The sequence below is a fragment of the Malania oleifera genome, chromosome 12 (genome assembly GCF_029873635.1).
Source record: "Malania oleifera isolate guangnan ecotype guangnan chromosome 12, ASM2987363v1, whole genome shotgun sequence".
In the NCBI taxonomy this organism is placed as follows: Eukaryota; Viridiplantae; Streptophyta; class Magnoliopsida; order Santalales; family Ximeniaceae; genus Malania; species Malania oleifera.
Genome location: NC_080428.1, coordinates 84,132,219 through 84,193,166, shown reverse-complemented (window position 1 = coordinate 84,193,166; position 60,948 = coordinate 84,132,219). Strand labels below are relative to the sequence as shown.

Here is a 60,948-nt window from a genome sequence, read left to right as displayed (position 1 = left end):
TTTTTTCATAATCACTTATTTGTACTAAAATATAGGTAGATTAATGTATAAACGAGTTATCGAATTGATCACACATCAAATACCAATTTAATTTAAATCAAATAAGAATTAGTGTAGGAGAGTGACTTTTAGTCGAATTTGATTATGATTTAAAGGTGCGGAACTCTTTTTTCATTGACTAAGCCTTTTTAACTGTTGGCTATTATTTATATTATGTTTATTATTTTTTGTCGAGACAGAGTGATTAAACCGAGTCATTGAGCTGAGTTGCCCATTCAACCCGGACCGAGTTGACTCGATGTGGTGCGGGAATTGAACATCGCAACTGGAACGAGTCCACTGTTGCGGCGTTGCCCCAAAAATTATCAATAAAACGGAAACACAGAAGTCGTTTCCCGCCATTTCTTACCGTCTCCTGGCGCTCGTATATAAACAGAAGGCTACTCACTTTCCAGAGTTCCAGTTTGATTCTGAGGATCGAAGAATGGAGATCGTTCGGTCTCAGAGAAAAACTCCCGCTGCCGATGTTGTTCCAACTCTCCCTACCTACCGCTCCGCTCCTCCACTCGAAGTCAGACTCGAAGATTTTGAGCTTTTCGCAATCGATCGCCTCCGAGGTAATCAGCATCGATGCTGAGGGGTTTAGTTTTAATTTTCTCCAGATCATGCATTTTTTTTTTTCTCTCCGTTTGGTTGTTGTGAAACGGGAAGAGCGGAATGGAAGCTGCAATTATATTCTTCCTATTTATTGTTTTTGACCTACGGAAGAGAAAAAATGAGTTGAGTTCTGGCCTTCTATGTCGCCGTTTTGTTGTCCTGCACTTGAAGTAAAAACAACTTGCAGAACTTTATTTCTTAATTTTAGTTCTCTTCAATTTACCGTGGAACCAAATGGAGGAGGATTTTGTTTCCTGAGAATACCATTTTCTTTTCTGATCTTTTTAGGCAAGGGATGAAAAGGTTTGGTTTATCTGCTGTACGAATTGTAGAATTTAATTATTGCTTTTGACGATGGATCCTTGCAATGTCTGGGTTAATGGTTGTTCGGTTAGTTGATCTATATTATTGTTAAATGCAGTTCTTAAAGGTATTTCTGATGGATTGTCCCGAGGAAAGAAACCTGAAGAAATGGAGAAATTGGTAAATAATGCATTGGTTGAGTTGTTTTCTAGATCTGTTTATTCAAATTCACATCTTGGATGTTTCAAAGGTGAGGGATCTATGGAAGGCAAATATGAGGCATCCCCAAACATCTGAGGTTGTCAACAAGGATATTATTTCCCACTTTGTTCTCCGCCTTGTCTATTGTAGGACGTAAGCAGAGACTGCTATTTTGTTATTTTTTGTTGTTTGTGTTGTTTAGAACAAATTGTTTTCCGCTAAATATTTTAACATAGATTTTTGCTTCGGTAACTATTTTCACTGCTTAGGGAGGACTTGAGAAAATGGTTTCTTTCAATGGAGACTTCCCTTTTTCGGTACCGTTTTCGGCTTGAAAGCTCTGAAGCGCAGGTTGTGTTTTATAATTTTATTCAGCTGTTAATTTGTTATCCAAGTTTGATGCTGTATATTGTGCTTTGGTTTACAGAGGGCATTAATGGCAGAGTTTGACCTTCCCTGCAAAGCAGTCAGCAATACAGAATTTGAGGTATTTAGAGGTCAATTGCCTAATTGATATGTACTGTTATTATTCCTAAGCACAAGAGTTTAATTAATTTTACATTAACATCTAAGGGTTAAGTTGGGCCATACTTTGCAAACACTTGCAATTCCACTTGAATGTATAATCTCTCCTATAAATGTGCTGCATATTTTATTCATTTATGATAAAAGCAAGGTTTTCTCTTGCCCATTTTCTTCTACAGACTGTGAAGGAAAAGTTGGTCCAAGTTGCACGTTCCATCAGTCCGCAATTTTCCACTGGTAAGAGCAATGAATCAATATTTTGCAATCTCTTCACACAAACAACCATCATCTTTCTTTGTCTTGTTCCTGAATGTCCCGTTGCTCTTTATTCACAACTCATTTTTTTCTGATGTGCAACACTCGGATATATGTCTAGGGGAAATCATGTCTCTGTTGTATGGTCTTAGAGTAGGCCCTTGCACAATATAACAACATTCTTCTCACACTATAAATGCTGAAAATTTATATGGATGTTTAGTAATTCATTTTATTTTACCAAAAGCATTCTGTATGTTTTTCCTTCTTCCTTTCTTTTTTGATAAGTGTTGTGTTGAAAGCAATTTGAAGTTAGCTTCATTTCCACATGTTTGTCTTTGCCTTTTCTTGTATAAGTTGTGAGTAAATTACATTGTAAGCCCCTGAAATTTCACTGAATTGCACATTTGCACTTAACTCAAAAGTTTTATTTGTGACAGTTTGATACTTAAAGTTTCAGTTTCACCTTTGATGCTAACAGAAACTTGAAAATAGCTTGAAGATGAAATTCAAGAATCAAAATCTTACAGTTAAATTTTAGGGAGTGAAATGCAATTCAGTGAGTTGTGGCATACTTTATTCTTTTATTTTTTAGGATTCTTTTTGATGTAACATTGTGCTTCTCATTACAGTGATAGTGTTGGAAAACTGTATGTGGTTACCAGTCTTCTCAAAGGTTTTGTTTGATTTAGATTTAGTTTCTTGCTATTTTGTAATGGAATTTATGAATGTTTCATACAGGTTAGAGTTTAAACTTAGAAGTTAATTCTAGGGATTTATCAACATTTGTATCTTCTTCATCACATCATGTAAGTATATTGGGATTAGGTTTCTGCTGTAGAACTGACCTACTAGAAATTCTTGAGCCTATATTTTCAACTAATCTAACAGTTCCCAAATGTTAAAGGGGATGAAATCAAGTTAATTCCTTGAACTCTATATTGTTGTTGTCATCGTCGTTGTTGTTAATTTTAGCTAGTAATGATTATGTCTGATTATTTTTTCTCTCTTTATGGCAGGTGATGCTATATTTTTCAAGGTTTGTTTTCCTTTGCGTGATTACTGTTCTAGAATTGGAATATGGAATAAGTATCTGTGTTGCCATCCATGTAGAATGCACGGGGATTGGTTCTCCAAATGTCTTGTTGGTCCTTGTGGTTCTTTGTGCCTGTATTAATATAACCATTGTGCTTCTTGCATTTTGGACTGGACATACCTGTGGCTACTAAAAAAATTGAATATAATGCTTCTGTTGTGCAAGTAGGCGCGGATATGATCTCCAAGATCCCTACATGATGGGCATTGGAGCTGCCTTGCCTTTTAGTATTTCAATAAGTATCTCATATAAGATTGGCTAGATCTTTTGGATTTTTATTCTTTCTACTCTCTATCACGTGAAGGTGCCCTTTGAAGAAGTTCCAGAACTTGTATCCAGTCGTAGAGTATTCATTCGTAAAGGGCATGCATATGTTGCTATGAATCAAGTAAACATTAGTGCTTTCTATTTAAGTGTTTAACTTGATCATTAAAGCAATATAACTCATTAGTTTGATTCTTGTAATCTTCCTTCATTCTTTTAGGTGGTTTCACTTCTTGTCACACAATTCCGTAGCCATCTATCGAAGGCTCTTGCATTGACAAACAGGTAACTGTTTAGCTATTTGGAGTTCAGCTTTGTGTTACTTATCCTAGGAGATATGTGCATTGGTTTTTGCAAACTAACAAATAGAATTGTTAGGGTGTGAAATCATTTGCTTTCTTTCATTATCTAAATTCTTAAAATTAGGACAGGTATTGTTCATTATACAAAATTTATACATCACTACACATATTTACCAAAATTGTGCAAATTGGTTGAAAGGGATTCATGCAGCCAACCTCACCCAGTGGGACCTATGGCTTGATTGTTGTATATGCTACTTTTGAATTGTTTGTATACTTGCTTGCTAAATGTGCTTTGTGTACATTCATTTACAAGCATTTTACACCTCAAATGATTGGAAGACAATTAAAATTCTTAAGGGATTGGCATGGGAAGTTATTCCCGAGCTTCTATTGTTTCGGGACATTTTTGATTAATTTTGGCTTCATTTGAGTTTTTGACTTTTATTTTATTTTTAATTTTTTTGTATTGTTATTTTGATTTCCATTCCTATGCTACATATTATAACGACAAGATGGCCAGGTAATTCTTTTTCTCTAGTTTTTGGTCTATATCAAGTTGCCTAATAAAGATTTACTACATCCCACATTTAATTTCTGGTTTTGATTAGTAAAAATTTGGAAGGTTCTACACAAGTGTGCGCATTTTGTCCAAAAATTTGCTTGGTGATATGGAAGATCTTGCTATCATTACATTGTTTTCTCTTGTCAATATGGCTTATAATCTCTGATTTTTGAATTTTTCAAAAGGTGCTGTTATGATTTGTAGGAAATGGACATCCAATATCAGAGAGCGAGAGAAGGATCGATTGACTCCTGTGAGTCTTTTATTGTGGATTATAAGTTGAAGAAGCTCCTCTTTACTGACAAGTATAGATATTGACATGGTATTGGTCATGTTCAGGTTGTGGAAGCCCTCTGCTCAAGTTATTTGGGTCCTGACTATTCTCAGGTATTTAAGTACAGAAGTTCATATACTACTTTAAGGTCATGAAGATTGTGCTCAATTCGGTCTTTTGCTTTTGCAGCCTAAGGAATTTGCAGAGATATCAATAAAAGACATTGATCAAGTAGCCAATAGTTCATTTCCTCTGTGTATGCATCATCTTTTTGAAAAGGTACTAAGTTTGGTTATAAAATCAATCTTATTACTGTTGCTTTGGCATGCTACTAGTCAGTTCATTTGATTATTGTTTCTCGTTCTACTGAGATGTTTAATTTCCTTCATTTTCGTCTCTATACTTTAATTTTTCTTATATAATTTCATGTCTCTTGTGTGCAGCTAAGAGAGGACCATCATTTAAAGCATGGAGGGAGGCTGCAATTGGGCCTTTTTCTCAAGGTTATACTTTACTTCCACTTGTATGTGCATGTGCTTTTGCATGCAGTGATGTATGTTTCATGTGTGTTTATGCTTGTGCACATGTGCACAAGTGTGTCATGTTGTCAGCATTTACAAGATCATTGCATGCAGTTTAAGTCTGTTTTAAGGAATTTTGGATGCAAGAGGCTTGAGACTCTAATCTTGGCATTTTTATTTGGTGTTGGAATGCATGCCTATTGAATTCGATCCTTAGTGTCAAGATTGTTGGCCCAAAGGCAACCCGAGAGAGAGGGGGGGGGGGGTTATGAATTGGGTTTAATAAAATTAAAAGTGCTTGATGCGGTCCTTAGTGTCAAGATTGTTGGCCCAAAGGCAACCCAAGAGTGGGGGTATGAATTGGGTTTAATGAAATTAAAAGTGCCTGATACAAAAGTTAAAGCTAATCACACTATCAAACAACTCATGCAAATATAAAAGCAATTTAAAAGAGAAAGGGAGAGAGATTGTGAACTCCTTTTTATAGTGGTTCAACTTCCTCAAGCCTACATCCACTCTCTTAAGGTCCAACCCACCTTGAGGTTCCAATAAGAACACAATCTTTACATTGCAAGGGACTCCAATACAACAAGATGAATAAGTAGAAGAGAAATTCCTTGAGAGGAAAAATTTACGAATGTAAGCTCACAACAAGAGCCGTTCTCAAGAAGATGAAAGAGTTAAGGCACAATAGTGTATTTTCAAGCACAAGAGAGATTTGAGAGAGGAGCACTTTTTCTTTTCAAAATATGAGGGAGATATCACTTCTTGCTGTGCATTTTGTTCTATGGGCCAAATATATATTGACACACAAAAAATTGGCCATTTTATGGCTGTTATGCACTTTTTATAGTTAGACCGGTCGATTGCTTTCTAGCTGTTAGAGGGGAAATTGAATTGTTGGGGTTAGGAAATTGGCATACTAGTTGACCGCCTTTAGGGGCCGGTCAACCACCTCAGGCTTCTACCTGGATTGGTCAACCACCACTTGAGGGCCAGTCAACTGCCCTAGGCTTTCCAGCCTAGTTCAGTTTTTTTTTTGGTTTATTTGTTTTGTGCTGAAGTCAATCAAATTCTTATGCAATTTACATACAATTACACACTTCAAATTGCTTAAAGATTTTAAGGAAATAAAGTGGAAAAGAAGTCTTGAAAGTTCTTTAAGCTTTGGCAAATTCCAAGCCCTTAGAGTTCCTTCTAGCTTGTATTATATCTTGTTTGTCACACTTAAGCTTAAAATAATTAGATCTAAGGTAGTTTGTTGTCTTCAAAATCAAGTCAAGAAAACTTGGAACTAGAAATATTTCCATTTTTAATGATGACGAACTCCTTTTTAAAAAATGGGGGCAAAGGCTTCCCCTAAATATATGCATATCCAATTATAGAAAATTCAGCAGAATTTCATCTTAAAAATCCAATAAAAATCCATATACATCAAGCTGCACAAAAAGAACAGTTCAGTATTGCTTTACATCACAACAATTTATCATGGTCTCACACTTATTTAGTCCCAAGCCCATTGGGCATGTTAGGGGAGAACCCAATCTCATGGACCCGATGAGATCGAAAAAGATGGGTAAGAAAGATGTCATAAGGCAAGCAATGAACGACACCCAAGGAAGATCGGAAACAATTAATCATATAGTTGAGAATTGTTAATGCTTGATGCACATTGTTGGCCCACAACCTAATAGCTTAAGCTTTTAGGTAAAGTGGTAATCTAATGGTATCAGAGCTAGTTACCATGAGGTCCTGGGTTCTAGTCTTGTTGGCCGTGTTTATTGTGCGGTGTTCAAAAAAATTATTGTGTTCCATATCATGGGTGTTTTTCATCATGTGTTTATTCCTCCATGTGCTGTCGGGCTGCATGTGCAGAGGAGTGTTATAGCTTGATATACATTATTGTCCCACAACCTAAGAGCTTAAGATTTTAGGTAAAGTGGTAATCTAACAAAAATGATATGTCCTAAATGGAGTTGAATGCCATTAACAAGAGCGTAGAGGATTTTGGCTTGAAATTTCGTCACCCTATCGAAATGACTCCTTCTAGGGATGACATTGTGAGCTATAATTTTGATGGTGACATGCTCGAGGGGGTTCTAAGTTAATCAATTAATATGCAAGGCGGGTATAGACTACGTGACGAGGGGTGATAGGTTCAGTGAATCACTTGTGAGATGAATGGTGATAAAGAAGGCTGGAGTCCTCAACATTTAGGAGATGAGAAATAATAGACCTGTCATAAAGGGAGCTTCTTTGGACCTTAGATGTCATGGATTGATGATCTGAACTTAGAATGAGGTTCTTATAGAATTTTTTGATCATGGAATCGCTAACTTTCTTGGAAAGACTTGGGGAGTTCTACCAACCAACTTTTTCAAACATGAAGAAGTACTCTTCTCTCTCAAATATCCCTTGTGCTTGAAAATACACTATTGTGCATTAGTTCTTTCATCTTCTTTAGAGTAGTTCTTGTTGTGAGCTTACATGTGTAAATCTTTTTGAGGAATTTCTCTTCTACTTATTCATCTTGTTGTATTGAACTCCTTTGCTCTGGTGAAAGCAAGGGGTTGTAAAGATTGTGTTCTTGGTGGAACTTCAAGGCGGGTTGGATCTTGAGAGAATGGATGTAGGCTTGAGGAAGCCGAATCACTATAAAATAGTTTTTATTTTTATTTGCCTATCTTTTTAATTTTTTTATATTTGCATTGATTTGTCGTGTATTAATCTTGTGCATATTAAAATAATTTTTTTTAAGTTACCCAATTCACCCACTCTTCTTGGTGGGTTGCTTTTGGGCCATCAAACATGTGAAATAACTGAATCTTAGTCCTTGTTTTATGGTGTGCTTCTGTACATTTGTACAAACACATGTAGGTACATATATGCTAACTTTGGTTGAAGAAGTGCTGGCATACATGTGATTTTGCTATCATGAGTAGTTAGTTACATTGATGTTTTAAAAGTTCTAATACTGTTTCCTCTCATTTATACCTGTTGTATGCACTATAGATGCAAATCGGAGGTAAAGGCATTCTCATAAATGTCAAGGAACTATTGTGTAAACTAGTTCATGAGGTTTAGATCTGTTTAGTAAACATCCATTCACAGAAACCCTACTCCAACTTGGCCTTGATCCTAATGAATGATAAGATACTCTTGGACTTCAACCTAGTGGGAACAAAATTGCCAAGTTTTGAGGAATACATATGCATTGATAGTGAAGTGGGTCGGTCCAAGGATAATTTGTCTAATTGGGTTTTCTAGAAGGTTAAGATGCTTGGTTTTCAATAGGGGCCGCAATTGTTATGTAAATGTTATGGCCATACATATTGGTTTCTGGGTCTTTGACACTATTGCACACTGCCAAATTGGTGGGTAGAAAAATCACAGCTGTAGTGGCATTGCTATTGTATGCAACTCAGTTAAGTAATTGCTAAAAAAAACTATTATGGCAAAATTGTTTATTTAAAAAAATTTTCTTCTCATTTTCCCTTTGCTTTTCATAAAAAATTCTTGATAAGCTATGTGAAGGGGGAAAGATTATAATGAGGATGACAATGATTCAAAAATTATTTTTTTGATATTCACTAAAGATGCATAAATGAATAAATTGATGTGAACACTATTTTTTTAAAATTATTTATTTTGATAAAATTTGTAATTTGATATTTATTTTCTATAAATTTCAACTTCAACCTTATTTTTCGTTTCTAGTTTTTATATATTTATTTGTTCAAGTTGTTAGTAGTTTATTTATTTAATGATAAATTTTATGATTACATATTATAGTTTTAAAGCTTTAGGTTATAGTTATACTAATAATACAATATAACTTGTTTGTTAAAATTTATTAAATTTATATTACTTTAACAAATAAAATAATGAACTTGTTTAATTTGTTGTATTATTTGTATGTCTTATATGCTAATAGATCAAAAGAGTGTATAATGAATTTAGTTTTATTCTGGGGAAGAGGTGGACCACGATGGGTCTATAGTACCCAACCCTACCTTGCATTTTTTGAAATAGGCTATTTCCATGCCTCAAACTTGTAACGTCTGAGTCACATGATGAAAACTTTATTGTTGCACCTAGTCTCCTCCTCAAAGGATATATACATGTATACATGCATATATATATGTGTGTGTGTGTGTGTGTGCGTGCGCGTGCGTGTGTGTATACATGCACATGTTTATGTAAGATAAGGAGGATAACAAACTAAAAATATAATTATTTTATGACATACAAAATGGCGATAGCTAAGAACAGGGATCATCTATCTTGTAAGGATTGTAAAGATATTCCAATTGAAAGTTTGGCTACACAATATAGTCTTAGTATTAGATATACATATTAAAGAATGGAAGAGGAGTAGCATAAATTAACACAATAGGACTTGATGGTGGAACTTGAAGGGAGATAATATAGTAAAATTCAAAGATAAAATAAACAAAGAGTGTGATTGGACAATAAGGGATAAAGTTGATGCAAATATTGTTTGGAATAAAATGATGAATTCTATTGTAAGGATTACAAAAGAGGTTTTAGGTGAGTCCAAAGGAAGATACTTGGGTAGTAAAGAAAGTTGGTGGTGGGATCAAGAAGTTCAAAAAGCCGTTAAGACAAAAATAAATTGATATAAGATATGGCAAAATTGTAAAATATAGAAAATCTTGAAAAATATAAAGAAGCGAGAAAAAAATGCAAAAAAGACTATCAATGAAGATAAACATAGAGCTTATGATACTTTATATACTAAGCTAGATACCAAGGAGAAAAAGACATTTATAGACTTGCTAGAGCTAGAAAACGAGAATGCAAAGATTTAGGTTTTGCAAAATGTATAAAGGACGAGAATGACAATGTCTTAATTAGAGAAGAAGATATAAAGGAAAGGTGGCGGAGATACTTTGATAAGTTGGTCAATGAAAACCAAAATGAAAGATTGAACTTGGTAGTGGCAAATGAAGAGAAGATTAAAACTAGGAAATTTATTCGTAAAATTAGAGTCCTTGAAGTTAAGATGACATTAAAAAAATAAAAACTAGGAAATTTGTAAGACCAGTTAAAATGCTAATTGAAGTTTGGAAATGTTTAGGGGATAAAGGAATTACTTGGTTGACTAATCTATTCAATAATATTATAAAAATCAAGAAAATGCCAGAAGAATGGAGGAAAAGTATGTTAGTACTCTGTATAAAAACAAAGGCAACATTCAAAACTGTAATAACTATCGTGGAATTAAGATTATGAGTCATACGATGAAATTATAGGAAAGGGTAATTGAACATAGAATAAAATTAAAAACGTAGATTTTAAAAAATCAATTTGGTTTATGCTTGAGAGATCAACAATAGAAGCTACATATCTTTTAAGAAGTTTAATAGAAAATTTTAGGAAAAAGAAGGACTTGCATATGATTTATGTTGGTCTAAAGAAAGCTTATGATATAGTACGTAGGAAAGTGCTTTGGTGGGTATTAGAAAAGAAGGAAGTTTGGTGAAAATGGATTCATGTAGCCGACCCCACCTAGTGGAACTTAAGGCTTGTTGTTGTTGTTGTGTACAGAATGGCGATAGCTCATAGAAATACCATGGATAAAAGAAAATTTTAAGCATTTTTCCTAAAAGCTTATGTGGGCACCAATGTGTACACCCTTCTCCCCCCAGCCCCACTCCGCCTTGTGGGTATGTTCAAACTGAATGCACATGGAGGGGTAAACAAATCGGGAATAACCCATGATCACACACAATGGGACTAAGATAACTTTTAAAGAGTGCAATAAATGTGGGCAACAAAAAATTGAACTTAGAACCTCTTGACCACCAAAACATATGATTAATAAAAAAGTGAAAAAGTATATGTATAATTTTTTATCAATAACAATTTGCAACAAATGTAAAATTTGTTAAACAATCTTTGTAAATTGAGCTAAAGAATCCAAAATACTCTAGAACTCTTTTAAAGAAGAGTTAAGAGCTTAAAACATGTAAATATACCAATATACATAAGATTGTGTGTGCTTGAAAAAAAATTCATGCCCATTACCTTACTTCCCATTATGTGACGTCCGTTAATCTCACTTCTTGCCACGCCCACTACCATTACGTTAAGCTACCCACTACTACTATTGTAACGACTTGCTATTTCTTTTCTAGTTCTGACTTTTTTCTTTTTTTTATATACTGTAAGATCTATGATGCTCTGATACCTACTAAATTAAACCAAACCATCAACCTAAGCAACAAGAAGCAGAATCCATATAAATACCATCAAGAAATTATATAATACCAGAGTGCTAAAATGTGTCCCCAAAATTTACATATAAGACTGTTTCTCAAAATAACTTCAACTGGGTTAGGGCTATACATAAATACTCTAAAAAAAACTCACTCTGCTGATAGGGCAGTACTGAGGCCCCTCTATCTGCGAGCCTGATCTGCTCGCCTACCTGGATCACCTGAAAAATGTTAAAGTAATGGAATGAGCCAACGCTCAGTAAGACGAAATATGCTATTGCTAGTGTGTGGCAACTGAGTTACAATACTTTGAAGATCTGTTTCTAAATAATCATGTATAACTGAATATGAGAATACAAGTACAAATAACATATACAACCATCACCTGTACCCTTGTAGCTTAACATATCGGTTTTTATAGGTTTTCCATTCATAATACTTCTACTATACATAAGTACCCCCACTGTTACTGTAAAACTATATATGCATAATAATAACTGAAAACTTTCCTGGATGACTGTATGTCACGATTTAACCCCTCATGACAGGGTTGTGCGGCCCGAAGGCGGGATTTACCCCGGTTGGCTGACTAGGATAAACTATTATACTCCATCAGTTTGATCAGCCCTCCTCAACCCATATCTGATGGGGAGCCTGTCCGCCCCTGGACATTTGATTGACCTACTTACCACGTACTATCTGAATAGGTGGTTGCACTCTATACTGAATATCTGTATATAGCAACGGTACCGTGCTTTGCTGAATCTGATCCATCAGAGTTTGATACTAAATAATACATTAATATATACAATCTATTTGTTTTACCATGATTCTGTAACATCTGTATTAACCATGACGCTGTGATAAACTGTATTTGTATCAACTGTATTTCTGAAGTAAACTGTAAAACTGTATGTCATGGTACTAAAAACTGTATAATCATGGTATTCTGAAAATACTATAAAACATATCTACTATTTGTATATTTTGTAAAACAAAATCTTGAAAATACTGTAAAAACATGTTTCTGTACTATATCCATATTCTCATGCCACACAATAATTTAAAACATTTTAAACGTATTTGATACACTATAAATTCCTGCTGTGAAATAATAATCTAATAAAAACATATAATTCATACTGAAATCATACTAGTATTACCTAGCATAGCATATTTCCCTTACCTGATTTCTGCCAAAATCCCTTTACTGTAGCGGGTCCTACACCCGTAGGGTTCTCCACTCATAACCCTGAAAACCAAAAATTTAAGAACAAAACATCATTATTTCTACGTCTTCTACATTTTCTACAACTGCCGAAAAGCCTAATTTCGAATAAAAGACCTTATCCCAAATCTGGGATGAAATCCAATTTCGTCACACCGATGATCCGCTCCGGTAGACTTAGGGAGAACTTCCTCAGGAGCGTTGTGGTGGCTTCAGATCGTCGATTCGGTGAACGACAGGGCCAAAATCGAAGAAAGATGGAGGTGGAGCTGTAGGAGAGAGAGAGGGAGTGAATTTTTGTAAATTTTTTGCGTAAAAATCCAACTTTCAACTATTTATAGAGTCAGATTTGTTGACGAGACAGGTCACCTCGTCGACGAGTCCTGTAGAAAGTTTGTCTACGAACCTGCACCCTTGTCGAAGAATTTCAGACTTTCAAAAATCCTCTCTCGGTATCTTCTCATCGACGAAACTTGTCTTCGTCGACGAGGCCCTCTTGTATCCTCGTCGACGAATCCCCTGTGTTCATCGACAAGGACTTGATAAATTCTCTTGAGTCATTACATCCCAAAGTGCAACATCTTCGACGAACGCTTAGCGTTCGTCAACGAAGTCGGTTGCCTCCTTCTGTTACTATTTCCATTTCTATCCCTCTTTATTATTTAAATACCCTTATTCTTTGGGTCGTTACAGCTATGACTTTAAGGCTCATTTCTTGGAATGTTAAAGGCTTCAATGATAATGCTAAAAGGTCTATGGTGAAGTGTTTCTTGAATGACAGGAAATGGGTTGTGGTCTGTTTGTAGGAAATTGAGTTGGATGCTCTTAATTAGAGTCTCATTTTGAATACTTGAGGGCACAACGACAATAGTTGGATTGACCTTAGAGATGTGGGCGGTGCTCAAGGGATCTTGGTCATTTGGAAAGCACAATTGAATTGGGTGAGGGCACAATTAGATCCTTCTTGGTGTTTTGTCTCTTTGGGAAGTTAGATGAAAACTTCTTTTGGCTTTTTATAGGTGTGTGCAGACTAGGCAAAGGTCAATCCAAGAGTTTACTATGGGACGAGTTGTATGAAGCTATAGCAAAATGAGGTTCTCCTTGTATGTGGGCTTCAACATGGTGCTTTTCCCATATGAAAGGAATGGGATTATGGGAGAACTTTGGGGAATGCAATTATAAAAAATTTTGGGATTTCCTTCTTGTCATTGCTCTCATGGGTCTTTCTCGTAGTGGGAGAAATGTTACTTTCTCCAACTCAAGAGAGACTCCCTCTTTCTTGAGAATTGATAGGCTTATAATCTTGTCACCTGAAAGATCCTTCCAATGTATGCCTTTGATTTCATTCCAATTTTGTTGGACACTAGATAAATGAAGTGGGGACCAAATTCATTCCACTTTGAAAACATATGGCCTAAATGAGAAGGTTTGGGAAGCTTGTCAAATAGTGGTGGTCTACTTCTTACTTTGAAGGCTTTGCTGGAGTGGTTCTAATTTCCAAGTTGAAGGAGACCAAAGGACAACTCAAATGGTCGAATAAACACACTTTTGAGGATATCCATGTGAAGAAAGAAACCGCCATTTTGGATCTTGATGTTGAAGAGCTTACTTGAAAGCCTTAATGATGGAAGATAAAATAAGATGGACCCCTTACAAAAAGAATTGTGTGAAATTATAAATGTGGAAGAAATTGCTTGGAGGCAAAAACCTAGGGCCATATGCCTAAAAGAAGGGAACTGCAGCACACCAAATCTTTCCATCACACAGTGAGTGGCCATAGTTGATACAACTGTGTGAGCTATGTCATTATTAACGGTGAAACTTTAAACGAAGAAAGGGACATCAAAGAAGGTATTTGCAGGTTCTATGAAGCTCTTTACTCCGATCCTTCTTTTTGGAGGCCAAGGTTGAGGGGATTAGTTTCAATAGAATCTGAAACTCCACTGCTAGGTGGCTGGAACATCCTCTTAGTGAAGAAGAAAGCCTTTGTGCCCTCAAGAACTGTGATAAACTGTGATGGTGATAAAACTTCAGGCCCTACGACCCCTATGGCTTCTCCATGGCTTTTTTCCTGGCAAATTGGGATGTTCTCAAAGCTGATGTTATCAAGGTGTTTGTGAGTTCCATAATTCCATTCCACGGAAAGATTTGTTGATAACATGAATTCCACCTTTATTATGTTGATCCTTGAGAAGGCGAGGGCTATCAAAATCCAATATTTTTGACAGGTTAGGTTGATGGGCTGTGTTTACAAGCTTTTACCTAAGGTTCTTGCCACAACTCCCAGAAGTCGCAGAACAACACCAATACGTCTTTGTTGAAGGGAGGCAAATCATGGATGCTGCCCTTATTGCTTCAGAAATTTTGGGCGGTCACTTTAGAGCTGTAAATGGAGAATCATTTGTGAACTTTATATGGAAAAAGCCTTCGATCATGTTTGTTGGGACTTGCTTTTGTACATTCTTGAGAAATAATAGGTTTAGAGTTTATGGTGCAAATGGATTAAGCAGAGTATCGCCACACTGCTCTTCTCAATTTTCTCTTTAATAGCTGACCTTTAGGTTCTTTCATTTGTTTAGGGTTTACTACAACAAGATTCCCTCTCTCTGCTTTTAATCATGGTCATGGAGGTTTTCAACCTCATGTTGCAAAATGCCACAAGTGCAAGACTCTTAAAAGGCCTGACGTGGAGGGAAATGGTAGGGAGTTGGAGGTTTCCCACCCCTTCATGGGCAATACCATGATCTTCTACAAGGTGAAAGCTTGCCAACTTCTCAGTCCTAGACGCTTACTTCTTAACTTCAAAGCAATTTCTGGTTTGAAAGTCAATTTGAGAAGAGTGAGCTTGGCCCCATTGAAAATGTGAATAATGGCAATTACTTGGCTAGTGCCATGAGCTGCAAGCTAGGGAATTTTTCTTTGAACTACTATGATCTCCCTCTTAGTTTAAAGTTCAAGAAAAAAAGGATTTGAGAACCTATGGCTGAAAATTTTGAAAAAAGAATTGGCTGGTTGGAAGCATTAATACCTCTCTAAAGTTAATCAGTCCATTTGAGATTCTAGAGAAAGTGGAGCTGGTAGCTTATAGACTAGCTTTGCCACCTGTGTTATCTAAGATCCACGACGTATTCCATGTTGCTATGTTGAGAAAATACGTCCCAAATCCTTCTCATATCATCAGTTATGGTGAATTAGAGCTCAATGATTCACTGGTGTATGAGGAGGTACCAGTACAGATTTTGGATAGGAAAGTACAGGAGCTACATAACAAGAAAATTCCTCAAGTAAAAGTTTTTTGGAGCAATCATGCGGTAGAAGAGGTTTCTTGGGAGTCCGAGGACCAGATGAAGCAGAAGTATCCACAACTATTTCAAGAAGCTTAAGTAGTTAGGTAATATTTCTTTTGCAGGTACATGTAATGGTTTAATTAGTGTAGCATTTTAGTTTCGGGAGAATTTTTATTTTGTATATGTAATCTCCTAGGACTCGGAATGTAACCACAGTATTCCTCCGCCATAAGTGAGGGTAAGTAATAAAATAAGTAGATCCTTTTTCCTGTTAAGGAATGATGAGTTACGTGAACAGTAAATTTCGAGTTTAAAGGTGATAGACTTACCCTTTTAAAAGCACCTCTCTCCAACCTTCAGTTTACTCATGCCCCTCTTTCCTATTCCTTGTTTTGTTGCAAAAAGATTGGAAGACCCTTTGGAAGTCGATCAGTAGAAGGGTGGGATTTTTCACTCTCTCTCAGATCCATGTTGGAAATGGGAAAAGCTCTTTCTTTTGGCATGACAGTTGAGGCGGCATCATCTTTGATGAGTGTATATGGACCACTCTGTTAATGGGGCAGCCTGGAATATCCCTTCTGTCGGAGATGCTCATGGTTGGGAGGTGGAATATTTTGCTAATTTTTAGGCTGTCTTTAGAAATGCCTCCAATTGGACATATCTGATGTGCCCAGTAAAAATGGTTACTTCACTGTCAGTTCCTTTTACAGACAGATCAACAGCTCCTCTGATGTGAGACCTGATGAATTCTTGCACCAACCAAAGTTACCTTGGTTGCCTTTTTTTTGGCTTGGGAGGCAACTTTGGGAGGATTCTTGCTCAATAAACTTCAGGGAAAGGAGTTTCCCCTTGGTCAATAGCTGCTTTCTTTGCAAAAAAACATGCCGAAACTGTGGGCCACTTGCTGCTCTGCTGCCCCTGGACCAGAATTTTTTGGAATCTGACCACTGCTCTTCATGACAGCACCGGGTCATTGCTGAATTTGTGGGAGAGGAAATCTGGTCTTGGAATGGTATATCTACAAACTGAGAAAGGATAAAAGCATTGGTTTTGACTCTTGCTATTTTCTGGATTGCATGGAGTGAGGAAAGCTAGAGCTTTTGGAGAACATCTACTTCTCCCACAATCCTCAAGGATAGATGACAGACTCTTTGAAGCTGGTTCAGTGGGCAGCACATGCTTGACACACATTTAATTTTTAATCTCTTGGATACACTATCACACTCTTTATCCATCTTTTTGTTCTCTCTCTTTTTTCTTGTTTGTACATGGGTGGCACCCTCTTGGTGCCCTTTTAATGAAATTTCTCTTCGCTGATAAAAAAATGGAAAGAAATGCTGATGTAATCATTGGAATGCATTCCTTTGCTGCCTTCCTTTTGTCATTTATTTCTTGCAGTGTTTGTCTGTAGGGTGTTGGATTGAAGTTGGATGATGCCCTTGCATTTTGGAAGGCCGAGTTCTCTCAAAAGGTAATGGTTTTTATACACGTGTCCTGTCTAAATATGGCACTACGCAGCTATGCTAGTATTCTTGCGCTGACTTTCTTTCTCTCTAGCTTTTTTTAATACGACTGGTTTTATATTCTTGTTGACGACACATAGGAACTTCAATTTTGAAATTTCTTTTATAGTTTGTAATTTTTAGTTATTTTTCTTAATTATGCATTAAATTAGTAGCACTAGCATTATTGGAATGGATTTATTAATAGTTTGATGAAGGACTAGCTTGCAGATTAAATTGTTAAGATTGGCAAATAAAATCTTATTTATAAAAAAAGAATAAAGGAATAAAGCATATCATAAGATCATGGGTTATTTCAGATGCTTGTTCCCCCTCCTTCCTTCCTAGATCTTCAAGCCTGCAATTGTGTTGTGTGGCTTGGGCTCGACTCAACAAAGGCCTAATTGGGTTTGATTTTTAAGGTTAATGAGCCAAACCCGAGTCTGCTTTCCAAGCTTCCCTTAATAAATGAACTATGTTTTAGCTAGCTGAACTTGGCTTGTTCAGGATTTTGAATAGGCTCATTTTGAGGTTCAATGAGCAGGCCCAACTGTAGGCTCATCTATTGGCTAGTGAACAAACTTGTTCTTAAACCCGTGAAGAACTTTAGTTGGCAGCTCATATATGCTTGCGTGTAAACAATAATTTTTCGAAATTATTTAATCACCAAGAGCAAAAAAGCATCCCACTAAAATTTCAAATTACTTTGGACATCCAAAACACTTATTAGGTTATTGAAAGTCATATTATATTACACATTACAGTACTAAAAAATTATTGTTAACCCTATTGAATATGTTTACATTGCAGGTCATTTCAAAATCAGTTCAAAGATGTCAGCTCAAATCTTCAGTTGTTGAGCTATTAAGAATTTGTCCTTTAATCACTGGGGCAGGGATCTTATATTTTGAATTGAAAAATAAATCGTTTTTTATAAATGAGATAGTTTTGCTTTGTAACTACAATAATCTGAGCGTGAAAACTAAAATATAGTTGAATGCAGCCTAAGCATGCCAAAATGCTGTTTGGCTCAGCTGTGTGGTGCAGGCATATGCGTGTGCATGCTTTTGTGCATGCATGGGAGAGAGAGATTATGGCGCAAAGCATTTGTGCTAGCAAATTACATGCTAAGTTATGCAGAGAATTGAGATTGCTGTGATGCCTTTGTGATAGCAAATGGCATGCTAGGTTGGTGCAGAGAGATGCTTCATGTGATGCTTATTTCTTGTTCTTTTTGTCATAGGTTGGTGCTGAAAGGTTTGACAAAGAATATGCTTACACCATACGCCATAGTTATGGAAGAGAAGGGAAGAGAACGGTAAGACATTTTGTCAATGCCATTAAAGGAGTTTTTAGAGTGAAATTCAACCTTTTTTAAAATTTTGATTGTGCAATGGATGAATATATTGCTTACTGAATCTGTTGTGTATAAAAGTAGGAATAAAATATATTGCTTTACATTGATTAAAAACCTTAATGAAAACATAAGTGAATGAGTCTCCCCAAATCACCACCCCACCTTCTGCTCCCCAACCCAAAATGTAAAAAATAAAAAATAAAAAATAAAAAAATAAAAAATCTTGGATTTTAATGTTGATGAGAATTACTGCTTCGGCTTCTGAATCGTTCTTCAATTTATGTTATTCTTACAGATTTATTTTTTAGTGTTTGAATGCTAAAATTGCTTAAGAGGAAGTTAAAGGTTTCTCCTCCTCTGTAGGTTTGTGATCACCAACCAATTTAAAAGTCAACATTTTTGGGCTTTGCAGGATTATACACCTTATTCTTGTCAAAAAATAATCTCATCAACTCCTGGCGTTGGAGACCATCATGGCTGTCCATATCGACATTTCAGGTTACTTTATATTTATACACATGTATATGAGTAATTTTCTTCAGATTATAATAATTGGTTGTTTCCTATAGTTTATTGTGGTTTTGTGCACATGCAAATTCCCAATTTTATTTTCTCTGAACTGCTAGGATGAGGACCAACTTATTTAGCTGATCTCAATTGATGCTTAACAAATTCCAAACCATAAATTTGTCAGTGGGAAAATGGACAACTGTTCATCTTGTGGGGCTTATTTTCTCTATTTTGTGAATTCTACATGCTTTGGAATAGGTGAACTATCATTTGCTATCAAGGAAAAAATTGTTTTCTGTTAATATGTAATATATATATGAAGCACATGCAACAAAATAGGTGTTGCAACCCTTAATTATGGTATTTGTCTTGAAAATTCAATGTATGAATTTGAGAACATGAACTATACAAAGTCTTCAACAACCAATTGGTCTTAAATAAATAAATATTTAAGTCAATTTCATGACCAAAATTTTGATAAACAATGAATAATCCAAGATTTTGATAAACAATCAATCATCCAATTACTAATAAATAACACAAAATGTAAGTTTTGATAGCATAAATCCTCAATCTTCTAGAGCAGACATAAAAATGAGATTGATAAGCCAAATGGGAAATCATAATCATATAGAAGTACTAGATGACAAAAATGAGAAATAAAAATACTTCTAGATCTCTAGAAACAAAACATGAACCACTAAAAGCCACTAGATGACAAAATTGAGAAACAAAAATACTTCTAGATCTTTAGAAAAAAAAAAAAAAAAAGACTAATCCATAAACCCTGGAAAGAGAAACAAACATTAGTATAAAAAGATAATTAATGCACAAATCCAAAATTACATCATGCAGTTGGTGATAGACAAACAATTCTTGGTGTGATTAGAACACAAGAAATTTCCCATGTAAACAAACATGTTGAAAGAAGCATTGCACAGTGGCTTAACCAGAAATCAACAAAAACTAGAAAAACTACTTGCTTTTTGCGACAAGATAATATAAAAGAAAAAAAATATACATATGAAATAAGTTAATAAATATAAATATTAAGACCAATGGTAACAATACAAAATTGTAATAATATATAATTATAACATGGAGCTTGAACGTAAATACAATCTTACTATTAGTAAAGGTGTATTGGAAAAACATGTGGAATAGATAATTTCCGTTCAACAGTACATTTAAAACACATATAGGACAAAAAATATTCAAGTATAATTTTTTTGTACGTTTTTAGTGAATTAATTGTTAATTAAATCACAACAAGAACAGATCAACCTAACTCCCTCAGTCAGCGGAGAACTTGGAAAATATAAAATTGCAACAATATATCATTTTAGCATTGAACTAAACATTAAGTTGAAACACTTATAATGTTTTTATATGTTTTTAGTGCGGTTAATTGCTAATTAAATCACTTAAAAATAGATTAGCTTAGCTTCCTTGATCAGTCAACAATTTTAACAATAGGAAAGAATTATTTAAAAAAGTAATCAAATCTGTTTAATCAAAGGGGAAAATTTTCACTATCCGTTGCCAAAGTTGATTGTTGAAGGGAAGCCAGTAGTAGGACTCCTTTTTTTTTTTTTTCTGAAGGTCCAGCTATCATGTATTAAAAAAAAAACAGATGAAATGAAAACAAAGAAAAGAGGGAGAAGAAGATGAATCCTAATACAAATAATATTTAGGTATAACTTTTTTGTGTGTTTCTAGTGGGATTAATGGCCATATGTATGTACTTCGATAATTAGTTTTGACAATAATATCATAATTTAATACATTATATTTTATGTTATTTGTTCAACATAATTGACAAATATTGATAAACTCATATGAATAATATAATATGTATGTAGTACGTAAAAAATAAAAAAAATTATTATGGACATATATATATGATATAAATTTATTTGTGGCGGATCAATTTAAATGTAAAACTAATTGAGAAAAATAAAATACAGATATAAATCATAAGAATATTGAATGAGGATTTAAAATGTAAAATTTGAGTTAAATTTAAATATTTTATTTTATAATATATGGAAAGTTGAACACTTATTAAATTACATGTGTTTATGTATTTGTATATAAATATATGTTTATATAATTGTAATTTTTTAATATTAGAACTTTTTGGGGGAAGGTAAGTGAGAAAACAATCACTTATTCTAATTTTAATGTATATAATTGTTGAATAATTGGGTAAAATGGAAGACCTAAACTCAATGATAGGTCTCTCCCTCTATTTATGATATATGTCAAGGACAATAGGAATGACTATAATACCCTTACTAACTTACACTTATTACAAACCAAACTCTAACAATTAATAATAATGTTAAATGACTAAATAACCATTAACACACCCCCTGAAGTTGGAGCATATATATCATATGCTCCTAGCTTGTTACAAATGAATTTCACACGAGCACCTCCCAAGGCTTTAGTGAATAAATTAGCAAGCTGAAACTCTGATTCCACATAAGTGGTTGTAATGATTTTTTGTACAAGTTTCTCTCGAATAAAATGACAATCAACTTCAATGTGCTTTGTCTGCTCATGGAAGACAAGGTTGGAGGCAATATGAATAGCAGCTCAATTATCACACATCAACTCCATAGGCTGAAAATGTGGAAAACCTAGTTCTTTCAACATGTTCTTCAACCAAACAAGTTCACATGTAGTGTGCACCATAGCTTTGTATTCTGACTTAGCACTTGACCTAGCCACCACAATTTGTTTCTTACTTTTCCAAGACATTAAATTACCACCAACAAAGATACAATACTCGGTTGTGAATCTTCAGTCGGAAGGTGACCCAACCCAATTTGCATCTGTATATCCTTGAACACGAGTGTGACCCCATTCTTGATATAAAAACCTCTCCTAGATGCACCTTTGCAATATCTCAAAGTGTGAATTACTGCGTCCCAGTGACTTGTTCTTGAGGAATCAAGAAAATGACTCAACACTTGTTGCGAAAGATGTATCTGGTTGGGTGATTGTAAGATAATTCAACTCTTCAACAAGTCTCCTATACCAACCTGGGTTAGGCAACAAATCATCTGTATTTGGCACTAACTTGCTATTGGGATCCATGGGTGTATCAAAAGGTTTGGATTCCAACAGCTTCGTCTCATCTAAAAGATCAAGAACATACTTTATTTATGATAATATAGTTCTTGTACGAGATCTCAATACTTCTATACCCAAGAAGTACTTCAATGACCCCAAGTATTTGGTTTGAAACTCACTTTGTAGGAAAAGCTTTAGGTCTTGGATGCCTCGATCATCATCACCAGTGATCACAATATCATCCACATACACAATAAGCAAAATCCTACCAGATGGAGTATGAATATAAAAAACAGAGTGATCTACTGTACACCGATGAAGGCCAACAAGTATTGCAACACTAAAATAGCCAAACGATGCCCTTGGAGATTGTTTTAATCCGTACAATGATTTCTTAAGTCAACATATTGAGTCTGACTCCCCCTGAGCAACAAACCTAGAAGGTTGCTCCATATATACATCATAAAGATCACTATGTAGGAAAGCATTCTTCACATGTAACTAATGTAGAGGCCAATGACAAGTGGTGGCTAACGAAATGAACAAACGTACTGAGGCAAGTTTAGTGACCGGAGTGAATGTGTCTGAATAATCCATACCATACGCCTGAGTATACCCTTTAGCAATGAGGCGGGCCTTCAAACGAGCCACAAGACCATCAGGATTGACTTTCACAGTGCACACCCAATGACAACCAACCACAAACTTATCAGGAGGAAGAGGTACCAAATCCCAAGTATCATTATCATGTAGTGCATGCATCTCTTCAACCATTGTTGTCCTCCACCCAGAATGGGATAGGGCTTCAGAAATAGAGTTTGGAAGAGCAATGGAAGACAAAGCACTAACAACAGTAATAAGAGAGTGACAAGAAATCATAATGAACAAAATTAGAGATCATATGTTGGGTACAAGTGCATTTACCTTTTCGAACAGCTATTGGAGGACCAACATCATGGGAAATAAGATCATCCAACGAGGGAACTAGAGGCACAGTAGTAGAAGCTGAAGGAGGCACTTCCCTTTCAAGTCATTGTGTATATACCTGCAAATTGGGATGATCCAAGCGACGAGAAGGATGCAAACTGGATGAAGATGTAGGAGGATTGGGCATAGATACTAGGTTTGGATTTGGAAGGCAGGGCAGAGGAAGAGACTCATTAAGGTCAATGAAACTCAAGGAATCAGAGTAGTATGGTGTAGACTCAAAGAAGGTGGCATTAGCAGAGACAAAAAATCAATGTAAAGTTGGACTATAACATTGATATCCTTTTTTAGTATAGGAATAGCCGAAAAAGATACATTTGATAACATGAGGATCCAATTTGTCCATTTTTGGAGTTAACTAATGGACAAAGGACACACAATCGAATATACAAGGAGGAAGGGAGGACAAAGGAACCTTAGGGAAGATAACTGAATATGGGATTTTGCCACCAAGGACAGAGGATGACATTTTATTGATGAGGGAGCAAGTTGTGAGCACAACATCACTCCAAAAAACTTTGGGGACATTCATTTGATACAATAGGGTACATGTGACTTCAAGAATATGTCTATTTTTTTTTTTCGCTCTGCAACCTCATTTTTTGTGGAGTGTGGGCACAAGAGGACTGATGGATCATACCAGAGCTAGTCATATAAGTACTGAATTGGGTATTGAAGTATTCCTTAGCATTATCACTACGAAGTATCCTGACTAGCATATCAAATTGAGTCCTTATTTGGAAACAAAAGGCACAAAAGAGATCAAACAACTTGGAACAATCTTTCATTAAATATAACCAAATCATCCTAAAGTAGTCATCAACAAATGTAACAAATTACTGAAATCCCAACTTTCATGTGGGCACTAGGGTCCCAAATATCAGAATGGACTAGCATGAAAAGACTAACCACTCGTTTGTCAACCCAAAAAGCAAAGGGAGCACGATGATGCTTGCTCAATTTTTAGGACTCACTCAATATTAGACACAAAACTCAATGTAGGAACTAGTTGTTTCAACTTGTCCAAGGACGGATGATCAAGGCTACAATCGATTTGAAGTGGTGTAGTTGTGACTGTGCAAGCAATGGGTGGAGAAGGCAACTCAAAGTAGTAAAGTCCATGAGCCTCACATCCTGTGCCAGTTGTCTTTCTCATCTTCAGATCCTGAATAACAACAAAATTAGGAAAGAACGTAATAGAACAATTTAGTTACTTTTTAAGCTTACTAACTGACATGAGATTGAAAGGGGATTTAGGAATGTACTAAAGCAAAAGAAAGAGAGATGGAAGGAGTAGGATTTACTGAACCTATTAGGGGTCTGCAGTCGGCCGATTTGGCCAATTAACCGAATTAATCGAAAAAATTCGGTTAACTATTCATTATAATTGAACCAACCGAATTGAATTTTCGCTTAATTCAATTAATCAAATTTAATCAAATCAAATTATAATTAATTATGGGGAAAATATGATTTTATGCTTTTAATATTTAATTATTAATGAATTATATAATTTGGTTAAATCGGTTAATCGAAATGTAATTTCTCCATAACTGAACCGAAAATCGAATAACCGATTTTATCGAAATATAAAGTCAAACCGAACTGAATTAAAAATTAACCAAACCGAATCGACTGAATTTGGTCGGTTATTTCAGTTAATTCGGTTTTCATCGAATTATGCACACCCCTAGTTCCTATTCCCTTAAAGCAATAGTAGATCCATCCTCAAGGGTAACTTGAGGTAGAATTTTAGGATACTGGAGATCATAAAAGAAGTTGGTTGCACCTGTTATATGGTCAGCAATAGCAAAATCGATAACCCAAGGACTAATAGGAAGGATACGAAATGATATACAGACTGTAGGATTACCTTTCTGGGCAAAAGACGCAATGTGAGAAGATGCTTGTTGAGACGACTAATACTGTAGAAACCTTGAATACTCTGATATAGTCACAGTACGCTGTTCACTCAAACAAGTGATTAACAAAAGAACCATACTTTTAGGATTTGCAAACTCCATCCCAACATTCACAAACTCAGATAAATGACCATAAGATCAATTGTTGAAACAATCAGAACAACCACAAACAAGGTGACCAACCATGAACAAGTCACAAATAAATCAATACAAGATTGCCACAACACCAAGAAACTCAAACACATCCCAAAGAAGGTAACTCACAACACTGAAACAATTGGAGAAGTGAACCACTGAAACTACTATGGAGAAATCACCAACTAACTTATATAACATTGCCATAGCCTCACAAAAGAAAATAACTTATGAGCACTGTCACTGCTCCAAGAAAATACCAATGGCTGTTACTAACACCAAACAACAACTAGCGAATTACCACGAGTGTATAGTTCAACAAAGATTGGATCTTTGAGCAAAACACATGTCCAACAGCTTGAAATTTTGATATATGGAAGGAATTTGATCATTGAATAAAAAAACACAGCAAATCCCACTGTTTCAGACCCACTAAACTCAATAACCATTGATATACTGCTTCATGAAGCATCAAACAACCATTCCTTGGGTGCCACACTTGAGCGACTAAAAAATTAGATCTTTGGGCAAAAAACATCATGAAAAGCTCCAAAAACATGTTAATAGAGAGATTGGACCATTGGATCATTTCAAGTCAAAACCATGCCTGGAAGTGGCTTCACGCACCGGCGCGTGGGGTCGGCCCTGGCAGCCTTCGTACGACACATAGGTCACTGCCTGGAGGTGGGATTTCACAGGGGGGCAGATCAGCAGTGTCTGTGGGTGACTGGTGTTGGTTTTGACAAATCTATAATGGATTTGATGTTCTCGAACTAGCAATGTTGCCTAGAAAGTTCCAGCGACTGGTTTGAATTTTTGCTGCTGCTGGCTGTTTTTTAGGGTTATTGCTGAAAAATCTTCTATGATGATAGACATGCAATGGATTTTAGGTTTCAAGCTTAGGTTTGATGGTGGTGGTAACACTCAGGGTTTAGGTTTAGAATCATGCTCTGATACCATGTTGAATATTGGGTAAAATGGAAGACCTGAACTCAATGATAGGTCTCTCCTTCTATTTGGCACGTCAGGGAGAGGAAGGCATCACTATGAAATATCTGGAGTTTGCTTCTTTACCTTGTCTAGTTAGAGGCATGATACGACTTGACAAAATTGGTCTTCCTAATTTAAGAGTCTAATGTGTTGTTTTGTCTTCGTTTCGTTTTCGTTACATTTCGTTTTTATCTGTTTGTAGTTTGATTTGCTGGAACCACGGTATTCATCCGCCATAAGTGTGGGGTTTTCTAATAAAGAAAAGAGGTGCCGCCCTCTTTTATTAAAAAAAAAAAAAAATGATATATATACTTTATATTTTCAAACAATATAAATTAAAAATAGTTTTATATTCTCGAGGAAAGGATGAAATCTCTAGAAAATCAACTGCAAATTAGGTTTTTCTGAGGAGGTCGAAGCTGATTACTTGACTACTAAGTTGGAGATTCAGGTGTAGGAGAATAGGGAAAGATCTCGCCTAGGACAAATTGCGAAAAAAAAAAATGGTTGATTGAGGGGGATCAAAACTATAAATTCTTCCATTCAGTTATCAATCAGAGGCGGACTAAGGGTCGGATAGACCATATAGTTTTGAACGACGGTAGGATTTTGGATGGTGCGGAAGGAGTACATAATGAAGCCGCTGTTTTTTTTTTCAGAATTTTCTCTCAGAGGCCTCAGTGGTTGAACCTTGTGATCTCTTCGAATTAATTTAAAGGCAGATTTCAGATGATGATAATAATTTTTTCTGCGCCAATCCGACGAAATAAGAAATTAAAAGAGCGGTGTTCTCTATTCCCAAAGAAAGTAGTCTGAGACCAAATGAGTTTGGCTCTGAATTTTATATTTTATGCTGGGACATTGTTAAAAAAGATGTCTTGGATGCGGCAAAGAGTTTTTTTCAGGGCACTCCTCTTTTTAGGTTCTTTTCCTCTTCGTTTATTGTTTTAATTCCGAAGGTGGACAATCCTTTTTGCTTTGATAAATTTCGCACTATTAGTTTGTGCTTTGTGGCTTTCAAATTTTTTTCCAAGATTATTGTTTTTAGGCTAATTGAGATTGTTGATAAGTTGTTCTCCCATGAGCAAGGTGCTTTTATTCCCGGGCGTAGTATTTTTGAGAATATTATGCTTGCACAAGAAATGGTTCATTCTTTGCACAAAAAAATGGCTGGCGGCATTGTGATGGTAAAAATGGATATGGCTAAGGCTTATAACAGAATGAATTGGAATTTTCTTCTGGAGGTTCTTAAGGCTTTTGGTTTCTCTGAGAGATTTTGGAAGCTCATAAAAAATTGTGTGGAGTCCTCGTGGTTTTCCGTTATGACGAATGAAACTTTTAAAGAGTTTTTTCAATCGACTAGAGGCTTGAGGCAAGGGCATCCACTTTCTCCTTATTTATTCATCATAATGGAGGAGGTTTTGACAAGGTTGCTTAGAAAAAACTATGAGACAGGTCGCATTGGACAATATAATCATCTGATTGTGGGTCCCTTTGGTTTTGCATTTACTTTATGCAGGTGATATTCTTATTTTTGCAAACGGTGGGAAAAGATCTATTAGAAATTTGGTTTACACTCTAGAGATGTATGAGAAGTGGTCGGGTAAAAAAGTCAACAAGACAAAGTCTGTGTTATTCCTTTCAAAATACATTACTCCTGCTCAGAAACGTGGGTTATTGAGAATCATAGGTTTCATGGAAGGTAAATTCCCAATTATGTATTTAGGTGCGCCTTTAATTTCTGGAAAATTGTCTTCTCTAGGATCTTGGAGCCTCTTGTGGAGAAGATTAGGAAGAAAATTATAGGGTGGAAATTTAAGTTGCTCTCGCAAGGTGGAAGATTGATCTTATTAAAACATGTGTTGTCTAACATACCAATACATTTGATATCAGTTATTAATGTTTCACAGATCACATTTTCTCGCATCAACTCTCTTCTTGCTAATTTTTTATGGGGAGAGGTGAAAGGTAAAAGGAAGATTCATTGGTGCTCTTGGAAGAAAATTTGTAAATCCACCTCGGAAGGGGTTATGGGCTTGAGAGATCTTAAAGAAGTCCAAAAATTGCTTCTCATGAAATTTGCGTTCAGATTGCTCACTTCTAACAATTTATGATCAGGTTTTTTCAAGGCTCAATATTGCAGAAATGATCATTTATTAATAAGGAAGGGGAGACGAAATGATTCTCGATTCTGAAAATCAATGATGGCCACCATTTCGGAAGTTATGGATAATGTTAAAATTTTGGTGAGAGGTGAGAATTCTTCTTTTTGGTTTGATAGGTGGCTTACATCAGGCCCGTTAGCGGTGCACATTGTGGATATTTCGAACAAAAAACTGTGTATTAAGGATTGTTGACTGAATAACAACTGGAACTTTGATTTATTAATGGAATTGGTTGGGACCAACAGAACAATGGAAATCTTGCATAATGTGCCAATTGGTAAAAGTGGTCAGGATATATTCATCTAGAAGCTTGCCCCTGACGGCAATTTCTCTACAAAAACGGCATGAGAGGCAGTGAGGTGCAGAAGTGATAATTTTGAGTGGAATGAGTGGTTTTGGCACTTTCTATTGTCTAGAAGAATCTCAATGTGTTTATGAAAAGTCTGGTTTAGATGCTTGGCAGTAGATGATAGAATTCAAGCAAAAGAAATATCGATGACTTCGGCTTGTGATTGCTATGTGCAAAGAAGCCAGGAAAATACTAATCACATTCTTTCTTCAGGCGAGGTGGCTTCAGAGGTTTGGCGTCGGGCTAGTGTGGTGTTGGGGATTTCTTTCGAACGGTTCCTTCCCTAGAAAAATAGAATTGCAAATTGGTTCCACTATGCTCGAAAATCATCTATTAAAGGTATTTTAATCGGTTTGATTTCGTGTTTGATTACGTGGTGCCTCTGGAATCAAAGATGCAAAGGGAGAATGGAAGGAGTTTACCAAAGTGAGAATCAGACGTGGAGAAGTATTCGATATTGGGTGAGTTCTTTAATTGAGAGCTTTAATTCTTTTCGAAAATTGAAGATATTGGACATTACGATTTTGAAAGAGTTTCAAATTCAGCATTAGGGAATTTGCGCTAGACTTGGAAAAATTATCTCGTAGGTTAAACCCCCAGCAAGGTGGATGAAACTTAATTGTGATGGGAGCTGTAGCGGCAATCCGGGTACTTCAGGAGGTGGAGGAATCATTCGGAATTGTCATGGCATGGGGAAAGCGGTTTTTTCAAGCTATTTTGGCAATGGTACGAACAATAGTGCGGAATTAAAAGCAATTATAGAAGGAATTTGTTTATGCAAACAACTTCATTATTTTAATGTGATTATTGAAAGTGACTCGAGAATTGTTGTTGATTGGTTTCGGAAAGGTAGTGTACCTTGTGGTATCTTTGGGATTTTTGGGAGGACCTTGTGGCGGAGCTAGAAGGAGTGAACTTCATGGTGATCCATTAATATAAGGAAGGCAATAGTGCGGCTGATTTTCTTACTAGAGAAGGAGAAATGGGAAACAATGTCATCTACGAAGAACAACATTTTTTACCATGTTCTCTGAAAGGTATCCTTTGGATGGATAGGTTGTGTCTCACTTCCCTTCGTCATTAGTTCATCCTCTCGATTTTTGTTTGGTTGGTTCAGATTTTTTGATTTTAGTTTATTTATTATTTTTGTTTTTGCTAGACCTATTTAGATTTGTTTGGATTTGTAGTCTTGTTTTGGTTGGTTGTTGGTGTTGTTTTTGGGAGGTCTTTAATGTCTTTTTTGTCTATAATCTCCCAATGCTTGTCATGTAATCGCGGTATTCTTCCGTTAAAAGTGAGGGTATATCAATAAATAATTGGAGGTGCCGCCCTCCTTTAGTTAAAAAAAAAAAAGAAAAAAAAAAAAGATGTAAACCTAAACAAATAATGAAAAAAAAATAGAAAATAATAATTTCAATTAATTTTATACTATAAAAATATTGAAAAAGAAAGTGATGAAAAGTTGTTGAGTTGAGATTATTTTTCAAAAAATTATTTAGTGAAATTCATTAATGTTGGAATGTTTAAATTTTGTCTAATAGAAAGAGAAATATTTTTAAAAATAATTTTCTAAAAAATTAATGAAATCAATATAGAGAGAGGAATTTAGTGCGGCCCATGTGGGATCAAAGAAAAAGGAAATAGTTTTAAAAATAAATTAAAAAACTATTAAAAAACTAGTGAGGCTCAAGTGGTGCCCTTTTTTTTTTTTTCTTTTTTTTTTTGTTGGTAAAAGAGGGCGACACCTCCTTACTTTATTAGAAAACGCCTCACTTATGGCGAAGAAAAACCGTGGTTCCAGCAAAGCAAATTACAAACAGATAGAAACAAAACATACCGAAAAGGAAACCGAAGACAAAACAACACATTAGACTCTTAAATTAGGGAGACCAATTTTGTTAAGTTGTATCATGCCTCTAACTAGACGAGGTAAAGAATTAAACTTTAGATGTCTTATAGTGGTGTCTTCCTCTCCCTAACGTGCCAAGCAATCCGCATTCTTATTTCCTTCTCTGAATTGGTGAGCAATGGTAAAATTAATCATGGAAAGAGCCTCAAGCAACTCTTCCCAAAATCCCACAAATGCCATACCATGCATTTCCGAGAACGAACCCAACCGACCACTACATTCGAGTCACATTCAATCTCCACATTCATATATCCCATCTCTTTGCACATCCACACTCCCTTTGTCAGGGCCCTAAGTTCAGCTTTATTATTAGTGCCATAGCCAAAGAAGGACGAATAAGCACCCAGGAAATCCCTGCTGCAAACTTTAATCACACCACCCCCTCCACAAGTCCTTGGATTCCCATAGCAACTACCATCTACGTTCAGCTTTACGGACCCAACTCGAGGAATCCCCCACCTAACAACACGAGGAGTCCGTGCCTTCGTAGTAATAATTGGAATCTCAAGAGCACTTAGAACTTTGCTATCCTGAGTTGAAAGGGATCTGCTTGTTCTCATATTCTCCAAAATCCTCCGAAATCCCCCGTTGAAAGAGAAAGGAGGGGAAAAGACGTAAGAGTAAAAAAATTGTGGGGCCTGTGTGGGCCATGCATTTGCCAGATTTCTTTTTTGAAAAATAATGGAGCCCACATAGGGTGGCCCCCTTTGATGTATAAGATAGGTGAAGGAAAAAAAAAAAAAAACTAACACCACGTGTCAGCACTTTGTTGAAACTCTATATACATGGAAGAGGAGACTGCCTATTTCTTCCAGAGTAAAAGCCATTAGCTTGAACTTTTTGTTTGAAATTGGCTTAAGCAAAATGAGTTGAGTCAAAGGTGATAGAGTCACAGAATAGAAAGAAGAGTTAGTGTTTGAGAGCATAGATTTCAAGTCTTGGATTTGGATTTGTGTGGGTTTGAACAAAATGCAGTTCAAATTTATGTTGTATTTTTATTCAAATCCATACATATCCAAATCGAAGACCCCAATTCATGCCCCAACCACATGGTAAGAGGAAATGGGGGCAAATTGACAAAATGAAAGGGAGATTGTTCACTCAGTAAATTGATGAAATCAACTTCAACAATCATTAGGAATTGGGTTGAACAAAGTGTTTATACTATGAAATGTTGAGGTTGTGGGAAATAGTGAGTAGAGAGTGAGGAGCATGCATTATTTCTTTTGGTATTGTTTAAAATGAAATAACGTTTTCCAAAAGATGCCCCCTATGAAAACACTCTTTTGGGGACCACAGAGATAGGATGGGGAAGAATGGGCGATGCATGAGGATAGAGCGAGGGAGACACATGTTGTTTCGACATGGTGTGAGAACAATTCTTCACCTTTTATGAAATGGTATAGATTTGTTATTGATAAATTTTTTTGTAATGGCCAATCTATTTTTGTTTATTATACTTATTTTTAGAGCAAGAAATTTTTTTGTTCAAATTAAGAACTTTCAACTAGGTATGATGGAAGGACAGCTCTCTAACTTTGACATGCCTTCTATTTAGTGGCGAGATCTTATGTGGAATCCGCCATTTTCTTACATGTGGGGCTACCTGAATTTAACAATCCCTTGAGCTTGGTTTACCCACATGGTCTCAAAAGAACAAATTGTGTTTCATTAACGTCATAAAATAGAGCTGTGCATGATGGTTGATAAACATTCACTTGGCCTGTAGACTGCCCATTATTCTTCAAGCTCAATTCAGTTTGGATTGCTTTAGGCCCTATTTGTCTTTGTTACTGTTGTTGCTCCATTTTATCATATTATTGCAGTGATAAGTAGAGCAATGAAAGAGAATTTACCTTGTTTTTGGTAGAGGGGACAGTAGACATTGAATTATGTTGTCATGTATTAATAATCCTTATATATTTATGAAACTGGTAATCTTTGGACCTGCCAGTGTTATTCCTTTATTTATATTTAACATTCAACATTGCCAATGAAGTCCATGCCTCTTCATCTTGTATGTGCTTGCCCATGACACAGGAATCCTTTCTTGCTTGACTGCGGTTGTCTGCTCATCTGACTTGCTGCTTCCTGTTTTCAAGAATCCTAAAATTAATCCTTGCTTAATACTTCACTGGGTCCCGCACAAAGTGTTGTTTCCAAAAGCACCCTAAAATTGTTTTGAGTCACCTTCATATTGATCTGATAACTTTTAAAGGGCCATGCTGTTTTGTAGCATGACCACTCACTTCATCTAATAAAGAATCATTTGCTGTGTAAAATGATGACCATTATGGTTTTAACTTTTTAACTTTTGAACTTGCACTTTTTGATGCACATGTTGTGGGTCTCCATTTGTATCTGTTGCTATTTTAGTGTGCACTAATGTAGTCCATAAAAAGAAACCATTGCTGATTGTGATTTGGCACAGAAATAACTTCTTTTTTTATATATCATAAACCAACTTGTAATTGGCAACCACGGAGAATGATTTACTGGAGGAGGATTGAACCACATTAAACCCTCCAGAATATAATGATTGTGGTTTATAATAATCCACAAAAAGAACGTGGTTTAAAGTTTTTTTCGATATTACAAACAAGAACTTGACAAGGAATTGCTCCTATTTAATGGTTTAACTTCTTAGTTCTGACTTCAATGGCCTAGTTCAAGTGGACCCTGTTAGTATTCAAATACACTATTGGGGTGCAGCTCATAATAAAGCAAATCCTAACCTTAAGAAGTAATAACTAGCATCGAGATTTCTATGCTAAGTTGACCATATATTGACTAGATCTGAAACCAGGTGGTACCTTTTGAAATTGTCTACCTGCTTAAGGAGTGTTTTTGACAATATATATTATCCTATATCCTTGAAATTTTATGTGACAGTGAGGACAACTTGAGAGCTGCCCTTGCTAAAATGGGAGTGAGTACTCGTGCTGTGGAGGATGTGATGGACAAAGTGCGAAATAGACATTATCAGGTGATAAGATTGTCAGTTATCTCTACGTTAGAATCGAGTTCATTTTGCTCCTCTTTCCTGAGTTGGTGTTTTTGTTCACAAATGTTGTGCTCAACATTGGTGCAGTTGGCATGCACTTTAACATTTGAAGCTGTTCATGTTTCATCCTGTGATGCTGGAATTAATCATCCAAACCAGTACTTCATTGAAAGCCAAAAGATTCTGCAGTCAAAGGTAAATTCCGTTTATGTTTGAGTTCCACAAAGTGCTTGTAAATGTAGTGCAATGTTGAGGGCATCTGAGTCTATTGGTGTCAGGACTCTATTATCCAGGGCTTTGCTGAAGAACTAGGATCCAGCAGCCATATAATGGGTTCTGCCAAGCAGACTTATTTTGACACTAGGATTTCTTTCCGGATAATGTTAGGCCAACATATTTGTTTTTAATAACATCATTCTATCATATAGGGATACGCCTTTGCAAATACTGATTTGATCAATATCATTAGGGCCATCAATTTTCTCCCCATTGGATGGTTAAGTGGTTTTTTTATAGATTACGCATTACTAATTTTAGGAACTTATGCTAGTTCTTTGTTCCCTTGCGAGGAACATGTTAATATGACTTGAAAACTTTCTCATTTTCTTGCTGTGTTTCAACCATCCTGCATCCCAAGTCCCTTGGGCCACAAGGTAGGCAAGCCATGTTGAAATGCGAATTTCAATTGTGACGATGGCCCAGCCTGTCCTGTCTTGATCTCACTCCTAGCCCCTTAGCAAGGGGATGAATTTCAAGGGACTTGTTTGGTGGTCTTGACTGTCTTGCACACTAAGACTACATTTGGTTTACTGAATGCCTATTCCTAAGTATATAATGGCATACGATGAGAATGTAATGAAAATTATTTAGGCGTGCAGTAGTTTAGGAAGAAGCTACTTGTGCAAAGATTTGTGTTATTCCACGCAACATGAAATAGGAAAAAGACGTTTGTGCAGTAATGTGTCTTTCATTTAATGTATATTAGCTATTAGACGCATGCAATATGCATGTAACATGTCTTTATTTAATTTTAATTTACTTTTATGTTTCTTTTTGGACATTTTTTACAATTTAGTTAATTTATTTTTATTATATTGTAGTTGTCAGAAAAGAGAGACAGTATTTTCTTAAACCACGAATAGTTTTTATATTAAACTAATACTTTTTAACGGGGATATTGAAAAATGGATACTAAGAATGGAGGAATGTCACTTCTTCTGTATGTGTACGTATAGCTATGGATGCACAGTTGGTAACACTTGGTACAACAGTACTTGTCATGTACTTACAATATCCAATATGGTAGAGTTCTGGGCCTCTATAGCTGTCGATAGAGCAGCTTTATTTGCTTTTAACAATGTTTTTTCCAATTTAATCTTTTTGCAGAATCATTCCACAGAGTGATCCAAGTTTTTTAGGACTTCATTAAAGTCCGGTAATGATGCTGCACTACCACCCAGGTGCGCCTTCTGGGACAAAGCCCCCTTAGCTCTCTCTCTCTCTCTCTGCATTATATATATACTTAGAAGTTAGCTAAAGAACCTATAATTATAAATTAAAACTAATTTAAAAGCTGGAGCACCGCCAAATGCTCTGCTTGTTTAAACTTTTAACCTATGAAACAGACCCCACCAACTTTTATAATCATCCACATCCTTTTATGCTTTGAGGAACTGCTGCACCCCCCTCCCCCCTCCCCCCTCGTGTCGCTTTTTCCTCCCTTGCCCATTAATTAAATGATGACGATATGCAGCTAACCCAAAGTGGGAAGTAGCTGGAAAAAGTGGTAGGTCGTGCTTTTTTAAAAATGCGCTTCCAGCATCCCGTGTGAACTGTTTTGTTTTTATTCCCCATTTTAAAAAAAAAAAATATGCATCATAAGCACACAGCGTCGGTAGACGGTGGTTGATCCTACATTTTTTTTTTTTTTTCTTTTTTCCCTGTCATTTCTAATAGGATCGGGGGTGGGGGTTGGCTGAATGTAAAAAAAATTCTCCAGATGCCCGCACTTGGTCTTGGGTGTGGCTAGTGAGTTTAAATAGAATCCAATTCGGATTGGTCCCTTGGTGGATATGTTGTACACTTGTTGGATCGAGTCTCATCCATTGTCTGATATTTTTCCTCTCAAGTTCACCTTGTTGCCCCTTGGGGTAGGGGTAGGGGTAGGCCAAGAATTTTTTCTTTTTTAAAAAAATAATAATAATCTGAATTACAACACCAAATTAAGCTGAATGGAAAAAAAATAAAAATAAAAAATCGAGACTTCTGTTGTGGGTTCATTTTTGAAAAAAATTTAGTTGGTTTGGTTTCTTTTAGGCAAGCCCAGTGGTTGCAACTAATTGAGTCCTTCATGTAATTCCATGCATATTTTAAGCGACCAATATATATTTAATTTTTTTAAATGTGTAATATATGGTTTATTTTTTATTTTTTTGAATGAGAAATATAATTTTTAAAACTTAATAAGTTTAGTTTAGTTAATCACTATATTCTGGCCCAACTTAGCTAGACTAAAATCTCTCACGGAGAACTGAAAATGTGGTTCTACACAAATGTTTTTTATTTTTATTTTATTTTCGTGGTCTAAGATTTATAGGTAGGTTCTATCAATATTTTGAACTCATAAAAGTGGGCGTAACACGGCAGTGCCCAGAAGTACGTGTGTGAAATTTTATTTAGAATATTGACATTGGCTTCGGATTTTATTTCGTCAGGTGAAGGTCTTGTGGTGCTCGCAGTCAATCGTTAATGTAAGCCTGGCCTCTCGGAAGTTTCACGCTCTGTTGTATCTATAGTTATTTAACTATACACCATTTAGATGATAAATGGTAAATTAGAGGAAAATCAATGAAGGCAAAAAAAAAAGAAAATGCCGTGGTATCTAGCATATGCATAGGATGTAAACTTGGCTCTAGCCCTGTTAGTTATTCTCATAATTTCCTTTTCAAGTGAACCGAATTTGGATTTCAGATGTATAGCATTGAACTAATCCGAATTTGGAAATCTGGTGGGCTAAAAAATTGAGGACTTAAAGCTAGATTTTTAAAATGTTATATTTTAATATGCACAATTTTTTACTATCCTTGGTAGTCAAAAGTTGTTGCTATTATTGGGATTCAAGAGACTTGGAATGCCCAGGAATTCAGGCAACCAGGCCAACTTGACTCTCTTTCTCTCTCCCTTTTGAGTCCCAATAATAGCAGCTTTGGATTACCATCTCTCTTACCAAAGATAGCAAAAAATGTTATGCATTACAATATTAAACTTAAAAAATCTTTCTTTTCTGCTTTGGTTTTCTTTTTATTTTTTTATTTAATTGTTTAATGATACATTTAAGGTGACAGTGCAAAGCATCTGGATTGGATTATTAGTATAATTATTATAATAAGCAGCAACAGCCCCCGCCCCCTCTTCCCCACCAGGCATAAAAATGCAAAGCGAAGTGTGTACTGCGAGTGCGTGCTGGTATCTTGACCACCCCCCTCCCCCTTCCCCCCGCCGCCCGGGTCGTGGAATTAGTCTATTATAAATTTTTATATTGGGTCCCCCCCCCCCCCGCGGGGGGTTTTTGTTTGGTGGTGTGGTTCTTTTGAGTCGGAAGATATTTTTTATAAGTTAGGAGGGAGTTATTAGAATCCTTGTAGACTCCCACAATGGCACTCAGTCCCCCCGCAGGGGCCATTGTGTGGGATGCATCTCCAAAAGCCTTTTTTTTTTTTTTTTGGTTACGTCCCGGGTGTCCACTATCGTCAACGACGTCCGTTTTACGGTCCGTCGCACCGGCCTGTGACTAATCCCACACCCTGTAGTATGGCCCCATATACCATAAAGGGGTAAATTCAGGCGCCCAGCTGCAGGAATCGAACCCGGGGTGAGAAGATCCTTGACCTCGTGAAAGGCAACTCCGGAGTCCGCCAACTGAGCTCAGCCCTGGGGGCTCCAAAAGCTTATTTTGAAGTGTCCTCACAAGTGTTTAGCTCTGTTTGGTTTGGGGACGTCCAAACGCCAAGAAACTCGCTATTTATTTATTTGTTGTTTTGAATTTAAAATTTTGGTAAAGAGGGGATGGGGGTTGATGCGTCATTATTTGCCACCCTATTCCGTAGCCTTCACTGTTTTTCAAGTGTGCTGTGTGGTGAGTAGTCAGTGTCCTTTTTGACTGGTTAGGGCGGGGGGAGGTGCGTCGCCACGTGCTGCCCTTAGATCTTGTTTTTTTCCCCCAAAATTGATTGGAATTGGACTATTGGATTTGCATTAACCTTGTTTTTAAAATTTTTTAGTTTTACCCCCTTCCTCATTGTCTCCAGGATTTAACTTTTAACCCGTTGAAATTCAATTCACCAATTTCAATGGCTCTCCTTTTCACCCCGTTCTTGGAAAGACATTAAAAAGTCAAATTGTTCTCCTTCCTCAATAGCTCATAGCTCTTGATGTCTCTCTATCTCTCTCTCAAAAAATAATAAAAAGGAAAAGAAGAATAGCTCTTGATGTCTCTCTATCTCTCTCTCAAAAAATAATAAAAAGGAAAAGAAAATCTTCGCTGTGTGGGGATGGGTGGAGGCGGCGATATACAGTGGCTTTTCATGATGGATGGATGTCTTGCTTGACAATTAGACTGTAGCCTGTGGGGGAATATATGGATATGAGTTGCCCTGACATCGATATATATATATATATATATATATAGACATGTATGTATGTATGTATGTATGTGTATATAATTTTTTGTATTAGTGGACTTGGTTATTCGTTTGATTAAATACCATGAAAAACCTTGGATGTTAGTTACCAAGAGAATCATGCATGCTTTTCCTAGTGTTATCAGCAGCAATGATCCACACAACAATCTAAATGGTAAATACAGAATACTTTCACAGTCATAACAATATAAAAAAAGCAATAATAAGAGTAATGATACTAGGAATTACATGATTCGAAAAAGTTTACATCCAGAGTTATCAAAACAGATTTTACTATGAAAGTCAATTACACAATATAATGATCTTTACTCATCCTTTCCTTTCCACATAGTACATCAGAATGACATATTTAACAACCCCACAGAGGTTTTCCTTCGAATACCCAATCGTCCTAATGTTCACATTCAAAATTTGAAATCATCCTCGTAGCCCCGAGTCCATTTGTCGACGAATAGAGTTCATTCGTCGATGACTTCTGAATGTTCGAATTTTATCTGCTCTTGGTATCTCCATTCGTCAACAAATGCCTACTGCACAACACAGAAGACTTCACACATTTGTTTTTCTTCATTTGTTTATGAACTCCACCAAGTATAAGAGCCACAAAAACACAACAATATCCACCTTGACGATTATACGCCCTTTATAAGAACTTGAAAAAAAAACATATCTAATTGCTCCACCTTGACCTTAGAACGTTCGAATGAGATCGTCTCCTTTCTAGTACTTGGAGATAAACACCAAGTCCAAGGAACACCGCTTGAACTTGTCGATGGCAGCTTCGACTTTTACCATCAACCTTGATACAGTTGTAGACGCAACTCCCGAAGACTTCATGTAACGACCTGCTTAATTTCCTTTTTTTTTTTTTTTTTTTTACTTTGACATTTAACATACTCTGATACCATACTGGGTTAAACCCGATCATCAACTTAAGCAGCGAGAAGCAGAAATCACATGAACATAACCATATGAAAATATATACAATACAATACCATACAATATCAGAGTACTACATGTTTCCCAAAATATACACATATCATTGTTCCCAAAATATCCTCAACTGGTGAGAGCTATCATAAATACTCCCAAAATATACTCACTCTCTACTGACAGAGCAGTACTATGGCTCCTCTATCTGCGAGCCTGGTTTGCTCGCCTACCTAGATCACCTGAAAAATGTTAAAGTAATTGAGATGAACCAACGCTCAGTAAGACGAAATATGCTATTACTAGTGTGTGACAAATGAGCTATAACATTATGAAAATTTGTTTTCATATAATCATGTATAACTGAATATGTAAATACAGTACAAGTGATAAAATCCACCACCCTTTCCATGTTACTTAACATAATAGTATTGTAGGTTACTATTCAAAATACTTCTAATGTACATAAGTATATTTTCGATTTTTGTAAATCTGTACATATGTAATAGTAATTGAAAACTTTTATTGTGGACAACTGTGTGTCATGATTTATCCCCTCATGTCAGGGTTGTGCGGCCCATATGTGAGATTTACACTAGCTGGTCAACCAGGGTAAATCACTATACTCCATCGGTCTGATCTGCCCACATCAATCCATATCTGTTGGGGAGCCTGTCCACGTCAAGGGCCTAGGTGATCGACCTACTATCACGTATTATCTAAATAGGTGGTTGTACTCATAACATAACATAATATCTATAGCAACGGTGTCGTACTCTGTAACTACATAGTCTAATAGGGTCTGATACTATATAATATATCTCTATATACAATTATCTGATTTACCATGATTCTGAAATAATTGTGATAATAACCATGATACTGAATAAACTGTAATTGTAATCCATACATCATAGTACTGAGAACTGTATAATCATAACACTGAAATTGCATAATCATAGTACTGAAATTCGTATAATCATGGTACTAGAATTCGTATAATCATGGTACTGAAATTTGTAAAACATACTTCCGTACTATATTCATATTCTTAAGCCACACCATACTTTAATACATAATATTCATAATTTAATAAACTGTATAATATTTTAAAATTACCTAGTATAACATATTTTCCTTACCTGACTACTAAAAAGCTCCTATGGTATACTGGCCTAACACCCATAGGGTCTCCTACACAACATCCTGAAAATAACATTTGTCAGAACAAAATATCAGTATTTTTTCGCCTACATAATTTCTTATAACTGTCATAAGGTCAAAAATGGACTAAAAGGCCTTACCCTGAATTTGGGATGAAATCCAACATCGTTTTACCAACGATCCGTTCCGGCAGACTTGCAAAGAACTTTTCCAGGAGCGTCGTGGTGGCTTCGGATCATCGATTCCACGATTGGCGGGGCCGAAATCGAAGAGAGAAGTGAGAGAGACTGTAGGAGAGAGAGAGAGAGAGAGAGAGAGAGAGAGAGAGAGAGAGAGGAGAGAGAGCACTGAAATTTGTGATAAAAATCTAAGTTTTCCCTATTTATATGGTCAGATTCGTTGATGAGACACGTCACCTCGTCGACGAACCCTACCCTTCGTCGACAAAATTCAGAGCAGTCCAATCCCTTCGCTCGGTATTTTCTCGTCGACGAAATGGGACCTCGTGGACGAAATCTTGAAGACCTTCGTCGATGAAATCCTGCATTCGTTGACGGAGCCTACTTCCTCCTTCTGTTCCTGTTTCAATTTTCCTCCCTCTTATCATTTAAATACTATTATTTTTCGGATCACTACACTTCACCTTAGGCTTCTTAAACAATGCACTGCAGAATATGTATATTGTATAAAAGGATCAAACATACACATAACAATCTAATGGTGAATACAGAATACTTCTACAACCATAACAATATAAAGAAAGTAATAATAAGAGTAATGACACTAGGAATTACATGGTTCGACAAAGTCTGCATCCACGGGAGCTATTGAGAAAGATTTCACTATGAATATCACAAATTACACAATACAATTGTGATGACCTGCCTTTTTTTACTATATATTTATTTGTTTATTTTTTCTTATATGACAACATTCATAATAACTTCGATTTTCTACTAAACTAATATAGTCATGATCAACCCGGACCCGTGGGTACCGAGGATATACCTGTCATACATCTCTAATACCTAAACAGCAAAAAACATAAATTACATACATGTCATACAACAACGAGTACAATACTAGAAACCTACTAAATCTGTCATATACATACAAACATACACAAAATGACCAAATAGTACCCTAGGGTCATTAACTCCAAAAACCAATGTTAGAAAAGGTGTATTCCCAAGAGGGGGGTGAATTAGAAATTTTAAACTTTTTTCCTAAGTTAAGTCAAAAGTCAATATGATTTGGTAACTTAGGGTCTTTCTACACAATTCCAAATGTGCTGATAAATAAAATACGTGGAATTTAAATCAAACACTTCATTCATACTATAACATATACGTGCGGTAAATATAAAGTGCTGAAATGTAAATAGACACACGATATGTTATCGGGGTTTAGTCAACTGTACCTACGTCCCCGCCTCTAGCTCGCAAGCTCGAGGATTCCACTAATAGCTCACTTAAGGGTGGAGTGACACCGTTTACAATCAGGTCAAATTAACATAGGGCTGACCTCAACCTTAACCAGGTCAATTAGTGGGGTTGACCTTAACCTACACGCCTTAACAGGACGATGCACCTAACTTTCCTAACCGGGTCTAAGCCAATTCGGGACTATTCCAGAGCAAGTCTCCCTCTTCAGGTCCGTGCTTGGAAATACAACAAATGTGTATATAATCAAATGATAAAGTGATTGTGCTTTCGTGTAAAGCAGATATGTACTCAGATACGCGCAATAACATACACCATAATATGATTCAATATGTAAGCTCAATGTGTTCTAGATGGTTCAACTCTCAAAAATATTTTCTATCAGTGTAATGCATACGTGAGAGTGTAAAACAATCAATCTTTGTATCACAATATGTCCAGTCAATAAGTTCACACAAAGATGTCAAGTCTCAAGTATTTCAATCAACATGATGTTTCAAGCATGCAAGTATCAAATGAAGTATATGGTTGGTTTGCAAAAGATGTGTAATCTTTGTATTCAACTGGAGATATGAATCAATGAATATTGCAACAAAGATTTTTCTCACACAAACAAATATCTCTTTAAAATATTTATCAAGATAAAGCACATTAGATACCTTTCGTGTAAAGCAGATATGTACTCAGATACGCGCAATAACATACATCATAATATAATTCAATATGTAAGTTCAATGTGGTCTAGATGGTTCAACTCTCAAAAATATTTTCTATCAGTGTAATGCATACGTGAGAGTGTCAAACAAGTAATCTTTGTATCACAATATGTTCAGTCAATAAGTTAACACAAAGATGCCAAGTCTCAAGTATTTCCAGCATGATGTTTCAAGCATGCAAGTATCAAATGAAGTATATGCTTGGTTTGCAAAAGATATGTAATCTTTGTATTCAACTAGAGATATGAATCAATGAATATTGCAACAAAGCTTTTTCTCACACAAACATATATCTCTTTAAAATATTTATCAAGATAAAGCACACTAGATATTTGAAGGTATTTTGAAAATATTCTACAACCAAAAACAAATACAATCTTCTCAAGATCTTGCAATGAAGGTGCAAGCTTAGAAGATCTATCAAAGTCTTCTTAGGATAGACTTATCAACAAAGTCCCCTAAGAATCCTTAGGTTTTGCTCTCAAATAAAATCATGTCAAATAAATAGAGTAAGGAGAGCAAACCTTTCCAAACACACACTCAATCCACTTACAAATGATGTAGGCACTGATAGAATGTAAGCATGAGTGAATGAGGTTAAAAAATGAGTAGTTTGGATTTTCAGAGAATCTCCCTTAATCAAAGTAGCTAATCCATCCTAATTTTCTCAAATGATCTCATATATATAGGCATAAGAGAAAATATGATCGTTGGGGACCTCTTGGGTATTTTTAGGGAAGTTTAATGATGTTTAAAGCATTTTAACCCTGTTTAAAAAATATTTAACTGCGGTAAAAATCAGGGCAACCTGAGAGGTCCGGTCGACCAGAAATGTTTCGATCGACCAAGTCTCATATGGTTCGGTCGACCAGGGGAATTTTAATTTGAGAGCTCAGTCGACCAGGAGTGGGCGATTTGTCAATTTTTCAAGGTTCGGTCAACCAGACCATTTTGAACTGGCTAGTTCGGTCAACCAGACCGCTGGGATTTCTCCCGAGGACCCTCGATCGACCAGGTAGTTGGAGTACAAAATTGGCTCGGTCGATCAGATGGTTAAAATGTTGATCGAGGGAGGTTTCGGTCGATCGGGGCTTTTTAAACTATCTGGCTCGGTCGACCAGGGCCTTGGTCAACTGTTGACCTAGGCCTGGTTCGGTCAATCAGGGCAGAATGAACTGCTTGATTTGGTCGACCGAAAGTGCACCAAGTGTGCGTTTCGGTCCCGTTTTGAGACATACAAACCTTATTCAAGTGCCTAACAATCATATGTGCAAATGTGTGTGTCCTAGGGTCACTTGGGGTCCAATTTGAAGACACCGAAAAAGTCCGGTGATGGTCGAACGAAGGGTAAACCCTAAGGTCATTTCTCATTCACGGTTTGTTTGAGCTTATGTAATAAATCATACATGTGATGTGTGTGAGCTTATTACAAATCAGAGCCCTACTTACTATTACAGACCAATTTTCACAAATGAGTTATATTACAATTACGATCGATAATTGGTCTTCAAGCTTTACTAGCTTTGTGCCCATCTTGATCTTAACAATCTTAGTTCCTGTACAAAACCTCAAATACTCATTAGATACAATGAGTATTTGTCATAATCAAAATCGGGCGTGAAATATAAGGTCAACAACCAATCTGACCCTAACTCAACTACTTACCCTTCTAACAGAGTAGTTCGGTCAGCCTCTACTGCTGTGGAGCTCTATCCGCCCTTCTATTTGGATTCCTTGAATGTTTGTAATGTTGGGGTGAGACACCACTCAGTAAGGGAGATAAACTAATATTAGTGTGTAGTAACATGAGTAATGTCATGCTTAAACAAAAACTGTACATAATATGTATATCTGATAAAAACTGGTTATATGAACTTTAAACAAAACATGATTCATCATATTATAATAAATATCATATTAATTTCTATAATCATGTAAAACATCTTCTATAACTGTACAATACAGAAATGATACACAGGATGGATAGTTAACTGATGTCATGTCTTACCCCCCACATGATAGGATTGTACAGCCCGAAAGTGGGACCTAGCAATGGCTGGCCGACCACGCTTAGTCAAACATATATCTGTAAGTACGATGGACTTGTTCCATATTCTGAACTGCCAAGGGAACACCTGCACTACATTGAAGCCACATCAACTGCCATCTCCCACACTCTGTCTAAGATTCCTAGTAGCACTAACATAAACTTGAACTTATACGTATAACTATGGTATTGTGCTCTGAAAGACTAAACTAAGTCATGCTGATTCTGATAACATATAGTAAATTTCATATTACTAATACATAACTGTTTTGTATTTCTGAGTAATGTCTGACACGATCATATTTTCATAGATTTTAACATAACATACATAACTACAGCATCTACGCCGGCCATATCATAGCATATAAATCACGACATCTACACCGGTCATATCATAACATACTGAACATGAATTTTCTGCATTGTTTAACATAATATTCTGAACCATAACTTCTATACTGTGTTCATGGTTTTTCTAAAAACTATTATAACATCTTATTCTAGAAAATCATAATATTCTGGTATAACATTATTTTTATGGAAATTTATACTCATGCCACGCAAATGTGAATAATACTCTAAACATAAAATTTGATCTGAAATCATATTTTCTAATAAAATGTATTAAATCTATTTTCCTATTCAACAACAATATTTTCAAACACTGTACTCTATATATATATATATATATATATATATATATATATATATATATAATTTTTGAAAATAAATGTTGTATATTAATAAATAATTCTATGAAAAATGCTGATTTAATTTATCCCCTTACCTAACTTACTAAGAAGCTCACAAATCTAAACAAATCTACTCCTGTGTGTTCTCAGCTTAACACCCTGAAATTCACATTTTCCAACAAATCAACATATACCAGTATAACACTTTCCAACACATTCTCCTTAGTCCAGAAATGCCCAATAATTTATAAAATTTAAAATAACCAATTTACCCAAATTTTGGGATGGTACTCGAATACTCCAAATCAAAATTTTGATCCAGCAGTATTGTAGAGAATCTTCCTATGAGTAACGTGGCGGCTACCGATCGTCAAACTGACTAGAATCGAAGCTGGAATCCTAGAGAGAAGGTGAGAGAGACGAATTCTAGAGAGAGAGAGAGAGAGGGTATTGTGTGCAAATTTCTTGCTGAAACCCGAGTTTAGGATATTTATAGAGTGATGCCTTGTCGACAAACCAAAGAAGTAGGTTCGTCGACGATATCATAACCTTCGTCCATGAACTTCAGGTCCTGAAATTAGCCCTTTCGGTATCTTTTCGTTGACCAGACACATGTCCTCGTCAACATTCCCAAGAGGCCACTCTTCGACAAATATTTTGTACTCATCGACGAGTCCATGTTGAGCCCCCTTAAAGAAATCCTATTTAATTGCTATAATTCTCCGGGTCTTTACATTCTCCCCTCCTTATAAAATTTCTTCCTCGAAATTTGCTATCTAAATTATACACCATCCCTTAAGGAGAAATGAACTACTAATTTTATTACTTACCCTCACTTATGGCGGAAGAATACCGTGGTTACATATACGGTTCTGAGAGATTACAAGAACTGAATAAAATTCTCCCATAACCAACCAAAATAGAAACTACTACATGTACCGATTAACCTACAAAAGCAACATTACTTATTTACCTGATCTTTCTGATTACTGCTGGTCTCCACTGAATAGGTGTGGGTATTTTTGTTGTATTTGCTCCTCGAGTTCCCATAAAACTTCTTCCACTGTGTGATTCCTCCATAGGACTTTTACTAAAAGAATTTTCTTACTGCGCAATTTTTGTTCTTTCCTATCTAAAATTTGCACTGGTATTCCCTCATATGCCAAAGTATTATTGAGTTTTATCCCTACATAGCTGATCACATTGGAGGGATTTGAGACGTATTTCCTTAACATGGAAACATGAAATACGTCGTGTATTCTGGATAAAGCTGGCGATAAAACTAGTCGATAGACAACTAACCCTACTCTCTCAAGTATCTCAAATGAGCCAATAAACTTGGGGCTCAACTTACCCTTCCTCCCAAACCTCATAGTTCCTTTCAGTGGTGCTATCTTCAGAAACATATGATCTCCTATATCAAGTTCTAATTTTCGATGGCAAGTATCAGCGTAACTTTTCTACCGACTCTGAGCTGCACTAATTCTGTCTTTGATAAGTCAGACTTTATTGTATGCCTGCTGCACTAACTCTGGTCCAAAAACTCGTCTCTCACCTATCTCATCTCGGTATAATGGAGAACGACACCTCCTACCATTTAATGCCTCATAAGGTTCCATGTCGATGCTGGCCTGATAGCTGTTATTATACCCAAACTCAACCAGCGGCATATACTGGGTCCAACTACCCTCGAAATCCAACACATACGTGCTTAGCATATCCTCAAGTATCTGGATCGCCTTCTCTGTCTGCCCATCAGTCTGAGGATGGAACGCCATGTTGAATGATAACTGAGACCCCATAGCTTCCTGTAAATTCCTCCAAAATCATGACATAAAACGTGGGTCTCAGTCCGATACTATAGATACTAACACACCATGTGATCGTACTATCTCTTGAATATATAATTTTGTCAGCTTGTCCATCAAGTAGTTGACTTTGATAGGGATAAAATGAGTAGTCTTCGTCAATCTATTTACAATCACCAAAATCGCATTCTGCCCATGCAACGCCGGCGATAAACCAATAACAGAATCCATAGAGATATGATCTCACTTCCACTCAAGGATATGAAGTGGCTGCAACTGTCCCTCCGATCTCTAGTGCTTAGCCTTCACCTGCTAGTACATCAAACACTGCTACACAAATGTAGCTATCTCTCTCTTCATACCGCTTCACCAGAATGATTCTCGAAGATCCTAATACATTTTAGTACTACTAGGATGAACTATACACATGGTCTGATATCTACATCTGTAGGCACACACAGCCTGGTATGGAACCTCAGAGTTTCGTCATTTGAAATACTAAATTCCTCTCACTGTCCATCCTGCACTTTAACTATCAACTCTGCTAATTCTACATCATCCTTCATCATCCCTCTGAGCAGCTTTAATCATTTCCTACAGGGTAGGTTGTGTAACGACCTGCTTAATTAACTTTTTTTTTTATACCATGATATTTAACATGCTCTGATACCATACTGGGATAAATCTAACCATAAACCTAAGCAGCAAGAAGCAGAAACTGAATAACATATCCATATGTAAATATATACAATACCATACCATACAATACCAGAGTGCTACATGTTTCCCAAAATATACACATATCACTGTTTCCCAAAATACCCTCAACCATGTTGAGATATAAAAAAACACTCCCAAAACATACTCACTCTCTAACAGGGCACTACTGAAGTCCCTCTATCTGCGAGTCTGATCTGTTCGCCTACCTGGATCACCTGAAAAATATTTCAACACTGGGATGAACTAACGCTCAGTAAGACGAAATATATTATTACTAGTGTGTGACAAATGAGCTACACTATCATGAAAATCTGTTTTCGTATAATCATGTATAACTGGATACGTAAGTACTGTATAAATAATAAAATACACCACCCTTTTTCCTTGTTGCTTAACATAACAGTGTTGTAGGTTACTATTCAAAATACTTCTAGTGTACATAAGTTATTCCCTGTTTCTGTAAATATGTATATATGTAATAGTAACTGAAAATGTTCCCTATGGATAACTGTGTGTCATAAGTTAACCCCTCATGACAGGATTGTGTGGCCCATAGGCGGGATTTACCCTGGCTGGCCAACCAGGAATAAATCACTATACTCCATCGGTCTGATCTGCCGACCTCAACCTATATCTGATGGGGAGTCTGTCCACCTCAAGGGCCTAGGTGATCGACCTACTACCACGTATTATCTAAATAGGTGGTTGCATTCATAACGTAACATAATATCTGTAACAATGGTACCATGCTCTGTAACATCATAGTCCAACAGGGTCTGATACTATATTATGTATTTCTATATATAACTATCTAATTTACCATGATTTTGAAATAATCGTAATAATCATGATGCTGTATAAACTGTACTGTAATTCATACGTCATAATACTGAAAATTGTATAATCATAACACTGAAACTGCATAATCATAATACTGATATTCGTATAATCATGGTACTGAGGTTCATAAAATCATAGTACTGAAATATCGTAAAATCAAAATACTGAAATATCATAAAACATATCTTCGTACTATATTCATATTCACAAGCCACACGATACTTTAATACATAATTTTCATCATTTAATAAGCTGTATAATATTTTAAAAATATCTAGCCTAGCATATTTCTCTTACCTGACTACTAAAAAGCCCCTATAGTATATTGGCCTAACATCCGTAGGGCCTCCTTCATAGCACCCTGAAAACAGCGTTTGCCAGAACAAAATATCAGTATTTCTCTATCTACATCATTTCCTATGACTATCATAAGGCCAAAAATGGGCTAAAAGGCCTTACCCTGAATTTGGGATGAAATCCAACTTCGTTTACCCAACGATATGCTCCGGCGGACTTGCAGAGAATTTCGTCGGGAGCGTCATGGTAGCCTCAAATCTTCAATTCGGTAGAACCAGGCCCGGAAACGAAGAGAGAAGTGAGAAAGAGGCATAGAGAGAGAGAGGAGCGTTAAAATGTGATAAAAATCAAAATTTTAGCTATTTATAGGGCCAGATTCGTCAACAAGACAAGTCACTTCTTCGATAAATCCTTTAGTAAATTCGTCGATGAAGCCCTGTATTCGTCGACGAAATTCAGAGCAGCCCATTCTTCGCTCGGTAGTTTCTCATCGACGAAATCTTGCCTTTGTCGACGAGGTCCTAAAGATCTTCGTCGATGAAACCCTGTATTCGTCGACAAATTTCCTTATGCACTCGTTGACAAACCCCTATATTCGTCGACGAATTCTAACAATTTCTTGAAATTATTATATTCTCCAAAATGCGATGTCATCAACGAAATCTACTGCCTCCTTATGTTCCTGTTTCCATTTTCCTCTCTCTTTATTATTAAAATAATATTATTCTTTGGGTCACTATATTCTCCCCTCCTTATAAAATTTCGTCCTCGAAATTTACTATCTGTATAACTCTATCTATTCACTCTATCATCCAGTAAAGAAAAAGGGTCTACTTATTTTATTACCTGCCCTCACTTATAGCGAAGGAATATCGTGGTTACATGGGTAGTTCTGGGAGATTACAACCATAAAAGAAAATTTCCCCCAAAACCAAAATACTACCTAACCTATATTCTACATTACAATTACATTGGACTCAACAAAATAAAATTACTATCTTAGCATATACATCAATACTATAATTTATCAAATAAATGGGGATATTTTTCGTTTGATTTCATCTTCAAGCTCCCATAAGGCTTCTTCATTCGCGTGATTTCTCTATAGAACTTTCACTAGTGGTATCCTTTTGCTGCATAATTCTTGTTCTTTTCTATCTAAAATCTGTACTGGAGCTTGTTCATATGCTAAAGCCTCATAGACTTCCAATTCCACGTGGTTGATGATATGACGTATTTCCTTAGCATAGAAATATAAAATATGTCATGAACTCGAAATAGCAATGGCGGTAAAGCTAGCCGATAGGCTACTGACCCAATCTTCTCAAGTATCTCAAATGGGCCAATAAACCTAGGTCTCAACTTACCCTTCTTCCCAAATCTCAAGATTCCTTTCAGTAGAGTTATTCTCAGAAAAACATGATCAACTACTCTAACTTCCAGTTCCCGGCGGCGAGTATCTGCATAACTTTTCTGTCGACTCTGTGCTGCACTGATACTATCTCGAATAAGACGGACTTTATCACATGCTTTCTGAATTATCTCTGGACCCAAAATTCGCCTTTCGCCTACTTCATCCCAGAAAAGAGGATATCTACATCTCCTATCATATAATGCCTCATAGGGTGCCATGTCGATGCTAGCCTGATAACTGTTATTATAAGCAAATTCAACTAGCGGCAAAAACTGAATCCAGCTACCCCCAAAATCTAGTACACAGGCACGAAACATATCTTCCAATACCTGGATGGTTCACTCAGTTTGACCATCGGTCTGAGGGTGGAAAACTGTGCTGAATGCTAGATGAGTCCCTAGTGCCTCTTGAAAACTCCTCCAAAACCGTGATGTAAAATGTGGATCACGGTTCGAGACTATGGATACCGACATTCCATGGGATCGAACAATCTTCTGTATGTAAATCTCTACTAACCTGTTCATAGGGTAGCTGATCTTAATAGGCAGAAAATGCACTGTCTTCATTAATCTATCAACTATCACTCAGATGGCATTCTGGTCATGCGCCACTAGCGGCAACCCAGTAATAAAATCCATGGATATGTGATCCCACTTCCACTCGAAAATGAAAAGTGGCTGCAACTGACCAACCGGCCTCTGGTGTTCAGTCTTAACCTACTAGCACGTCAAATACTGTTGCACAAACTCTGCTATCTCTTTCTTCATGCCACTCCACCAGAAATAATCTCGCAGATCCCTATACCATTTCATACTGCCAGGATGAACAGTGTATAGAGACCTATGTGCCTCCTCTAGAATCGCCCTCCTGATACTATCATCTGTAGGCACACACAATCTGGTGCGAAATCTCAGAGTTTCATCATCATAAATACTGAACTCTTCCCCCTGACCATCCTGAACTCTGGCTATCACCTCCACTAACTCTGGATCATCTCTCTGAGCAGCTTTAATCTTTTCATACAATGTGATTTGTACAACCAAACTGGCAATAAGCACCTGAGGATCATCCTTCACTAATTCCATACCAAGTCTTTCTAAGTCCATTTAAATCGGATGCTGAACTATCACTACCAACTGTGCTGTGTCTCCTGATTTACGGCTCAAAGCATCAACCACCACATTTGCTTTACCTGGGTGGTAACTGATGGTGCAGTCGTAATCCTTAATAAGTTCCAACCACCTCCTCTGCCGCATATTCAACTCTTTCTGTGTAAAGATGTATTTTAGGCTCTTATGATCAGAAAATATCTCACACCTCTCACCATAAAGGTAATGTCTCTAGATCTTCAGTGCATGTACCACCGCAGCCAATTCTAGATCGTGAGTAGGGTAGTTCTTTTCATACTCTTTCAACTGCCTGGACGCATATGCTATCACTCTACCAAGCTGCATCAGCACACAACCAAGCCCCTTCAAAGACGCGTCACTGTAAATAACATAACCATCGCCTCTCGATGGAATCGTTAGAATTGATGCAGTGACGATTCACTGCTTAATTCCTAGAAGCTCTACTCACATTCTTCATCCCACACAAATATGGAATTCTTCCTAGTCAAACGCATGAGAGGTCCTGACAAAGATGAAAATCCCTTAACAAAACGACGGTAATAACCTGCCAACCCTAAGAAACTCCTGACTTTCTGCACATTTCTCGGCCTAACCTAATTTATCATCACGTCAATATTGTTGGGATCCACTGAAATACTGTCCCTTGAGATCACATGACCTAAAAATGTTACCTTCTCAAGCCAGAACTCACACTTGTTAAACTTAGCATAAAGCTTCTTTTCCCTGAGAGTTTGCAACACCTGTCTCAAATGCACCTTATGATCCTTGAAACTCCTCGAGTACACCAGTATATCATCAATGAAAACTACTACAAACTAATCTAGATACTAGTGAAAAATTATGTTCATCAAGTCCACGAACATGGCCGGGGCATTCGTTAGACCAAACGGCATAACTAGAAATTCATAATGCCCGTACCTGGTCATGAAGGCTGTCTTCGCGACGTCCTCCACTTTTACTCTCACTTGATGATACCCGAATCTGAGGTCAATCTTGGAATATACCAGTGTACCCTGGAGCTGATCAAACAAATCGCCTATACAGGGTAGGAGATATTTATTATTAATAGTAACTTTATTTATCTCCTTGTAATCAATGCACATCCTCATGGACCCGTCTTTCTTCTTTACGAACAGCACTGGAACTCCTCACGGTGATACACTGGGTCGTATAAACCCCTTGTTCAACAAATCCTACAACTGCTCTTTCAATTCTCCCAATTCAGCTGGAGCCATACGATAAGGAACCTTAGAAATCGGCGCAGTCCCCGGAGGTAAATCTATAGGAAAATTTACCTCGCGCTTCGGAGGCAATCCAGGTAACTCCTCTAGCAAAACATCTAGAAATTATCGTACTACTAAAGTGCTGTCAATCTTCAATTCATTTTCAGATACTTCTTTCGCAAATGCTATAAATCCCTGACCTCCATCCAAGAGTAATCCACTCGCCTGCACGGCTGACACTAACTGCGTTGGAGCACGTACCCGTGAACCAACGAATCTGAATTCCTGCTCTCCAGGAGGTATGAAAATTACTTCTTTCTGGAAACAATCGATGCTGGCATAATTGACAGCCAACCAGTCCATACCTAGTATTATATCGAACCCACACATATCAAATACAATCAAATCAGGTGGTAACACTTTTCCCTGAATTTTTATCGGATAGTCTCTAAGTACCCTCTGACATCTGATCACTGACCCTGATGGTGTAGCTACCGATAACGCTATATTTAATGATTGGGTCTCACTCTCAGATAATTTAAAATAAGATGTAGACATAAAAGAATGAGTAGCACCCGAGTAAAAAGAACTGTAAGCCTAATGAGGCTTACAATTCTTATTTTGATGATAACAAATAAAATGATGTGTTTAATATGTTTCAAGTAAAAGTTTTTTTCAGGAAAACAGTACAGCTCAAGTGTAAAAGGAAGTTTATGAATTACACAGAATCCTTGCAGAATAATCCTTGCAGTATACAAAGAAAGGCTTATGGGTTATAAAGAGCATGAAGAACAAAAGTTATATTATGAAAAGCTCAAAGGAAAGATTGCAACCACAAAGCTGATGGAAGAACACATTTGAAGACTAAAAGAGTTATATTAAGGACATTTTAAAAATGTAAGTACTTCAAAGCTAAACTTAAATATAAAGAGGTTTGAAGCTTATAGAAAATTAAAAGAAAATATTTTTTACAAATAAAAAGAACTTAAAAAGAAAAGATTTTCTGAAATAATGAAGGGCCAGGCGACTGCTAAAATAAGGCAGGCGACTGCCACATTAAGGAAATGATTTCTCACAAAGTCAGTAGCTAGACAGGCGACTGCCTAACTAGTCAGGCACCTACATGAACAAGCTAGGCGACTGCCTTGGTTCTGTGTTGAGAGTTGCTTTGTGACAGGCGATTGCCAAGTCGTGGCAGGCGACTACCACTCGAACGTTGGCAATAAATTTCTCAACTAAAAGATTTTTTGAACCATATTTATGAATATATTTATTTCAAAATATTTGGAAATGAATTTTAAAAATCTTTGGGAGTAATGGATGATTTCTAAAGCCTTTATAAATAGTCTTAAACTCAAAATTTTAAATCAAGAAGAAAGTGTAGAAAGAACATTGATGAGATATCCAAAAGAGTTTTGAAATTGAGCAAACTTCTAAAGTTTCCAGATCTAGTGATTTTCAACAAATTTTTTGATTCAGAAATTTTCAAAAGCTTTTAGATCAAAGTAAGTTTTCAAAGGTTTTAGGTCGACCGATCTTCAAGTATTCAAAATTTTGTTTTCAAAGGATCTAAAATTCTTTCAAGGTTAAATCTCTGATCTGAAATTGATTTACATTTTGAAGCAAAGTTTTCCAACAATCAGAATCTTTCTTTTTCTTTGCAAAATTATTTGGTAATTCATACTAAGTATTGAGCTTGAAATTTCTTATATTTGAGTTACTTTGAGGTATAAAGTGAGCCGATCGTTGTACTAATTTACTCTATTGTGTGAGTTCTCTTTTGTACTCAAATTTCTTTATTATCTTTCCTAAGCGATTCAGAGTTGTTGAATCGTTGAGCCGAATAAAGGGTTATTATTTGGAGAGGCAGGCTCTAGCCTAATCGAAGGAGTGTGTTGTAAATTGGTATTGTTCCATCAGGTAACGAAACTGATATAGTGGAATCCTTTGGTATTTTTGCCAAAGGCGAAGACGTAAGCTATGTTGAAGCCGAACCTTGTAAAAATTCTTATCTTTTTCTCTCTGCTTTATTTTACATACTTACTATTGTTATAAGATTTTTAAGTGCAGGTTGCAGGATCTAAATCAAGAATGTTACAGATATACTTGATAAATAGAAAGTATGTTTTGATTAATTGTTTGTGGAAACCCAAAAAGGGGAGTACATTGATTAATCTGCGGAAATCTTAATCAAGTAAAGTGTATAATAAAAGGCTACAGGGAAAGCAATGAAAGCCTAAATAATTTTTGATTGATTGATTCCATTGGTTGAATTATAATTTTAAATTTCAGTTTTCTTAAGTGTGGTTATTGTTATTATATATTGTGTTTTCTGGGTTATTAAAATCAGAAAGTCTTAAAAATCATTAAAATTTAAAAAGAATCCAATTCACCCCCCCTCTTGGGAAGCTATTTCTCATTTCAAGAACAATAACTGGATATGATGAAATAGTAAATGTACCTATCACCACATCCGTAGCAGCCTCTGCATCTCTTGGCGTCAGAGTGTATACTAGCGCTGGGGTCACATTTCTCTGCTAGCCACCCCGAGGCGCCTGGTATCCTTCCCGAGCTGCTTGATGTCCTCCTTGATAGGGCTTGGGTGCTGGAACCTGGTCCTGCTGACCTAGGCACTCACGCATCACATGATCGGGTTTCCTACAACGATAACATACACCCTTGCCTACCCGACACTCTCCCAAATGATGTCTCCCGCATGTCTAACACACCGAATATGTCGGTACACCCTGGTTCCCACGAGGTCCTGCCATCTGCCTCTAGTCTCCCCTATCACGACCTCCTCTCCGTGGACCCCTATTGGAGCAAACCTGAAAACTCTGAGGTGCAGGCCTCTTCCTCTGACTCTGAGCGACTACACCCCTTTGAATGTCACTCTCAATAATCGCAGCTTTGTTTACAATCTCTGTGAATGTCTGAGCTCTGAAACCAATCACCTGCTCAAACAGATTCTACCTCAGTCCTTCTTCAAACTTCCTTATCTTCTTCTCTTCATCAAGTGCTAGATGTGGAGCAAAACGTGATAACTCAACAAACCGAGCCGTGTACTAGGATACAGTCATCTGCCCCTATACCAAATGCAGAAACTCTGCTGCCTTCGCACTTTGAACAAGAGCAGGGAAATACCACTTGAAGAACAGATCCTTAAATCAGTCTCACGTCACTAGAATTGGAACCAGCCTCTGCTCCTCTATCAAATGTGCTGCTCTCCACCAGCGCTTCGCCTCCCCCGTCAACTTAAATGTGGCAAATGCTACTTTCTGCTCATCTGTACATGGAAACACTGCCAATGTCTCTTCAATGTCTTGGACCCAATTTTCAACTACAATCGGGTCATTTCCTCCAGCGCAGGATGGGGGTTTCATCCGCGTAAACTGCTCAATCGAACAGCCACGCTCCCTAGAGCTCTTGGCCATCTCAGTCATCACCTGCTGAGTGACACTGCACAGTACAGCATCAATATCACCTCCACCTATGCTGGAAGGTCCTGGCCTATTCTCCCCAGCATTTGTGTCGCTGCTTCCTCGATCCATCCTGAAAACAAGAAACACATTTAAGCACTTTATCTCCTATATAGACCTATCTTGTACCAACCCAAAATTAATTACCTTCCCTAACCTTAACTCAATATCCAGTTCTGTCACCTAGACACACGATCCGACAATAGTTTACTATGGTTTTTCTGAAATCGTCATCCCAGGGAAAACATAGAAACCACCACGGAAATCCTGTACCCAGACACAAAACAAACCTCAAATCCTTTTCCTATACTCTGGTATTGCTTCTGCTGCACTTTAAAGTCTATAGAACCTAGTAACCAAGGCTCTGATACCAAACTGTAATGACCTGCTTAATTAACTATTTTTTTTATACCATGATATTTAACATGCTCTGATACCATACTGGGATAAACCCAACCATAAACCTAAGCAGCAAGAAGTAGAAACTGAATAACATATCCATATGTAAATATATACAATACCATACCATATAATACCAGAGTGCTACATGTTTCCCAAAATATACACATATCACTGTTTCCCAAAATACCCTCAACCATGTTGAGATATACAAAAACACTCCCAAAACATACTCACTCTCTGACAGGGCACCACTGAAGTCCCTCTATCTGCGAGCCTATTCTGCTCGCCTACCTGGATTACCTGAAAAATATTTCAACATTGGGATGAGCCAACGCTAAGTAAGACGAAATATGCTATTACTAGTGTGTGGCAAATGAGCTACAGTATCATGAAAATCTGTTTTCGTATAATCATGTATAACCGTAAGTACAGTATAAGTAATAAAATACACCACCCTTTTTCCATGTTGCTTAACATAACAGTGTTGTAGGTTACTATTCAAAATACTTCTAGTGTAAGTTATTCTCTATTTCTATAAATATGTATATATGTAATAGTAACTGAAAATGTTCCCTGTGGATAACTGTGTGTCATGACTTAACCCCTCATAACAGGGTTGTGTGGCCCATAGGCGGGATTTACTCTGGCTGGCCAACTAGGAATAAATCACTATACTCCATCGGTCTGATCTGCCGACCTCAACCTATATCTGATGGGGAGTCTGTCCACCTTAAGGGCCTAGGTGATCGACCTACTACCACGTATTATCTAAATAGGTGGTTGCACTCATAACGTAACATAATATCTGTAGCAACGGTACCGTGTTCTGTAACTGCATAGTTCAACAGGGTCTGATACTATATAATGTATTTCTATATACAACTATCTGATTTACCATGATTCTGAAATAATTGTAATAATCATGATGCTGCATAAACTGTACTGTAATTCATACGTCATAATACTGAAAATTGTATAATCATGACACTGAAACTGCATAATCATAATACTGATATTCGTATAATCATGGCACTAAGATTCATAAAATCATGGTACTAAAATATCGTAAAATCAAGATACTGAAATATCATAAAACATATCTTCGTACTATATTCATATTCACAAGCCACACAATATTTTAATACATAATTTTCATCATTTAATAAACTATATAATATTTTAAAAATACCAACTATAGCATATTTCCCTTACCTGACTACTAAAAAGCTCCTATGGTATACTGGCCTAACATCCACAGGGCCTCCTTCATAACACCCTGAAAACAACGTTTTCTAGAACAAAATATCAGTATTTCTCTGCTTACATCATTTCCTATAACTATCATAAGGCCAAAAATGGGCTAAAAAGCCTTACCCTAAATTTGGGATGAAATCCATTCGTTTACCCAACGATTGGCTTTTGTAGACTTGCAGAGAACTTCGCCAGGAGCGTCGTGGTAGCCTCAAATCTTTGATTAGGCGAGAACTAGGCCCGAAAACGAAGAGAGAAGTGAGAGAGAGGCGTAGAGAGAGAGAGAGAGAGAGGAGAGAGAGAGAGAAGCGTTAAAATGTGATAAAAATTGAATTTTTAGCTATTTATAGGGTCAGATTCGTCGACAAGACAGGTCACTTCGTCGACGAATCCTTTAGTAAATTCGTCGACGAAGCCTTGTATTCATCGACGAAATTTAGAGCAACCTATTCTTCGCTTGGTAGTTTCTCATCAATGAAATCTTGCCTTCATCAACGAGGTCCTGAAGATCTTCATTGACGAAACCCTTTATTCGTCGACGAATTTCCTTATGCACTCATCGTTGAACCCCTGTATTCGTCGACGAATTCTGCCAATTTCTTGAAATTGTTATATTCTCCAAAATGCGATATCGTCGACGAACGCTCCACAGCCTCCTTCTGTTCCTATTTCCATTTTCCTCCCTCTTTATTATTAAAATAATATTATTCTTCGGGTCACTACAGGTTGTACCACCAAGTTGGCAATAAATGCCTGGTAATCACTCTCTACTAGCTCCACACCAAGCCTCTCTAAATCCATCTGGATCGGGTGCTGAATTACTGCTACTAACTCTGCTGCTTCCCCTGATTTTCGGCTCAGAGCATCAACCACAACATTTGCCTTCCTTGGGTGGTAACTGATGGTGCAGTCATAATCCTTAATAAGTTCCAACCATCTTCTCTATCTCATATTCAACTACGTGAAGAAATACTTTAAACTCTTATGGTTTGAAAATATTTCACATCTCTCTCCGTACAGATAATGCCTCCAAATTTTCAATGCATGAACCACTGCAACTAACTCTAAATCATGGGTAGGATAATTCTTTTCATATTCTTTCAATTGTCTAGAAGCATATGCTATAACTCTGCTTTATTGCATCAACACACATTCGAGTTCTTTCAAAGACGCATCACTGTAGATCATATAACCATCACCTCCTAATGGAATGACCAATACTGGTGCAGTGACGAGCCTGCTTCAATTCCTAGAAGCTCTGCTCACAATCATTATTCCATTCAAACCTGACATTCTTCCTGGTTAGCCACGTTAAAGTCCTTGACAATCCTAAGATGTAGAGATCCGATGAATTATATTAATTAAATAATAGGAGGAGGAGAGGAAAGGAAATTGAATTTGGAATTCAAAAGGGTCTCGTCAACGAACGCAGCACGTTCGTTGACGAACACGCTCGTGTTCCCGTCAACGAGAAGTTACCGAGAAGCTATTTCTAGTTCTAAATTTCGTCGACAAGTAATAAGCGTTCGTCAACGAATTCCTTTTGTGGCCTCGTCGATGAGGTGACGTGTCTCGTCGACAAGTGCAGGTGTATAAATAGCCCTAAACTCGGATTCAACCCAGATTTTTCAACTAAATTGGATTCTCTCTCTCTCTCTCTCTCTCTCTCTCTCTCTCTCTCTCTCTCTCTCTCTCTCTCTCTCCTATTCGTCCCCTCTACCTTCTCTCTAAGATTTTGGGTCCATTCTTAGCCGAATCGATGATCCAAAACTGCCACGATACTCTTAGGGAAGTTCTCTCCAAGTCTGCTGGAGTAGATTGTTGGTGGGGCTAATTTTGGACTCCATCCCAAGTTCAGGTTAAGGCTTTTTATTTAATATTTGACTTTCTTACAATTGTAGAAAAGGTAGTATTTGAGAAAATACTGAAGTTTTGTTCAGGGTAATGTTGTTTTCAGGGTGTTAAACGGGAAACTCTACGGGTGTAGGACTAGTGGTTTAAGGGGTTTTCCATTAGTCAAGTAAGGGAGTAAACTAAAGCAATAATTTCTCATGAAAATTATTATTATTTAATAGCAGATTAATTTTTAAAAAGCATGCATTATATATTAGTATATTTGAAAGATGTATATTTGGGAAAATACTACTGTTACACAGGAATATATATTTTTAGTATGAAATGTCAGGAAATGTGATTTCAGAACAGAAATCATGATTTTATTCAATTTGTGTGGTATGAATATTATTTTACGTATATTATATTATGTTAAGTTAGATTTACAGGAAAAAAGAATGTTTACAGTTATTTTCAGGAATAACATGATAGAATAGGAAATTATGGTTTCAGAATATATGTACATATGTTCAGCTCAGTATTTATGATATGTTCAGCGTAAGGCCGTAATTGATAGTCGGCGTAAGGCCGCAGTTATGTATGCTATTCGGTAGTATTATAGAGAATTTTCCTAGGAGTAATGTGATGGCTTCCGATCGTCAAACCGGTGAGAATGGAAGCCAGAATCCTAGAGAGAAGGTGAGAGAGAGAGAGAGAGAGAGAGAGAGAGAGAGAGAGAGAGAAAGGGTTTTGCATGCAAATTTCTCGTTGAAACCTGAGTTTAGGATATTTATGGAATGCTGCCTCATCGACAAACCAAAGAAGTAGGTTCGTCGACAATATCATAACCTTCATTGACGAACTTCAAGTCCTAAAAATTAGCCTTTTGGTATCTTTTCGTCGACAAGACATGTGTCCTCATCGACATTCCTAAGAGGCCACTCGTCGACGAATATTCTATGCTCGTCGACGAGTTCCTACTGAGCCCCCTTGGAGAAATCTTTTTTCTCTCTTTTCCTTTATTATTTAATTACTATAATTCTCTGGGTCTCTACATTCTCCCCTTCTTATAAAAATTTTGTCCTTGAAATTTTCTATCTAAATTATACACCATCCCTTGAAGAGAAATGAACTACTTATTTTATTACTTACCCTTACTTATGGTAGAGGAATACCGTGGTTACATATACGGTTCTGGGAGTTCACAATAACTAAATAAAATTCTCCCA

General features: G+C 36.6%; 1 protein-coding gene across 2 annotated transcripts; it reads left to right on the top strand.

Moving 5' to 3' along the window:
• Nucleotides 1-347: 347 nt before the first annotated feature.
• On the top strand, nt 348-36,664 carry LOC131144777 (probable DNA primase large subunit). Of its 2 annotated transcripts, XR_009133907.1 has the most exons (20): nt 348-617; nt 1,079-1,140; nt 1,211-1,314; nt 1,431-1,512; nt 1,589-1,648; nt 1,866-1,923; nt 2,961-2,980; nt 3,342-3,425; nt 3,522-3,586; nt 4,373-4,421; nt 4,508-4,555; nt 4,632-4,721; nt 4,886-4,945; nt 17,132-17,191; nt 18,466-18,540; nt 18,992-19,077; nt 33,520-33,613; nt 33,719-33,826; nt 35,018-35,091; nt 36,346-36,664. XR_009133907.1 is itself a non-coding variant. In XM_058093633.1 (19 exons), exons 1-19 carry the CDS (start codon nt 485-487, stop codon nt 35,033-35,035), a joined length of 1,356 nt encoding a protein of 451 aa, XP_057949616.1. In that variant the 5' UTR covers nt 406-484; the 3' UTR covers nt 35,036-36,664. The 2 variants fall into 2 exon arrangements, 1 of the variants encoding a protein (XP_057949616.1); XM_058093633.1 differs by having other exon boundaries at nt 406-617; nt 35,018-36,664.
• The last annotated feature ends 24,284 nt before the right edge of the window (nt 36,665-60,948 follow it).

Coding starts and splice junctions, on each gene's coding strand:
- LOC131144777 (XM_058093633.1), top strand. CDS start 485: ATGGAGATCGTTCGGTCTCAGAGAAAAACTCCCGCTGCCGATGTTGTT. Junction 1,513..1,588: donor TTGAAAGCTCTGAAGCGCAG/GTTGTGTTTTAT, acceptor TTTGGTTTACAG/AGGGCATTAATGGCAGAGTT. Junction 1,649..1,865: donor TCAGCAATACAGAATTTGAG/GTATTTAGAGGT, acceptor TTTCTTCTACAG/ACTGTGAAGGAAAAGTTGGT.